The sequence below is a fragment of the Dermacentor andersoni genome, chromosome 6 (assembly GCF_023375885.2).
Source record: "Dermacentor andersoni chromosome 6, qqDerAnde1_hic_scaffold, whole genome shotgun sequence".
In the NCBI taxonomy this organism is placed as follows: domain Eukaryota; kingdom Metazoa; phylum Arthropoda; class Arachnida; order Ixodida; family Ixodidae; genus Dermacentor; species Dermacentor andersoni.
In genome coordinates, this window is record NC_092819.1 from 82,895,555 (window position 1) to 82,967,643 (window position 72,089).

The following is a 72,089-nucleotide window of genomic DNA, read 5'->3' on the forward strand; positions in this document are numbered from 1 at the left end:
CGCATAACTCCTTGTACTTCGTGATTCTGTTCAGTTATAAATCGATTGTTGTGGAGAGATTTAACTAGAAAGCACCTCGTCCACTCTAGTGATCGCTGTTCTACAGCGAGAAACTAATTAATGCATTAATTATTTGTCATCTGCGAGTTATTATATGACCTTATGAGTTGCTGCCACGGTCCACTGCTGCTGCTAGTTTGTAGCATCACATCCATCGTTGATAACCGCAATACATATCCGCCACAGCTATCGCTATACGGAGTGATCAGTTCCAGGTATTAGTACCTTTTGAAAATCGGCTTCTGCAGATAATGTAGTTGTAGTCCACGAGCTGGATTATTCAGAAAGGTGGTCATCACTTGAATGAGAAATCTAAACGCCAATTCAGCTAATTAAATAAAATTACTAATTAACTTCTTAATAATTACTTTATGGCACATATTGCAATTTACGAATCGTAGCCGGTGCGTTTGCAAGACGGAATCACATGGAATGGATTTCCAGAATGACAGTTTGGAGATTGCACTATTAAACTCACTTTAAAAGAATCCTATTTCACTTTTCTTTTGCAAAACCGTCTTTGATGCATTGAAAAACGAAAGCAACTGAAACGCCCACGCATTTCGCCACACACATTAGGACATTATATGTCGAAAGTTCTGTCAAGTGCTACAATTCGTAAATTGAAACATCCCCCGTAAAGTATTTTATTCAGTAGTTAATCGGAGAATTTTTAATTATTAGTTGAATACGTGTTCTGATTTCTCGTGTTGCCTCTTTGAGTAAGCCATATCACTGAGAATTATGCTATCTGCCACAGGCGTTTCTTTTCAAATTGTGCTATCTTGTGCTATCTTGTGCTATCCCCGCATCAAGAGGGAACGCGCGGTTCTCAAGCAAATGGCCAGAGACAATTCGGCCCACAGGGAGGCAGCCAAAGTAGTCCGGCGTCGGCGTCGACGTCGGCACCACCGTACGTCTTCGAAGAAGACGCATGCGCGAAGTGACAGTACCCACTCCTCTGCGGTGCCAGTTAGCCGCGCCGCGAAAGGGCCCACCACTTCCACGAAGGAAGCAGAAAAGACTCTATCTTTAGAGGAATGGCCTACGCTACCGAGCCGCTCCCTTGCGAAAGAACCTCAGAAGGTCGGGGCCCCACCTGATCCTTCTCCGGCCATGGATGATTCACCCAAAACAGACCGTCAAGTCATCTCGGTGCTACGTTCTCTCATGGAGGCCATTCGAGCGCTTTTAGTGGACATGAGGACACCATCTGCTCGAAGCGCACTTAAAGTGTTGGACGCCTTAAGCCCAGTGCTTGCATCCCTCAACTAGAAAGATGGCTACTCATACCCCATCCTTCCGGAAAGAAGTCAAAGCAGCGTCCGTCATCCAGTGGAACGCCAGAGGGCTAAAATCACGAATTTCAGATTTTCGTCAGTTTGTCTACACCAATGGGTTTCCACTCATCGTCATTTGTGAGCCCAACTTGTCGAAACCAATAAGACTGTCATGATACGAGTTTATCATGTCATCAACAAACGGTGCATGCAGCAAAATCGTCGTTTTTGTTCGTCGTGAGCTCACCTATGTTTTGCAACCAATTGCGCCCCACGACGACAATCAATATATATGCATCACAGTTAAAAAGAACAAACTCTTGTTTACTCTCATAGGCGTGTATATATCGCCTTCCAGCAATTTCGATACCAAAAGATTTGAGGATATCTTGAGTGTTTGTCCCGCCCCATGGGTCATCATAGGAGATTTCAATGCGCACCATCCAGCATGGGGAAGTACAAGGACAAATGCAAGAGGACGAAGATTGGCAAGTATCGCCCACAACTATGGCCTTACTCTCCTGAACGATGGTAGCCCCACCTTTCTTCGAGGCGTGACATACGGCAGCTGCCTCGACCTTGCTTTCGTCTCCAACTCTCTCGCCAGATGTGTGAAGTGGTTTCCAGACATTGAGACACATGGGAGTGACCACATTCCCACCTATCTGAACATCAAAGGCTTGTCGTCTACATCAGGCTCACGGAATACCATTCGGACGATTCAATGGGCCAACTTCAAATCTGAGATGGAAGATGCCTGCCGCGAGGGCCTACCCTCTGGGTTAGAGCAAACGATTAAAATGACGATGCAAAACGCCACTCGCATGATGACGATCTCTTCCACGCGAAATGACTTCGACATAGAATTAGAGCGACTTCGAGCGCTTCGTCGCCGGGCGGAACGTCGATATCGACGTACAAAATCAATCCATGACCTTAGGGCAGCCAGGAGGATGCAAAAGAAGATTCAGCGTCGTATGGATAGATTAGCGTCGGAACGGTGGGCAACGTTTTGCCAGACACTCGACCCTCGCAAGCCACTGTCTCACATTTGGAAAACGGTGCAAGGTCTGCGTTGCCTTCCGGAACGGCGTTTTCCATTCAAGGCGCTAGCGCTTTTCCAAGGGCGGCAAGACATCGATGTCGCAGAAGACTTTTGTGCGCGGATCGCAGACCAAGCGACTCGTCCAGATCCTCCAGCCCGAGCTGACGTCCCCCATTCCCGTGATTGCCGCATGGACCTTCCTTTTACAATGGAGGAGCTCGAAGCGGCACTAGCTCTCTGCAGGCGCTCATCATCTCCGGGTCCAGATGGTATATCATACCGGGCCTTGTGCTATCTCGGAGAGTCCGCACGGATAGAATTGTTGAGCCTTTACAACTCCTCATGGCAGGAGGGAAATGTTCCTGACGAATGGAAAGTAAGCCGCCTGGTGCCACTCTTAAAGCAGGGCAAATCCCCATTAGAACTCACCTCTTACCGCCCAATAGCACTGGCCAGCTGTGTAGGAAAGATAATGGAACGGATGATCCTTGGCCGCCTGGAATGGTACCTTGAATTTTACAAGATTTATCCGCTTTCCATGGCTGGTTTCCGACGTGACCGCTCTTCCATCGACAGTGTAGTTGATCTCGTTTCATATGTCCAGCACGAAAGGTCCCGTAAGCGTTTATCTGCAGCTTTATTCTTAGATGTGAAAGGGGCATATGATAACGTATTACATGAGGCCATTCTCGACGCTCTTGCGACGGTTGGCCTAGGTGGTCGAGTTTTCTTGTGGATTGCAAGTTACCTGTCTGCAAGATCATTCTATGTGTTAACTGACGATGGCCCAACTACGCGACGCTATACCAGCAGGGGCGTTCCTCAAGGCGGTGCTCTCAGCCCGACGCTATTCAACCTCGCTCTTGTTGGACTTGCTGAATGCTTGCCAACTACCATCAAGATTTCAACATACGCTGACGACATCTGTGTCTGGACTTCGGCAGTCACACGTCCTCAGATACGTGCGCGACTTCAAAGAGCGGCCACTTTGACAGCGAACTACTTGTGTAAACAGGGTCTCAGCATTTCACCTGAAAAATGCGCACTAGTCGCATTTACTCGGAAACCGATGACGCCTTATGTCATCTCAATCAATGGGCGGACCATTTCCTATGTCCGAAACCACAGATTCCTTGGCGTCATTATTGACCGAGACCTCTGTTGGAGCCCACACGTGGCCTACATGAAACGGCGCCTGACAGCTACTTCCCAGCTGTTCAAATACTTGACAGGGAAGACGTGGGGGATGTCAGTAGACGCAATGCTTAAACTCTACAGAGCTCTCTTTCTCGGTTTTTTAAGATACAGTCTACCTGTACTGAACAACACCTGCAAGACAAATATTCGTGTTCTGCAGGCAGTACAAGCTCAAGCACTCAGAGTCTGCCTTGGTTTGCCCAGATGTACGTCAACAGAGGCGACTCTTGCGATTGCTCGGGACCATCCAATGCGAACTCACATTACGGTGGAAGCCCTGAGAACGCACATCAGACATTTTGCACGTGCCCCCTATCACCACCTTGCAGCACTACCTTCAGACAGGCACCAATCATCATTCTCTAAAACTATCAACAAGTACAACGACAAACTTCCCTCGGGCTTCACCGCTGCATCTAAACCATCGATACCCCCTTGGTGTCTTATCAGCCCCACAGTACATCTCAGTGTACCAGGAATCAGAAAAAAGTCTGAACTGTCGTCGCCTGTCCTCAAACAACTGTCTCTGCTTCTTCTGCACGAGAGGTACGCGGACAGTGAACACATTTATACTGATGGTTCCACAAACACCCAGTGTTCGTCCGGTGCTGTGGTTGTCCCAGCAAAAGCTATTACCATCAGCTTCAGGACTGACCACCCGACAACGTCGACATCTGCTGAACTAGCTGCTCTTCGCGCTGCACTCCGTTTCGTCAGTCGGGAGCCACCTCGACAATGGTCCATCTTCAGCGACTCAAAGGCAGCCCTACAATCTGTACTATCAGCTCTGCGTCGCGGGCCATTCGAACAGCTCGTATTCGATATTAGATGCCTACTCCATACATCACAGGAGAAAGGACACCACGTGACGTTTCAGTGGCTGCCAAGTCACTGCGGCGTCACTGGAAACGAAGACGCCGATAATGCCGCTCGGGCAGCTCTTGAAGACGCACAAGAAGAGGCCATACCGCTTTCACGATCCGACGCAGCTAGCAGACTTCGAGTGCTTGCACAGGAGATGACGCTCTCTTCATGGTGCACACCAAACAGCCAGACCAACCAGAGCAACCGTCAATACCACCTGCCCTCTTTGATGCATCTCTATATGCCAACTGGACTCCGCCGAAGCGAGGCGACTCTGCTTTATCGCTTATGGTTAGGGGTGGCTTTCACGAAATCTTACTCATTCCGCATCGGAATGGCCGACAACGCTCTCTGCAATGCCTGTCTTTGCGAGGAGACGCTGCAACACATTCTGTGCGACTGTCCTGAATATAATGTTCAGCGACAGTCCCTGGCATCCGTTCTCGCGCACCTTGACACTAGACCATTGTCCCTCGACATGATTTTCACATGCCGCCGACAGAAGACATCGCAGGTGAAGGCGACGAAGGGACTACTTCAGTTTTTGAAAGAGACGGGATTGGACAAGCGGCTCTGACAGTGTTATCACGTACAATGCCAGATTGATGGACTCTACCGGACGATGTTTGTGTGCTGTGATATGTGCTCTCTCTCTCTCTCTCCCCCTTCCCCATCTTTCATCGCCCCCATCCCTCTCCCATGTGTAGGGTAGCAAGCCGGTTACGCTAAACTGGTTAACCTCCCTGCCTTTCCTTCTCTACTTTTTCCTTCCTTCCTTCCTTTCAAATTCCATAAAACTTAAAAAAGATCATTGCGTACTATAATTTGCCATGCAGCTATCACCCTCGAGGCCACAATATACTGATCATACCTACGATTATAGACCCATGCACATATGCCTACGTAAATTGCAGGTATTGGCGTATCATTCCCGATATCACCACAGAAATTCAAAAAAATTTCTATCAGTGCCGTGAGCTATACAGTTCAACTATGCGCGTTCTGTGTCTAGTTAGCAAATCGAGGTAGTAACTTTTTTTATGTTGGTCTAGGTGGTGGCAAATACATTCAGCAGCTGTTGCCATTGCTGCCATTGACCCATTGGGTACATGGCATTGGAAGATTACAGCGCGTCACGCTGGCATCAATGGGTCACAGACTTCCCAGAACATTCAGATGACAGTTTGCCGTTTTGTCGAAGGCTTAAATAACCGAGGCAGCTCTCCTTAGGCCTTGCTAATTATTGAACCTTCTTTAGGGCGAATAAATTTGAATATTTGGGCATAAGGACATCAATTCCAAGTGGGCTTGTACACTATTATGACGTGAGCATGTGTGATGTACTGCGGACTTTTTGAGGTTTTTGCGCGTTTTATAATGAGAGAACAAAAAATACCGCGAACGAATGAACCTCTACTGTGTGTGAGAGAGCTGCTGCTCGACTCGACGCAGAAGGTACACTTCTTTCGTTAGTCAAAGAAATAAAGATATTGCCACAAGGCAGAACGATAGCCGTATCTAAAAATATTTAAACGAATACTCTCCCAGGGTGCAGAAATTATATTATATTGGTTGAATGAAGTTAAGCGTTGCTCTCATTATATTAGAAAATATCTTGGAGAATATTTTATAGAATACGGAACGCAAGCTAATGAGCCTATAATGACACAATTCTTTAACGTCTTCCTTATTATGGATTAGTATTAAGTAGGTATTCTTCCAGATCTCTGGTACACTTCAAGCCGTGAGGCATCGTGAATAAAGGGCCGCAAGATTTCAACACATGATATCCCTCTTCATTCTGTGATTAAATCGACTGTTATTCCATCTTCTCTTGCCTCTTTTCCTCGTTTCATGTCTTGCAAGGCCCTTCTAACTTCATCACGAGTTATAAAAGGAGTCAATGTCGCCTGTTATTACTACTTAGAATGAACGTAGCGTGGCTGCTCTGCGTACTGTACAGGTCATCAAAGCATTCTTCAGCTGCTTTTACTATATATTCGAAATTACCCTCTTTATCTTTCAGTGCATGCATCTTTCCTTGTGGTATGCCTAGTTTTCTTCTCACTGATTTCATTCTGCGGCCATATTTTACTGCTTCCTCAATCTTTCCCAAGTTATAATTTCGAATGTCCCTTACTTTCTTCTATTTGGCCCGTTTTGACAGTTTAGCAAATTATATCTGTTCTTTTTAGTTGGACACTTTCTTGATTGGTTGTTTCGTTATTAGAGCATTTCTTAGGAGAGCGTACCTACTGGTTGTCTCGGTACCTTACCTCCCACTTCAATTGCTCCTTCTGAAATTAGCCTAGTTGTGGTCTAATTCATTACCTTCAAGTTAACCCCATATTGCTGTCCTAAAGCTGCATGTTTAGGAGCGAGCACCAGGCTGAATTTGTCTGCTTTTACTCTTACTGCATCTAGGTTGGCTTATTTCTTCTTGACTAATTTTATTCCTTCTCTCACATAAATCATAGACCTCACTAACTTATGGGTACTTAATAATTCTACATACTGCACTATACTGTGATCGACAGGGAGTATGAATCTACTTCATTTCTATTTTCTCCATTTGGTGTTCTTCAGGTCGACTTCCTGTTATTGCGCTTCCTCAAAAAGGCATCCATAATTCCGAGCTTATTTTTGCCCGTGGATTCTACCAGCATCTCTCCTCTAGTGTTCCTACAGTCGATGCTGTAGTCACCAGTTGCTGGTTCCCCAGCCTGCTTTTCCCTAATATTCACATTGAATTCATGAGTAGAGTATATTGAATTTGCACATTCCTCATAGCTAATTCTACAGCTTCACAAGACTGCTCCATCATCGTGATGATGGAGCATCTATACGGATTGTAAATCATACCCAGTATTCTTTCTTATCTAGAAGACCTTTTGTAGCAGAGGACATGGCCATTAGTCAGCACTCTATAAGCCTCACCAGTTCTAACTTCACTAAGGACAATAATATCCAAGGCAGTGGCTAACAGTTCCTCAAGGAGCCCTACTAAGCTAGCTTGACTCGAGACGGTCCGCGTGTTAAACGTTGCCAGGTTCAGTTTTCAGTGGCAGCCTGTCCGGATCCCGAGATTCTTAGCAGCCTCTGCCGCGTCGCAGCTCCGACCACCGCTTTGGTCAGATGCTCCGCAGCCACTGCAGAATGAGGGCCATGGGTTAATTGTACAGGTCATGAGGGAAGGAGCTGCCGAGTACTGCATTAGGGAGGCCGATTCCTGTTCTGGTGAGGGTGTGTCTTTTGTTGAAGATCAGTTAGCCTTCGTAAATTGGTTGCACCTGCACTAGTGTATCCATAGTCGCTCTCGGCAATTTTCTTGACGTTGTCAGACGCCACTCTGAGCATGACAATGTAGAGCACTGGAGTAGGATTCGAGCTTACCACCTTCAAATTAGAAGCCAGGTGTTCTACCTCTGCTACACGCCAACGCTTTCGTAATTTTGTACATGCACAACATCAAATGTCCACTGCCTTCTGACCTTTGACTTAGTAAGCATGAGAATATATGAAACCCAGCACATAACAGTTTCCCGTCGGGGTGGAAAGGTTTACAATCAGCAAAGAAGACATTTATTTACTGAATTAGTTGCCAGGGTGAATGTTTAGAGCTCTCAAACAAAAAACCTGTTCACAATAAACATCAACATCTGGCTATTTGAGGTACACTACAGGAGAAAGGCCCATCTCACCAAACGGCAAGTACACTTACCCCCGTATTCATAAATGCATCTTACCTTGACGCTCATGCTTGACTTTATTTTTATGATGCCTGGCCTAAACGTTGCCAAGACGTTCATTGCGTTTCATCCGGCGTGTTCACGACAGAGGTCATTTAAATTAAGTCAAGTAAGGGCTTCAAGTTAGGATGCATTCATGAAAACGAGGCTGTCTTGCTTCAGCTGACTCAATTTATGGCTTCAAATATCGTTTCATCACCCCACGTAGCTCTCTCCTGTCCTTAATAACGTTCTCCTTACCTCGGTATATATTCTGTTAGTCTAAGGTATCAGCGGTTATGTATAGAATTTATGTCCTGCCCAGCTCCATTTCTTTTTCTTAATCTTAACTAAACTACTGGGTATCCCAGTTCGCTCTCTAATCCAACATTGCATTCCTGTCTCTCAATGTCACAACTATCATTTTTGCTTCACCGCTCATTGTAGTCCTTAGCTTCTCATGATTCTCTTGTTATCTTACTTCTTGCTCCCTAGTTTAGAACCGGTACAATACAATGATTGTGCAGTTTTCTTGTCAAGGGCAATGGTAGTCGCTGCTTGTGGCAAGGGGCCATGACAATGAACATAAACCCAAAAAATTGTTTTTTACGATGCATGAAATCTCCGCGACAGCTAGCATTGAGGATAATAAAAGTCGTACTTGTGCAACCGAAAACCATGCTCGCAAATCATGAAAATGCATGCACGCACATACACGACCGCATAGACGTGCTTTCCACCATGTAAGCAGACCTTCTCTTGCCTAATTCTAAATGCATTCGGGTGCTTTTTGATTAATTGATAGCAGGGATGATTAATTGAGCATTAACGTCACAAAGCAACATGACAAATGTAAGAGATGATTTAGTTAACAGCGCCAGCGTGATTATGAGCACATGGATTTCTTCCAGTAGCATCATCATTTATTTTCGCTTACAGACTGGGACACTACATTTCTTTTACATGTACTGCTATCTCCATAATGTGAGACAGGGTAGGCTTGGCACAATGAGTACATAAATATAATCATGGCATGCAGACTGCACACAAAACTACATTGTCTGAAAATGTAACGAAAAAAATGAAAGAAATAATTATGCAGGGCTAACAAATAACTTGAATATGTAATTGCTCGGCAAATGAGAGGAGCATAAATTGTGAATAATGCGTAACACAAAACAAAAAAATGTCACATGCGAGTAACAATAACAGTGAAAAGAAAACCGCAAAGATAGGTGCTGTTCAAACGTAGTCATTGCAACAACCATGGTGGTATGAGGAGCGTTAATTAAAAATAAAAAAGTAAGGACACGATAAGGTATGTCACGAGAAAGTCCTTAAAACGGTAATTATCACAGCAGAAAATTGAAATACAAGGTAAAGGGAAGGCTTGTTAAAGTTATGGTGTTAGAGTGGTTTAGTTTCAGTTGATTGGTTTAAAATGTACAGCGTGTCGTTCGAAAACATGAAAAGGGAGGTCTCAGAGTGAAACTCAGTGATTGGACCTGTTGTGATGATAAGTATCAAAATTTAATTAGAACAGCCGCTGAACATAGTGGTTACGTACATAACAAACGCAAAAAGTAAATTATGAATTAGGAAAAGTATAGGTGACAAAACAGGAAAAGCAAATATGTACAAGGATGAGAATACAAAATTTAGTGATATGCATATTCCGGTACTCAACAGAATGCAGTCCTCGGATTTCGCCGCTAATATTGTTGAGAAACCGCGTCAAAGCTTCCATTGGTAGCCTCACTGATACAGGTGATCTACGCTGTGGCTAACAGATGGATGAAACAAGTGAATAAATTAGAAGGCTTGAACCTGGCTATCAGATACCGTTAAAAACGGGTGCGAAGTGTGTTCTTCCAAATTTCGGGTCAGGATGTTCAACCTCGGTTAATATGCCACGAAACAATAGTACGTCCACAGAGCGAAAAACCACTGAACAGCTGTCACGTTCATGGGTGCACTTGTTCGTGGATAATATGGTCCACTCAAGAAGCAACGACTGCTGCGTACGCACTCTGTGTTCTGAATGCCCTCAGTTGTGTAGTGCTATTTCTTGGTGCCAAGCAAACTGCCTAATTGTAAGCTATGTCTTCTAAACCATACTAAAACAGTCTCGGAAGCAAATCGATCCACGCAGGGGTCTCCACCATATCTTCCTACCCGGTTTCACATTTATCTTGAACAGTCTAAACTTCAGAAGCCACATATCTTTCAGATTTCAAAGTCCAAGATCGTTTACAAGACAACAGCGACGTCCCTTTAAGAACCTTCATAGCAAGTAACCGGTCCGCACGTTGACGCTTGAAATCTGGGTTTGCAAGTTCATTCTTACAAGGTCGACATCAGGCTTGTTTTTCTGCGCAACCATCACTCTAAGCAAACTAAACCAAGCCAGCAGCTTTCAACGAGATATCCTAAAATAATGACCGTGCTGGAACGCTGCCACTTTGCCGGCGTTTCAGCACGGTCGTGACACATACATCACATACTTTTTTATGGTATAGTTTGAGTATTTATTTTCGTTTGCACTAAGCATGACTATGGTTGCTACGCGAAAGCCATGCATAGTATACCTGTTGGCGCGTTTGCAATTCCATGTAAGCGGTGCAGAGAAACGATGCGAAAAAACAGGTGACGGAAACATACCTGTGCCAGACATTTCTGTTTCCTCGCCTAGCTATCGATTTTGCTCGTTGGAACCGTATGCCTAGGGCCATGTGCCAGTTTAAGCTATGAGTCTTGTGTTTGCTTTCCTCTAGCGCTTGCACGAGCCACAACATATTGCGAATTCTCGGCGTGAATGCTATAAAGGATGAAAGCTGAGCGTAATTATTTACGTCCAGAACTGTTTCTGATTTTCGCTCTTTATACGTTCCAATATTAAAGCATGCGCGAGGCAAATGAGAGATAAGCTTTCAGCCCATATACTGAAATATACGCTAGTTATTCTAGATCACTTCTGTCTGAAAGAAACACTGTCTTCGTTATGAACAGCCTTTCCCAAAAGACATGTCATCTACTTTTTTTTTTGTTACGCAGCGTCACTAAAGATAGCTAACGCATGAACTCTCTCAAAAGTGCGCCAATCAGGCATCTCGCGTGGGAAGGAGAAATGAGAAAAGAATTTAGAAGAAAGTAAAAATTTTCCACGCTGTGTGTGTTTTGTTTTCTTTGCCGCAGTATTAACCAGAACAATAAAAACTCCCTTCGCGCGCGAATGCCTCTTGCATTGTTCGAGAGTGGAGTTAAATTTGATGCCATTGGAGGCGCTGAATTTTTTTGAGCGAGGTTCCGCGAAATGTCATAGTGATGCCTTTTACGTATCAGCAGCTGCGAGGCAAAGTAAATACCTTAAGTTGAACGTCTGCGCCAACCTTAAAAAGCTGCGTCGTTGTTCTCCGTACGTATGAAACACGTTTCGCAGCATTTCAATTGCGAAGACTGCGCGGAATGCCTGGAAGTAAGGGAGGAACTGTTTCCTAGGCTCCGAACAATTTTTACTAAACCATGTTCGCGCGCTTCGAAGCGTGCGACATATATGCTGTGATGCTCTCTGTCAGACAAAGACAATAAGATTTTCAAAGACTGTTCAACTCGGCATCTAAGACGGTATAACCTGCGGGGGAATATGACAGTATAGCAAAGACGCACAGAAGTAGACTACATACTACCGAAAAACACACCGGGCAACGCGCGTGTTTTGCTTGCAAAAAACCTATTTTAGGCATTTGCACTGCAAACACGCATCGTAACACCGGCGTAAGGCAGGTAGAAAAGCAGAATTTTCATTCAATCTAGTTCAAATTTTGACAGGAAACTTGCTGTATTTGATTTCTGAGAACATCTCCGGAGAACACCGCTAGAAGAAGATCACAGAAACATTGTGCCTAGAGTAGGCAGACTGGGGCCCTCTGCCCGTGAATGGGGCCTGCCAGCCAGTCAGTTGTGGTCTCGAATTTGTGCGCAACATCCATGTATTATTGGATAATGAATAGAGTTTTTTCGCAAACATTTTTTACATCATTCACCATGTATACCGTTTCTTCATGCATATAGCCTATATACCTGGTAGACCCACAAAATAATCCATCGCGCCATCTTGCCTTCCCAGAACAGTATTATGAGGTGGCATGGTAATGTTGAGTATTCAAGGACCACCGTTGCCACTGTCCTACGCTTGTAATACTATGTATAGGAGGCAGTTTCGTCATGGTTATGAATAGACCATTGCTATTTCTTTACGAAAACTATTATACCAATGAACCGGCAAATCTCCATAATAAATACTGCAATAAATAAGAAGCAGCATACATTTGTGTTCGCATTGAGCCAAGACTTTCTTTGTGGCATAAGCAGGCCCTTTGTTTGCAAACATTTACGTTTATACGGCGCATATAAGAAGCAGCAAGCTAGGCACAACAGAAACTGAGAAGCGATACGGCGTTTTCATGTCATTGCGAATTCTTCAGCGACTGTGCTGCTGCTGATTTAGCCTGCGTCAAAAAGTTGTCGCAGTAAACTTGCTCGAAGAAATTATAGCCCTCTGTCTTGCGCCTTGCATTAACTGACGGCGGCGCAAGTACCACCACAATCTCTTTCTTGAATACATTTTCATTCCTTAAGCTTTTCGCCCCATCCTTAGTCAACATTAAAACATTTTCACGAATAGAAAATAGCCCACAGGTAATATTCTGTCCGTTATCGGGTGAAATCGATTTGTTGGGTGGGTACAAATGAAGTTTCCTTGTTCTCTAACTTTTTGAAGCAAGTAAAGATGATGAGACAATGGACAGGGAAAGTGCCTGAAGTAAACTTCCATGGATATGGCTGTCAAATTCTCTCGTAAGCTGGTTCTGTGTGCTCCAGATGGTCACATTTATTACACAGTTTTCAACTACGCATCGTCTTATTGCATCTGTAGTTGGACTTTGCTCTCGTGTGCAATAATTTTTTTATTAGCCGTAAAGGTAAGGATGTTGCCCATGGATGATACAGACCAACACCCTTATTGATGTAAAAATGGTTAAATTGTAGCAAAACCGCAGATATGGACTTACTCGATACAGCGCTGATGTATTTGTTCTCTCGTTGAACCACAAATCTCGAGACAGCGTTTCCGGCACCTTATACAGGACGTTTTTCGTGTCATATTGGATTGTTTTCAGACCAATAATCACATTCGATCACCAGCCGCCATCAGTCTGTCAGTTACCTCCTTTCCAGTAATTAATATTGTTGCTAAGGGTGCAGTGATATAAAACCCGATGGCCGAACAATGAAGCGATGGTCGATGTACTTGCAACGGCATACGATTTTGAGAACAAATCAACATAAAAAGTACATTCATTGCTTTACTAAAAAATCAAAAGAATATAGAGCCAATGCTGGTTTTGAATCCAAATATACTGCAGAAGTTTAACTGAATGTGTTGTCATCAACCTGTCATGCAGCCTGGAGTATCCCAAACTCTTCGGCAGAAGTAGATGATGGCTTGTGCGACAAACGGTAATTATACTTTTATCAAGTGGCAAGACATTAAATAATGTCATGAATCTGCTAGATATTGCACATTTCATTCAGTAAACACGAATGTGCCACTTTCAGTCGATGCTTTTGTATGAGGTCAGATATTCCTCTTCTCATGAATACGTTGACATTTTTTTAACAATCCCCGGAATCGTCAGAGTTACAGATGATGTGGTCGGCCTCCAAAGTGGAAACTGAGTCCCGGCGTGATGGCCAACGTTGCTGGTAAACAACAGATTGATGATCAAGCACTCGTGAGAAAATTCCGCGCATTTTTTTCATATTTTCCGGCGTTATGTGTTCAGAAAACGAAACTATAAGTTCACAACTCTGTAACTCAGCAATGAAAAATGATATCCCAGTTATATGAATTGCATCTAATCGTACATCTAAAGCTGACAAAATTGATACGTTACAGATGTATCTCAACACATTTAGTAATATGGATATACAGCTTTTGCAGAACCCTTATACACAACGTAACAAATTCACGTAAGGTATAAATTGACTTATTTAATTTGTCCGCTTTAAATGATCTAATGGATGCTGTTTACAGAACCGCGACATCTGTTTTTGATGCAGAGTTATTAATTTGTAAACTTCATGCTTCTATTCTTTTCGAACTTTCGAGTTTCTGAATATTCCTTTAACAAAATTCAGGCCCTAAATAAAAATTCCGCTTTCAGCAGTCACCAGAATTTACATTTTCTCTCAAATGCAACATATTTCATTAAAATCGGTCCAGGGCTTATATCAGAAAAGCGTTTCTGCGTTTTACATGTATTACATGTATAGGCCGCGTCGGAGTTGGGCCCGAGCTAAAGCTTCCTCTTTATGTGCATCGGTAATCACCTCCAAATAGCGATCCAAAATTTTTGTAAAGCCTGCCTCATTCTGTTGCCGACAGTCTTAAAACAAGTGAAGGGAACATGTAATCAAACAAGAAACAGCAATATATATATATATATATATATATATATATATATATATATATATATATATATATATATATATATATATATATATATATATATATATATAAATATATATATATATATATATATATATATATATATGTAGCATTAGGGAGAAAACAGGCATCGTCGCGCTCAATGGGTCATTAAAGAGGGAAAATTCGACGCTCCAAACTCGAAGTTTAGGCGTGCGGCCAAGTGCGCAGATTCGTATTATAATTTTCCTCTCGCTCGAAAAGCGCCTGGTTCGCGTCTGCGCCAGCGTAAGAGGCAGCCGAGCGCATCCGAGTAGAAAATGCCGCCCGGGAATCTAGAAACAATAACACGGAGGCACTCGCCATTCTCCTTCTCTTCCTTTCTAATCTGCCATTCTCCCCGAGGACATAAATTTCCGTCAAGATGGCGTTCTTCCGATGTGAGGCCGTAAACTCGGTCGGCGTCGACGCCTCCCTTATGCGGCCAGTCAACATCGGCCCCTGAAGACGTTATCGTGGTTGTGTGCGTGTTCTTTTCTTTCAATTTTCTTTTAAATTTCTTTACGCGCCTTTGAACTGGATACGTATCTATATTTTCTTGTACAGTGTATATCCTCGGGCACGATTATAGCGAGGAGAGGTCGCTGCGGACCAGACGGGTAGTCGCGTGCTGGTGAAGATAAAGGATGCACTGAAGCAGCCACCGCGAGCGCGCTGATGTATCCCAAAATCGAATCTCTCACAGCAACCCTTACCGAACTGCCTGAGGCCAGCGACGGCTGTGCCACCTAGGGTGAAACACAGTCATGTAGAAAAGGACGAAAGGGAATCTTTTGAGAAAGACATTTGGTGGAACAAAGTTTTTTTTTTTTTTTTCGAACCACACAGCGCAGCGCTCTTACCTTTCAACTTTGCCTGCGCTCCTGCTCGAAGCACATTGGCGTCTCAAGCCGAACATAATCAGAAAGTGCACGTAACTGGGAGCAAGAAAGAAAGAACGAAAGAAAGAAAGAAAGAAAGAAAGAAAGAAAGAAAGAAAGAAAGAAAGAAAGAGAGAGACAGAGAGTAGAAAAGGCAGGTAGATTAGCAATGGTTAGCCAAACTGAGATAAGAAGCAGGAGGAAAGCAGTAGTGTGAGCACACCCGCAATTCAACCACAGGTTAATGTAGTAAACGTAAAATGTGGACACCTCCGTAGTCCACTGCGGCCGACTTTGGCCGCAGGAAGCAAGATCTTTGGTAGAATTGCCCGTACTATAATTCATTGGCGTAGACCCCGTGGCTTTTACTTTCGAGAACGATCTGTCCTCTAAGCAGCTCAGGTTATAAGAAATGATTAGAAGAGGGAGTGCCGTTACTCCGAAATATATCTGAGAAGTCACAGATTTAAACAACGAACATGAAATATGTTCTTGTTACTTCAATCTTCAACTTCCAGTCTACTCTGTTGGAGGTGAAATAGCTCTCAGAAACTGGTTACCCTACACGCAGTTATTTTCTTTCTCTGTCGCTGGTCAGCGCATTCACTTTGACAAGAGTTCGATAGAGTAAAGTTTAGAGTGCACTCGATACAGTATTTGTTTTCTATTTCAAAATCTGCGGCAACATTGCGTTGCTTTTTCTGCTCTTAGCAAATATGTTCAGGTGGTGCGTTTATAGTGTCCCTCGTCCCAGCTTTTACCTTGCTGTCTCACACGTAACACAGCCGGCACGATTAAAGAAAGATCTCGGTGGCGCTACTGCACTTCATGGTAAGCATACGGGTTCGTTGAAGAGCAGCGATAAAATTCTAAACAGAAAAAAAAAACACGAAGTAGAAATGACGGTATACTAGCGACCATATGTGTCAAGGACAATATGATAGATATGACAGCGGAAGTCAAGTGGTAAAACCTACGTGCCCGATCTCGACGAATGAAATGTATTGGATCAATGCAATGTCTCGGAAGAGTGCCAGAAGAAACGTTAATGACTTGCTGATGCCCTGGTCTCAATACTTTTGCTCGTGAGCCGTTTGAAATTGAGTTGTAAGTATGTAATATCCCCAAAACATATGAGAAGTGGGGATTAAAACAAAAATAAAGTCCAACAGATGAGATATATGCTTTCTTCCTCGTCGCTTTGTGCAACTGCGGACCTGTGCAACATCATCTATAATTTCATGAAGTACAATGCATGTAGGATGCTTTTATAGTGTTGCCGAAATTTTAAACTATTGCTCGCGGCATGCAGCAGGAAGCGGCTTCTTGAGCTCGACTAGACTACCTTAAGGGGCAGACATTATCTGCACGAGAAATCAGCGTTGTGGAACCCGACTGATTAACAAAATTTTGCGCAATAACTTTTCAAATCTGTCATGGTGGTTATCCAGAAGGATGAAAAATTACGCAACGAGAATCCTGTGAAAGGCGTTCCCCTTTGAATTACATGGTGATTTCACTGACACCCATTCCTTGTAAACTGATGGAGCTGACCCTCTACATACGTCTTTGAATTTTTTTTTTTAATGCGAGGATAAATGCCTCAGGGCATACAAGGGTATGTGATGGGGGTGAATAAGGTTGATTAAACGAATGAAAAAAGATTTGCTGACTTAATGAAGTCCAAGAGGGATCGATAATGCGGTCCCTGCGTCCAAGCAGTGTAATGGCTCAGATTATGCGGCGAGAGTCCCGCTGCTGCGAGGTGCCGGAGCCTCGTCGGTTTCAGTGCAGGGCAAACCCACAGCAGGTGGTGGATGTCGGCTTCAACATTTCGCGACTTGCAGAGTGGACACTCAGGACGAGGATATAGCGGGCGAAAGTGCGGCCACTTCCTAGTCACGGCAGGAGTGAGGGCTACCCCGAACCGGATCCTCCGAAGCGCAACCTCCTCTGCACGGGTAAGACCGCGGGGGAGGTTTACCGCACACGGAGGTATGAGAGCACGTGTGCGGCGCCGGAGGTGCTCCTTTCTTGTTAAAAGGAGGGTGGCATCATCTAGGTGAAAGAGTTGAGGCAGTGACGATGGAGAGGTCGCTAGACGGGTCGCAGAATCCGCATGGCTTTGGAAGCTTAGAAGGTCGCGTGGGATCCACTCGACAGATATTGGCTGCGGGATGCGTGCCGCCAGAAGATGGATCTGTCGGCATATGTCAGGGCTGCGACTGACGCGTCGCAGAAGCCGCGTCGCCTGGAGGGCATCAGTGCGGATGACGATGCGGGCCGTGGGGACCATGGGAAAGGCGGCTACAGAGCACAACACTTCTCGGATAGCAAGGAGCTCAGCACAAAAGGAGGAAGGAGGTTCTTGGACTTGAAACCGGGTCGTCTTATTAAGGGCAGGTGCGCATGGGCAGTAAATTGCAGTGGTTGTTTCACAGCCCTTAATGCTTGCATCAACGTAAAGGACGATGGAGCCAAGCGGCAGGTGGGCATCTTGAGCTACAATTCGGTCACGAAGCGACGCCGCCGCGTGAGCTGATGTCGGGTGATGTATATCAGTTGGCTTGTTATCACTCAGCTGTACAAAACTCCAGGGAGGAAGAACTGGCGATGGTGGTGGTAGAAGCGAGTTCGAGAAAGCGTAAGCACTGAGAGCACACGGTGCGTGTGAAAGGCTGGTCTTAAGCTTGCGAGCATCACGTCGCTGCTGCACCAGCTCATCTAGTGTGTTGAGCTGTGCATTTAGTTGGAGAGCCACGATCGGGGTGATGCGGGGAAGGCAAGTGATGACCCTCATTGCCTCGCGATTAACAGCCTCAAGGCGATCCCATTGTGCCCTCGTCAAATGCTGGAATTGGGCTTGATAAATAAGGCGTGGTTGCACTACCGCCTTCACCAAATGTCGCGCAACATATGAGCGGGCGCCGCCCATTTTAGGAGCAATGCGCCTAATCAGACCCAACGTCTGAATTGCCTGCTTTTTAGCGCTGGAGAGCCAAGCAGTTCCGGTTCCCGACTCGTGTAGCATCAGACCCAGAATTTTTATAGTTGAACATTGTTGAAGAGGGGTTCCGGACAGATGAAGACGAATGGGTGTTCCAGAGAGTTTACGCCGGCCCCAGCGATTGGCGACTGACATGTAAGCAGATTTGCTGACGGAAAGCCTAAGGCCGACCGAAGAGGCGTAAGTCGCCGTGATATCTAAAGCTGATTGAAGGGCAGCGGCTTGAGTCTGCAGGTCGTGATGAGTGCTCCATACCGTGATGTCATCAGCGTACAACAAGAACTTTATGTCGGGTACATCGTGCAAGCGCCATGCAAGCGGGATGAAAGCAATATTGAATAATGTGGGTGATAATACAGATCCCTGGGGTACGCCACGAAGAGGGACAAATGAGCCGACGGCGTCACCACTGAGGCGAATTGCAAAATGTCGGTCTTCGAGGAAAGATTTGACAAAATTCCGTACTCTAGGGGGAAAATGCAGCATGTCAATTGAAGCCAAGATGGCAGCATGACTGATGTTATCATACGCCTTTTCGACGTCCATAGCGAGGACAGTACGGACACTGTGGCTACGAGTTGACGATAAAACCGAGGATGCCAAGACAGCCAGCCCATCTTCAGTACCTATGGATGGACGGAAGCCAATTTGAGCAGGGTGGTACAAACCGTGGTGCTCTAGCCACCACGACATTCGTGTGGCTAGCATTTTCTCAGCAAGCTTGCACAACGTTGACGTTAGGGAAATGGGTCGGAAGTTGCCAAGGTCAGTCGGCGGCTTGCTTGGTTTCGGAATCGGGATCACAATAGCTGACTTCCAGCCTGGAGGGACAACGCCATCTTTTCACTACTCCACTACACGCTTTCGTGGTGTTCGTTTTCATGTCAGACACACTTGCTTTTCTTTTTTTTTCACTCATTCTTAGCCGGCGATGCTTGACAACAATAATCTGATTGACTATGTTTTCATAGATCTTTTCAAAGCATTCGGCTAAGTAACCCATAACTTACTAATGCTAGTTTTAATTTTTGAAATTAGATAAAATATTTATAACCTGGTGAAATGTTTTCCTTATAACCGTCATGAACAAGTTACTCTTAACGGATATGACAAGCGTTTGCCTCGGTGCAAATCAGGCGTGCAGCAATGTATTATACTCGGTTAACCATTTTTTTCAGAAGCACAATAACGATTCGTATATTTCTATACCTTCGCCAATACATTTGTATGCTGATGACTGTGTAATATATTGTGAGATGCTCAATAATGATGACATATTCGCCCTTCAATGTGACCTAAACAATATAACTCATAGGCGAATTAAGAGATTCATATATTTAAACACTAACCATTATTTGCAAACCCCTGCGTGCATTGCGTCGAAGCATTTCTTCACGATTACACTTATATATATAACGTTTTTTGTTGCCACGTATTTAATCTGAATTTGATAGAACCCACTCCCATCTATATAACGCCGCAGCAATTTAGAGTAAGTGTAATAATGATAATTATGTATTGAATTATAGACTTTACGACACACATCGCAATTAACGAATTGCAGCCGATGAGCTGGACATCTGCATTCCCGAAATGGGCACTAAAATACATTTCGGTGGCCTTTTGAGGTACTTCTTAATATAAAAGTAACAAGAACAGCAGTGTATTTTATCACAAGTCCTATGGCGCTTATCACAAGGTGTTGCTACTTTACAAATTGGTTCGAAGTGAATACGCCTTGAGAATTTACTGACTTCATTTCGTAAATTTTATGTATGTACCACAAGATAATTAGTTATGAAAGTCATTAGCAATGTTTGTTAATTAGCTAGTTATGTATTTTGACTCCTCTCCAAGTATCGCCTATTTCTTCGACGATTAATGCAGCTCATTACGTAAAATTGTGCAATATGGTCCGAGGCGGTTTTTTTAAAAAAGACGATCTTAACGTTTAAAAACACGCACTTTGTATAGAAGGAACATACGGCATACGGCTGCGTTCTCTATCCCTGTGCCTGGTAAGCGTGACGCTGTATCTGGGAACGAAGTAAGAACGCACGCACGTAATGAGAGAACAGCTGGGAACGTCGAGCTGCATACAAGACACCTCGGAGCTGGTTTCACTCTCGGTTCAACACGTGCAAGTTGCAGCGACCGCGATAATCAGAAATCCTGGAAACGTGCCTCGGGAGTACTACACAAATTGCCACTGCCTCCGGCGAAGTGCTATTTGCGCAACGGTGACGAGGTGGGCTCTTCTAATTACGAAGTTTTATCTAGGGGTCATTAGTCGAGCGCGGTAATTTAGATCAACTTCTCCTGCCAGCTTGTGCGTTCGCCTTACTTACTGACGTTGCTCAGAGCATCGCGGTTTTCAAAATAAGCGTGACAAGAAACCCCCCTTTCTCCATTTTTCTTTCTCTTCCCGCCATGCCAAGAAGTCGGTCAGAACTAATCGCACTGCACTGACCTTTCCGCCTTCCTCGTTGATAAAATTCTCTCTCTCTCTCGAGACGACATGGGAAATTTCCTAATGCTACCGGTATGGCGACATATGCAAGTTTATGTTGGCTTATTTTCTGCACGTGATACACGCGCAAGAGAGCATTCGCGCAGTGCCTTCTTGTGCGTGAAGGCGGATTTCGTTGGCAGTGCTATTGGGCAGAGCATCTACCGTACACGCTACTGTTTTTAAAGCTTGTGTGCTCAATGATTGTGCAGCTTTCGGAGCTTGAATAGATTATGCGGGCAAGTAGCTTTTTTCAATGATGGGGTCGTCCTCGTAGACAGGTGCAGCTCCCTTATGCAAATGTATATATATATATATATATATATATATATATATATATATATATATATATATATATATATATACCTTCAGCAACATCGGCAGAAGAACGCGTCAACGGTGATAACCGCGATAAGGCAGTCATGCATTCCTGTACAACGTTTTGAACGCCGCATCTTCCTGTGCTTCGGCTAATGACGTGATATATATATATATATATATATATATATATATATATACATATAATTTTTTCGCAAGAAAGTAGTGACTCAGGGCATGTCCAGTGTGCGTTTCTAAGTCCCCGTTTTCGTGAGCGTTGCAAGCACCAAAAGATGAATGCGTACGAAATTTGCTCAGTTTTACAGCTCTCTTAGTTTCACGTGGCATCGTTTAGTAAATGAATGCTTTACTTAATTTACTAGATTCTGTGCGTTGATCACTGTGCACCTGCATGTTTTTCTCACTTTTTGTCTTGGTTCTGCAATCTATCACCTAGGGTAACGAAATAAATGACACAGCTTACACCAGAGAAATTATAAACACGGTGACCACAGGTATGATCAATCAGAAATTACAAAAGATTGCTTTTCTCCGTACCAGCTACTCGTACAACAGCTGATGGGGTGGTAGTGGTGCTTCCAGAGATTATGTTTGCATAGGCGTCAGTGCCGGCCGTCGCTCGGTCAATCCGTCGATGCCCAGAACACGAAATGTGCGAGCACTCGTGTATGAGCTAACATTTACATATAAAATGCAATAAAGCTTAACACGTCCTTTCGGACGAATCCCAGTCTTTCCGGGTACATTTTAGGTGATGCCATCATAAACAAGGAAGCCCTCTTGTCTGGATATTATGAAATAATATCCTTACCAGGGGATGAAAACACTGCCAGCACTCTCAGCCCACCTATTCGCAGACTATGCAGAGGCGAGAATTAGCGCGGCCAATTCTGTACGGCCAAGATACACTGAAGGCTGATATGGTCCGGAGAATACAAAACAGCGTGGTTTCATTATGGCTGAGCCCTCTAATTAGACAATGATAGGGCAGCAGGATACCCGGAATCTAGTATAAAATGCGATCTGCCTCCCTAGAAAGCTTGTCCTTCCTCTTCTTACGTCGCTTACCAAGGCATCTAAAGGAATGCAATGTTAGTTTTTTTTCCCTCCGCGTTCCACAAATACACCAGTGACTGCGCAGTATACTCGGTGAAAAAAAAAAACCCCCGACATAGTTGCCGGATGGCCCAGTTAGACTCTAAATATTAATTTTTGCGAAGAAGGAAAGACCCCGCACAGTTTGCGCAATGACGGAAGTCTTCGCAGTCTTCGATGGGTCAGGCTTGTCCAGACGCCAGAACCACGTTGCTCGAATGAACAGAATCTAGCATATAGCTGAGCACCAGCCCTCAACTGATTAATTTATTTGTCGGCGGATTGGCCGATTGTTCCGGTGAGGTGCGTTCAAGTGCTCTAACGCTAACCACCGGGCCTCCGCCTTGGTTGGACAGCGGCGCCTTACAGCGGGGCCCAAGAAGGCTGAAGTCGCAAATGAAGTCTACGAAGAATCAGGGGGGCTTAACAACAGTTCATGTAGCATGAAAACAGACCACGGCGGTAGCTTATACTGCACTCGGCGTTGGAACTGACTAACCATCTGTGGTTGCATCCTGCCAAACGGAGGCCCCTTTAGCCTTTACCGTGTTACGCAGGCCGAACACGGACACTACGCAAGCCGTTTTGATCATATCCCACTCCCCATGTCATAAACAAGCACTGCAAGATTGTATTCTGGATACCTCCAACGGAATAGTCATGCTCCCGAATAACCCAAAGAATCTGCGCCTGAATTAACGCTACTTCGCCTATTCGGCGTCTGTTACGCAGCGGGAATCCGTAATGTCTCAACGCTGCTTTCAATGCCTTTCACGAGCAAAAAAAAAAAAAGAAAAGAAGAAATAATTTCTTTGCAACCTCCTTGTTCTGTTGCTGTTTTTTTTTTTTTCTGAGAAAAAAAAAAAACACTGCCTTCCGAACTATTGAAACCGACATGATTTGCAAGAATTTTGAAGATTCAAAGCACCGCGCAAGAAGTAAGCCCCATTCATTTCAGAGCGTCTTCTTGCTCATTGGCTGAAACTCCTCCGACAACTCCGTAACGGCTCCTTAGGGGGCTAAACAACTATTTATTCTTGAGCTCAAGGATAACAAAGAAATACCTGAGGGAGCGCTCCGGAAGAGATTGCGAGGAGCCGTACATCCTTCTCGTTTTGTTTTCTGCTTGCGCCATGTTCCCAAAGGGAAACATTACTTGGAGAAAATAGAGGCATCTACTTTTGCCCTGGGATACAGCTCCGCCAGGAATAGAACAACGCAGGCTTACGGCTAATGAATAGGAGTCCTCAAAGGAAGGAAAATCTAAACATTCAGGCTTGAGCGGTACAGACATAAAGGAGCCGCACAACGAATGGTCGACTAGAATCGAAAAATGGCAAGCATTGAACTTTATTAAATGAATTGCAGGTAATAGGAATACTGAAAATGTGCACTATAGACTAATAAAACAGATACGCTGTCACCTGAGCGAAGGCGTTGCTGCAGTCATTCCTTTCGATTGAACAGACACACACACACACACACACAATATATAAAAGAAAAGAACGAGATGGCGTCTACAGACTTGTAACAAGCCGAACCCGAAAAGAAATGCGTGCACTTGTACGTTACGGGATTTAGCGGCCTCACTGGAGCTAGGCCTGACATCAGCAAATGCAGGGTCTTGTTAAGGAGGATTATCAGGCCAAAAGAAGATTCGCGATGAGCAGAGTGACATGGCTACGTTGTACACTCATCATGGTAATCACTACAGCATCACAGCCCCAACACCAGCCTGTTGGACGCCCGCTAACTAGCGTGAATATTCTGCCTATACAAAAGAAGAGCTGGGAACGGCATAATGTAAGCACAGGCGCAATGTGAGTAAAAGCTTAGAGAGGCTGCGCGTGCCTATCTGCTATGTCACAATCGCAAAATAGAGGGAAAGGGAGATGCAGAACAAAGCAGACAGAAATAAAAAATAAAGATTTGTTGAGAGATTGGGTTGCTATGAAAAGGAAATGAGAGGGCGAATGAAATATGTTAGAACCGAAGAAACATATAGGCTATTTTGTTGGCATTCACGCTTTGCAGGCATGTTGTGATAAATTCCAGCAATTACCGTCTCGTTGTTGGGCCACTAATTGCATAAGAAAGCTGTCCCTTCCTCTCCTTAATTTCGCTGCACCCTCAGCATCTCCCTGCAACAAGCCCAGCAATTGTGTGAAGAAAAAGAGGATGATAACTTCTAATGGCTTGTATTTCACCGAGTGTACTTGAGCTAATCAAGTTTTGCCACACATTTAACCATGCTGCCTACGTCTACTTCATATTCTTTCTCTTTATTAAAACACCTATATTTGTATTGTAAAGTTATATATGTATTTAACTAGTCCTGCTCCCTCTCTTCCCACCCGCCGTGGTTGCTCAGTGGCTATGGTGTTAGGCTGCTGAGCACGAGGTCGCGGGATCGAATCCCGGCCGCGGCGGCCGCATTTCGATGGGGGCGAAATGCGAAAACACCCGTGTAGTTAGATTTAGGTGCACGTTAAAGAACCCCAGGTGGTCTAAATTTCCGGAGTCCTCCACTACGGCGTGCCTCATAATCAGAAAGTGGTTTTGGCACGTAAAATCCCACAATTTAATTTTAGAGCGCAGCTCTTTGGCGTCCGTTCCTGGGTTTCGCGTCGTCGTCGGCGTTGTCGTCGGCCTCGTAACCAGCTCCGCCCCCCTTTCATCCCCCCAGCGCTAGCAGCGACCGACTGATACCGCTGGATGCCGCTGACGCCGCTAGAGAGTCAAGATAACGTGACTGCATAGAACACCGTCGCCGCCATGCAGAAAGAGGAGGAAAGGGTCCCCCCCCCCCCCCCTGTTCTTGTGTGGCGGATAGGGTGCTCTTCAGTTGCCGACGCGCCGGTTATTTCACGTAGGCCCCGGCACGTCGACGAATACGTGACCACCTTCCCACGGCTAGACCTGGTTCTTAGCGCTGCGGAAGCGAGGGTATCATATTGTTTGTGTCGGCATCGGCGGCGTTGTCCCTGAAACCAACTCCGCAGCTGGGGTTGACTCACTATCGGCGTCAGCGGCATCAGTCAGTCGCTGCTATCTCTTCCCTCCTCCCTTTATCGTGTTGTCCGCTTGCTGCGCGCGCTTCTGCCCCCATCGTTTGCCGCTGGGTGTACACGCCGCCCCCCTCCCCCCTCTTCCTGCGAGTCTCCGGTTGTCAAAGCGCCGGCTCGAACTTAATTCCTTTCTTCGCTCCTCCTCCAATGCAACCCCTGTGCGGTGGCAATCAGAGAGCCAGATCGGTGGCGGCGGATCTGTATATGTGCTCCGCCCGAGCCGAAATTGCCGCTGCCGTTCGCCCTGTGCGGTGGCAATCAGAGAGCCAGATCGGTGGCGGCGGATCTGTATATGTGCACCGCCCGAGCCGAAATTGCCGCTGCCGTTCGCCACTGCGAAATTATCTGCCAGTTCTTTCTGAGCCATGAGCGAGACGACCGATGGAAGTCCTCCGTCTGCTGCTGCTGCTGCTGCTGCTAAACGAGCTGCCAGAGCAGAGGCCCAGCGCCGTCGCCGTCAGAATCCAGAGGTGCGTGCCGCCGAAGCAGAAGCTTACCGTCGCCGCCGTCGAGATGATCCAGGAGTACGCGTCGCCGAAGCGGAGGCTCATCGCCGCCGTCGAGAGCAACCAGCAGTAAGCGAGGCTGAAGCAGAAGCTCATCGCCGCCGCCGAGAAGACCCTGCAGTTCGCGCCGCCGAAGCGGAGGCTCATCGCCGCCGTCGAGAGCAACCAGCAGTAAGCGAGGCTGAAGCAGAAGCTCATCGCCGCCGCCGAGAAGACCCTGCAGTTCGCGCCGCCGAAGCGGAGGCTCATCGCCGCCGTCGAGAGCAACCAGCAGTAAGCGAGGCTGAAGCAGAAGCTCATCGCCGCCGCCGAGAAGACCCTGCAGTTCGCGCCGCCGAAGCGGAGGCTCATCGCCGCCGTCGAGAGCAACCAGCAGTAAGCGAGGCTGAAGCAGAAGCTCATCGCCGCCGCCGAGAAGACCCTGCAGTTCGCGCCGCCGAAGCGGAGGCTCATCGCCGCCGTCGAGAGCAACCAGCAGTAAGCGAGGCTGAAGCAGAAGCTCATCGCCGCCGCCGAGAAGACCCTGCAGTTCGCACCGCCGAAGCGGAGGCTCATCGCCGCCGTCGAGACTTAATCGCTGCGCTCAAATTTCGCATTAGGAAGTAACGTAATCGTCGGTAATTTTTTTCCCTCTCTTCCCGGCTTTGTTTCCCAACAATACTCTAAATTTGTCTTGCTCATCTTGGCCGCTGCCCAGATCACGCCTCCATCAGGTTTCAACTCCAGCGCTTCTGGAAGGTAAGCGTTCCTTACGGCTCTTGCTGGCTGAGTATCTTGGCATTCCATTACAATTCACTGAGTCCCGTCTCCGGAAATTTGCTGCAACAGACAGGTGCGCCATCCAGTTGCAAATACTTTGTCCTGTATGTTTTTCTCCTCAGCCAGCCAGCTCGGGCATCAAATAGCAATGCATTGCCTTGTGAGTTATCGCGCGAATTTTCTCTGCTGAGTCTTTGCTTCCTGTCCTTGTAAATCTCGACGGATCTTTTTTTTCCCTCCTGTGACCTAATTTACCATTTCTGTTTCTTCGACTTATATTTTAGATGACTCTGCGTGGTCTATTTTCACTCCCAATTCCCCTGTGCTTGTATTAGCAACTTTCTTTAACTCTTCCTAAATTCCGTGTCCACGTTTTTGAGGTATATGTGTATACATTTGTGCGCGTTGGCCACCCATTTAATTTAGACCGCAGCTGTCAGGCACCCGTTCCTGTGTTGAACGTCGGCGTCCCTCGACGTGACCGTGCGAAAGCGCTCTTGCCACCGCTCGTGCGTTTGTCGTCGTCTTCTAGCACAGCCTCTTCCTCTTCGCAATCACACTCTCTCTCTACTACAGCTGGTTCCGATGCCGCTGAATCATGCCAGCGTTCTCGTACTCTGCGAAGGCACTGACGGCACTGGCCCATATTTAGGTCTCAAATTTTTTTCCTCATATATCGCGATATGAAAACATGTATCGAGCTGCGCTCAAATTTCGCATTAGGTGGTGTTGAAGTCATCGAACATTTTTGCATACCTTCCTCAATCTTGTTTCAAACCAAATTTTTCGCTGCGCTTCTCTGACTTACAAGAGGCCCCACTGTTATGACCGGATGGAGGCGTCATTGAAAGGCTCACAAGTAGAGCATTCCAGTGGGAGGGAACGGAACCTCATGGCCACGGCGACGCCGACGCCGACGGTAGAAATGCGCTTGGAGGGTCCATATAATCGCTATGGCAATACAATATGCTCACTAGTCGTTTGCCGACGAAAATTATTTGTTCGTTCGCATGAATTTCGTGAAAGCTTCCCAGCTAACGCTTCCTCTTTAAAACGCATTTTGAGGCATACTTTGTGCACACTTCACATAGCAAGTCAGTGCCAACACACATACAAACACACGCACGCATAAATTACACACAACAAGCGCGCATGTGTTTGTGTGGTTGTATGTGTGTACTGGCTTACTGCAAAGAAAAAAATTCAATACATATGCCGCCGTGATACAGAATGTTGAAATCGTCAGCAGAAAACTGACACACTGAGAGCGGCATATTTTGTAAGCACCGTAATAATCTGGAAACACTGTGTCAAGTTCACATTGTAAAAACGAAATAGGCAAGGAAAGAAAGCTAAGGAATAACGTATTCTAGTGCTCTTCATCACGTGGAACTCGGGAAAAATACAACGGGCGCAAATTTAGACAAGTATTGCTCATTTCTGCCAATGTCCCACTTTCCTGCGCTGCTCCAGTTTTCTACGAAGAAGTGGACGAACAAATTGATTGTCGCCGATTTGGTCTCTTTGAGTCGTATACTGGCACAAAATAGAGAGAGAGAGAGAGAGAGAGAGAGAAGCGAATTCCCAAAATTTGCCTTCGTGGAATATTTCCGAGTTTTCCGTCCTTCGCTGAACGCTTCGCGAAATAAAGAAAACGAAAGATGTTGTACGCTTCAAAAAGAAGGAAACTGGTAGAAAAGTGATTTCAAGCGCCAGCCTGAAATTTATGAGACGACTACCGGAAGCTTCTCAGATATCAATAAACGCATACAACTGACGGAGGCAGACAATCTCCGGCTCTACGCCTGCGAACGCAGTTGTTTTTTTTTTTTCCGCTTCAGTACCTTAGAAATTCAATCAAAATTCAGTTTATTTTAAGGTTGTGTTTTCCTTCTCTGATTTCATAAAGTTGCTTGAAAAAAGAAAAACATGCATTTAGACAGGGCGTTTTAGCCTTGTATAAAAAAAGAAAAATAGAAAGCGGCGACGATAAGCGTACACAACTTCTGTCTCGCAACAAAGTTGGATGGTGTTGCGTAAAGTTCATGTTTTTTGTAAGCGCCCTGATATTCTAAAAACTAAGCATAAAACTCGCACTGACAAAGAAAATGTTTTGATTGATTGATTGATTGATTGATTGATTGATTGATTGATTGATTGATTGATTGATTGATTGATTGATTGATTGATTGATTGATTGATTGATTTTAGCGTCCGAACGAAAACATTGGGTATAGCGAGAGGCTGCAGTTGACAGTTAGTGTAGAGCACGAAGGTTGACCGTGGGTGAGACAAGAAAAGGACATGCGCTGTTCGCGTCTGTGAAAGGCTCCGGAATAATCTTGACCATCTAGGATTCCTTAACGTACACCTACATCTACGTAAACAAGCATTTTCGCATCTCGTCGCTATCTAAATGCCGCCATGTCAGCGGGAATTGAGCAGGATATAACTTGTGCTTACGTGCAGAATGCCATAGTCACGCCGCCAACATGGCAGGTAAAACGTAATAATACTAATAAAATGAGAATAAAAAGCAGCCGATTTGGAGCTTTATTAGGCGACTATCTTTTGGGGCCCTGGATCAGCAGTTAACAAGCCCACAAGAAATTGTCCGTTAAAAAAGATTAACATAGCGCAAGAAATTAAGCACAAGTAGGCTTAGGCGTTAAAGCGACCGTTAGCGTCGGCAGAAAATACCAGACAGCAATGCGAGGAATGCACCGTATAAGACAAATTCATTTACCACCAAGTTATCGTTTCGATAAACAAAACGTACTGTTGCCGTTCTCGGTACTTTGGGAGAGCTCTTGCTGACGCAAAAGAGTGGATCACCATGAATATCGCAGAAAAAAAAAAAGAAGGGCGAACAGGTAACATTCTAAGCCAGTTCACCGCAGCTTGCTTTAGTGAAAGGAGGCTGTCTTCAAGCCGCTGTAGGAAACGCAATTTTCACATGCCGTCGCGGTTCGACCGTACCCGCCGTCTCCTGCCATGGTCGCTCCACACGCTGCTGTGGTAGTCCGCGTCGTGGTACCGACTGTACTCTATCGTCATGTACCTGAAGCTGAGCCGACTCCCAACAGTCACGGCGTTGCAGTAACGCAATAGTATGACGTTCTGGCTGCATTACAAGGGTAAAATATTGTACGGAGTTGCCCAGAGGAAATCGCCAATTGTCATCGTGGACGACGAGCATGACGGCAGCCTCTACAACTGCACGACGGTGACAGCGTGACGACCAGGAACACTATGACGATGGCACGACAATGACACCACGAGCGCGACACGCCACGTTTGCTTTGTGCACGACAACGCTCGAGAGCTAGCTCGCGCTTATATGCTCCCCTTTCGCCGTGCTGCGTTGTGGGGACCGGCGTGGACCTGTGCCAGCTTGACCGACGGATACTGACCACATCGAACTTGCGCATTCTTAAGCGCTATCAATAGGTCAATACAAAGCGAAGTCGGCCAAGGCGTCTAGCTAGGAGTGGCCAGGAGTGAACGCGCGCTGGCAAGCGCACGGGTGGTAAGCGCACCCAATGTTTGGCGAGGCTCGAGGCTAGTCGGGTTCAAAACTAGCTGAAATTCACCAGACCCGATGGCTACGACGCCAATAACCAGGAAGGCCGCAGCAGAGCATGAGCAGACGAAAATTGTCTTCTTGCGTAAGTACGTAATTGTTATCGAAATTCAAAAGCACATTCTTGTCTTACTTCAGCCTGTTAATAAACTGCGTCAGTAAATGTACAGAGTGACAGTAAAAAAGTAGCTCATTGATTCAAAGACCCTTCTTGAGTGATGTAAGCTATTTATCAATAGCAGCTGCGTATGGGAATCTGCTATATGACGAAATAAAGCAGTCCGGAAAGAGTGGGGAGTAGGCGTCTGCTGAAAAGACAGTGTTTCAGAAAGAGGTGATTGCGTGCTCCGCTTGCGATCTCAATGCGCGGCGCACGACTACAAAATTTGGCAGAGACGTTCCCAGCAGCGTATGCTGTGCGCGGACTCTGTTTCTTTACCAAGCCCGCCGGCGCTTTCAGGACTTCTTTGACTAATGCCATTCGGTGGCGCTGTCCTGAGTTGCCGTAATCTAGACAGTGCTTCTTGTTGCACGAGAATGCGAGGTGCCACACTGCTGCATGAATCGAGGAATACCCAGCCCGTACGCCATCTTTGTGTTCCACAACATCGCCCATTATCACACGACCTCTCTCCATGTATTTTCTCACTTGTTCCCCTGCGTAAACGTGCCGCTGTAGGGCAAGTGTGATAAAGGTATGGCAGAAATTCGAACAGCGGTGACCATTTGTGCTGAAGAGCATGCCGGATGCAACTTTCTCTGCTTAATTTCAAGACCTGCAGAAATGGTGGTAGCTGTGTATAGACAGACGAGGGGACTACTTGCACAATACCGACAGTGTTTAGTTTGTAAGTTGAATAAATAGTATTTTTACTATTCTTTTTTTAGTTTTTGCCAAAGGTTGTAGTCTATATTATGCTTCTTATTTTCGCATACATACATACATACATACATACATACATACATACATACATACATACATACATACATACATACATACATACATACATACATACATACATACATACATACATACGTCTAATTTACGTCACCGAACTGAACCGAAATGAACACCAGCAGCTCACTTGTTTACTTAGAGACTGATCTGGCCTGTATATTTTTAATGTAGTTGTTAGGCGTAGGCAACGGTTAGATAATGTGCGCTGCTCGCTACCCTTTCCACCTAACCAAACGATACAAAGAAGATAGAGACGGTAAAGGCGATAAAGATAATAAATACGGAACCGTCCTAAAATGTAGCAAAATAATACTGAAGTTCGTGAGGTGTAAACTAAAGTGCTGAGCTTTGCCGCCTCTAAATATTGGCTTTGGACTGTCATCTTATAATTGTGAGATCGAATTCACTTTTTCATGGCCTAACGTTAAATACGACGCCTGACCAAAATCGCGTCCATAGAATTATCCGGTGAGCGCACGCTGAAAGGGATATCCCGAAAGGAATCGACGAAAATCGATGAAATCAGTTTTGAGCACATTTAGGCAGTATACATGTTATCGAATGCGCTGATACTTGGAGCAGTTTTGTTGAGCGTGGTATGTATACGGAATGCTCCGAGGAAGCTCTTATAGGCGAAGCATGAGTGTGCGCTAATTATGGGGCACGCATATCTAGATTGTGGTAATAGTCCGTCTATTACTACAGCAATTGATGTTACTAGCATATTTTAGTCATGAAAGACATCAATCTTACAATTATATTCACACTCAATTCCTAAATCACGGAGTTCATTGGGTGAATTTTGCACATTCACAGAGCAAATTCCCATATTATTGAGAATACATATTCACAGAGCAGGCTGATGGTAGACTCAAACATGGAGGTAGCTGGAACCTCCTCAAGCACTTGCTCAACGAGAATGAAACAAGGACAAGCAAGAGAACAGCTACAGCTAAGTTGGTTAATCAGGAATGCCACGATAACACACACAGGGAAATCATGGATAGACTCGCAGCCAAATATCTCGAAACGAAGGAGACGAGAGCCCCGAATATACGGGAGGCATAGGTGAAGAACTTGACCGGGACTTCACTGAAAGTGAAGTGAGGGCGGATCTTCACAGTCTTAATGCTAGATGGGCGACTGGACCTGACGAAATAACTAACAAAATATGAAGAAATCTAGATGAATAATCAATTTCCTATCTAACTGAACATTTCAGTGAATGTTGTAGAAAAAGGGGTATACTCAAAGGAATGGAGGGTGGCCAATACTATCCTCATACCAAGGCCAGGCAAACAACTCACTCTGCACAACCTCCATCCTATTTCCTTAACGTCATGTCTAGGCGAAGCTTTGGAACATCTCATACTAAATGGGCTCATGAAATAAGTTGAGCAGAACGACATCCTACCATACACCTTGATCGGATTTCGTTCCGGGCTGTCAAGTCAGAATGCTATGCTACTGATCAAACACCAACTTATACAGGCCAGCCCAGTGCATCTGACAGTGCTTTTGGGTTTGGATGGGGAAAGAGGCTTTCGATCGTATAAAGCATAAGGCAATACTTGGGGTTCTCTGGGAGATGGCGTTAGGTAAAAAAACTTTTTAACATGTCTAGGCACTTTCTTAGAAAAAGAACTGCACAACTCATGCTGGGAGAGCTTAAATTAGAAGCTAAGAATTTGGGAAATAGGGGCACTCCACAAGGGGATGTGCTCTCACCTATGCTATTCAATTTAGCAATGTCCAAGGTTGCAAGAAGTCTGGAGAAAATTGAGGGCATACATGAGGCGGTATATGCTGACGACATAACCATACGGCGTGCCAAGGGTAATATAGGACAGACAGAGACCAGATTACAGGAAAGTTTATATGCTGTAGAGAACACACTTAAAGACCTGAGGTTGACTTGCTCGGCAGCCAAACCAGAACTCTTGGTCAATAAACATCGCAGAAAAGGTCGTAAACCAAAAGCTTATATTCCGGAAGATGAGCCAAAAGTGTGCTTATACACTCATGAAGGATTCGCAATCAGGCTAGTTGAAAAAATCAAGGTTCTTGGGTATCACATAGAAGGAAACAATGCTAACAAAGGAACAATACAACACATCTCGAATATAACAGATGAAGTCATTAGGTTACTAGGGAGAATTACCAATAGACACAGAGGCTTAGATGAAGACAACGCTTTGAGGCTAATACACGCCTTTGCTCTCTGTCACTTTCTTTATGTGGCTGGACTATTCATATGGAAGAAGGCAGAACTTAACAACATAATGCGATGCTCAGGAAGCTTGTTGAAGTAGCCCTAGGGATACCCAGTAACGATGAAAGCGACAAACTCATGAGCCTAGGGGTGCACAAGACAATAGAAGAAATCACGGAGGCCCAACAGCTAGCGCAACAAGGAAGATTGACAAAAACACGAGCTGGCAGGAACATATTACAGGCAATAGGTGTAGAACTGAATAGATCGAGGAACCCAATAGAGGCTGAAGTAGAATTAAGGACTGAAGTCAAGAATAATATCAGAACCGACCCTCTCCCAAGTAGAAAAATGCATCCACAATAAAATATCAAAATAGATAGGCAAGACCTAAAGCACTCTTGCAGGAAATAGAACAGCAGAACCAACTGGCAGCTATAGTTAATGCTGCCTGCGTGAAAGGTAAAGACGCATATACGGCCATTGTATGAAATTATGAAGGGAAGGTGCAAGACAGTATCACTATTTCTACCAAGGACCCCATGGTGGCAGAACAAGCGGCAATTGCTGTAGCGATCAGAAGTAATAAGTGGGCCTGCATTAACAGTGACTCGAAATCCGCTATAAAGTGTTTTGATAAAGGCTACGTAGCTGAAGTTGCCGCTAAACTTTTTGAAAACATTGGGATTATGAGAACTGAAATCCGGTGGTTTTCTGCGCATATGGGGAAAGTGGACGAGACTCGGGTAAACCTTAATGAGATTGCTGAAGAGTTGATACGCGGACTTGCTAACCGTGACAGTCACAACTGAGCCGTTCACCATCAAGCCAGGGAATCGAGATAGCATTTAATAACTTACAATGACATTACGAAACATTACTATTTAGAACGCAGGCAATCCCCATTGCCACATTCAAAGCTGAACAGGGCTCAGGCAGTCTCACTGCGTTTATTGCAAACAGGTACATATCCCACGCCGTACCATATTAATAAAATATATCCAGAGGGAGATTAAGATGGACTGCAACAATTGTAGTAGCATCACTGGAACCAAACATATGCTGGCGGTACGTCCTGCGACTCTCCCCAACCTCGTTGAAGAATGCGCACAGTGGAAACAAAGGATTCAAAGCCCATTGTTTCAAGACCAACTAAGAGCCGTCCAGAGGGCCCATGATGTCGCTGAAGGGCTTGGCCTGACAGTGCCAACGTGGCAGTGGACCGCCTTGGCTTAAAAAGTCGAGCCTTCGGACCTCATTTCAATAAAAGTTTTCGCACCTACACACAGAGCATAGGATTGAATACACCTCAATTGATGAAGGTGCATATCGCTAATATGCGAGGACGATAAAACGTCATACTTAACCGCACTCGACTGTATCAAGGAATACAGTTTTACAGGCTTCATGACAATAAAGAAGAGGTTAGCGCCTCTAGATGGCACCGGAAACTTCTCGCCACCTAGCTAACAAAATTGGTTTACAAAAATCACCGAAAAACAGTAAACACGCTGAGAGCGTAGGAACACAAGTAAACTTGGGAAGCTTAGTCCCCGAAGTTATTGATGTGCGTACAGTAGCTCCCATAAACGTGAACTAATATTCAGAAGGCCCACAGGTAAAAAGAAAATTAAGGTAGTGCGAGTATATCAAAAACGCGTTCAAAAATTCGCACTTGGGCCGTCGAGTGGACCTCTTCGATTAAACTCAAAAGTGTATCCCTCGCAAAGATGCATGGTGTGCCATAGGATGCTTACGCGGACATATATGAAAGCTCGGGTGCGCTTTCGTTTCTGTACGTGTGCGGATGCGACTGCATTCGAGCATGAAAATGGTGCGCACCAGTTAAACCTCGTGCGCAAATTCAGCAATCTGCGGTAACTAGACCACGCGGGCCACGCGCGGGCGCCTCATCACCTACTCTCCTTTAATTTGAATAAGAGTATACGGGTAAACAACCGAGGAACTACGATTTTAATTACTTACAGACGTAGAGGCATACAATGAAGGGCAAAATGATTATTACTTTAATTCGAGGTGTTGAAACAATACAGAAAAGGAGCAAGATATAGTAAAGGACAAGGCAACTTGCAGCAGGTAGGAGCTGAACCCACGTCTTTTGTATTACGTGTGTGGTAGTTTCGCAGTACGCTAGCACGGTGCCGTCCTTCGGTCCACTTTCTTGCGTATACTTGCATAAGCACTAGGTCTATTAGCCCTCCAAGACAGGTTAGCGAGCACCACTCAACACCATGCCTGAGACGTTGTACACCCTTTCACCTTGTCACGGATGGTTAACCATAGGAGCAAATAATAACCTTCGCATTAGGCGAAAAAAGAAAACGAAGAAAAAGCGGGCTCTGTCTACCAGCCAGGTTTTTTCTACCAGGCACGGAACGTGGCAACAAACTCAGGCGGGAAGAACCACTGAACGCTACGTTTCAAAGATGTGTGCCGTCAATCACCCACATCTTTTTCCACGGAAGTTTAGAGTTTTCTAGAAATATACGATGCGGGCGGCGGTTCTAAGAGGTGTTTACTCTTGGGTTTCCCTCAAACGGATCCTCTTAACAACTGCTCTCACGAACTCCTTTGAAAGCGCTCATTGCAGCACAGGCCGACGCAATGCCCCAACAACGTTCGCCCTGTTTCCAAGTGATCAATTTTTCCTTTGATCAACGGTAAACTGACTAGTTCGCTGCCGGAGAAGGAAGTTCCCAGAGGTTGTTGTTCGCGCGAAGCTTACTTTAATTCAACAGTCTTAGGAGACGGCTCGTTTATTTCCGGGAATTTTGGAAATGGCTCCTTCGGCTAACTGTGCGACTTCACCGCAATGCACCAACGTAACTCAATGATCAGAATTTAAAAAAAATGTATATACCATTTTATAAGGCAGCCCAACTTTCGCCAACTTTCAGTTAACCTTGAGAGCGTACGCCGTTCTAATAATATCCTAATTTACGGGATTTACTACGGCAAACAAAGGCTGCAAGAATTAGGCAAACTTTGTTCTTCCTCTTGGCTATGTAATCTCTCAAAACTCTCAACGTCAATGGTGTCGAGCTCAGGCATGCTGATACATCTATTGCGCCCCACTCAGTGTGATGCTCACACATCTCCTTGATGAAAAGCCTGAACTTCAAATGTTTAATTTTGGAGGGATGGTTATCTGGGACTCTACATAGGACATAACCTACCCAGGAATTTTAAAAATTGCCCCTTCGGCCGGCTCTCAAGATTCCCTGCAATCTGCGAACGTAACTCGATGGGCAGAATTTAACAAAAAAAAAACAAGTATTTTGAAAGGCCCCGAGAGTTTCAATATCTTTCAGGTACCAAAGTCGAGAGGGTAGCCCTTCTAATGCTATCCGTATTTACGGCATTTAGTCGTAAGTTCCTTGGTGGGTTATAGCAGTGTTTTGATCCTGTGTGCCTTCACAGCTAACCGTAATCATAGATTGTTATATAGGCACATGAATCTAAATTTAGCCATTCAGACCATTTCAGGCCGTTCCGGCTTTGCTTTGATTTTTAAAAAGTATGGATCAGGGCTCTAGGCTTCCAGTAGACTCCCCTGTTATCTGTTTTGTATATTCCTTCCATCGCCATCGTCATCCATCATACTCCTCGGGCTTTCCTTCTTTCCCTTCTCCCAGCGCAAAGTGGCTGGCTAGCGGAAAGCATGTTAGCTTGAGCCCTCTGCATTGTTCATCGGCAAACTTGACATCTTCCTATGCCTCTTTGTCAGGATTAAAACAGTGCCATAACGTAGCAAGAGACATGTGAGTAACCGGAGTATAATAAGCGTCTTATTAAAAGGCGTATTGAGTAGCATGTAGGTATGCATGTATATTAAAAGATATTCATCAAGTTAACCTGGTGCATAGCGGAGAAGTATCACACATGGCCGAGGAGGCAACGTCCGAAATTCCTGCTTAAGAGGAAGCTTTAACTCGGGCCCAACTCTGATGCGGCCTATTGAAATACATGTAAAACACAAAAACGCTTTTTTATATGACCATTGGACCTATTTTAATCGACTTTGTTGCATCTGAGAGAGAAAGTTCAATTCTAGTGATTCTTGCAAGCGGAATATCGATTTATGGGTTGAATTTTCTTAAATTAATTTTAAAGAATTGATAAGTTAGAAAAATATAGACCCACCAAGTTTACAAATTACTCACTTTGCAGCAACAACAGATAACGCGGAATTTTGTTCGCTTTAGATGTACTATCATATTCAATTGACAGAATTGTGATATGATTCTTCCTTGCTGCGTTACAGAGTTCTAAACTTATTAGTTTAGTTTTCTGAAGATTCTTTATTTTTGCCAATTTTTAATTAAAAAGCTGACAACCTAAATGAAAAATTCGAAACTAACAGTCACTAGATTTAAGCTTTTATGTTAAATGCAACAAACCTCGTCAAATTTTGTGCAGTGGTTGCCGAAAAAAAAAAGAATTCTCCTTTTACATGAATTTAGATAGAAGCATGTGAGCTAAAACTTCCTCGTAAATTAGGTCATGGATGTTGTTTACGATAACTATAAAACAATTAGAGATTTCAACTTGACCTAATTCAACAGCGACACGTCCAATTACTGCACATAGTGATGTGTGAACAATATGGCACCGTTCCTGAGCTCGACGCTATTGGCGTTCAGATATTCGAGAGTATACAAAGTAAAGAGAAAGAACAAAGTTTTCGTTATGGTTGCAGGGTTTGCAACCCCCTTCTCAACTGGAAAAAAGAGCGTTCTGACTGGCGTTGTCACCGCGACATTGTTTGATTTAATGCACTTTCAGTCGTAATTGAAACCACCCTTAGGAGCTGTGAAGTCCTCAATCGTACAGTGGCCTAACATGCGAAGGTAATATGTCCTAAAGAAGGAAAATATTTCAGCATAGAATGTTTGCGTATGGCATACATTCATATATATTCCCAGGTCCATAAAAGTTAAAATATTCCAGGCGCGCATGAGTTGCACTCCTAAATTAAGAAGGCTAATGTCATATGCAAAAAGCAAGAAATCGAAAATAGATACAGATACAGAAGGAAAACAAAGACGAGACAGACTGGTCACACACTTTATTGTTTCTTTTTTTTTTTTTTGCTTTCAGCACCAAATGAGCGTCGTTCACAATGTACATGTGCGACGTAAATTATTAGGTTACATAGCGACATTGTGCACATGTTGTGTGTATATTTGAATGAATGTATGCCATCTTTACTGAAAAGGCTGGCCCTCTGGCGTATGTTGGGGGTCTAGGGAAAACTCAAGTATAGGAATGTGGGCAAAGGGCGCGGTAAATAGATGAAGATGCCAAGTCAACCGTCTGCGTAGGCCTCACAGTTTGAACAGCTAACCAGATTCGTCAGCAAAGGCTAGAAGACAGTCCAACACGTCATGTTATCTATCCCTCTGTATTGCAGTGGCATCGGCAGGACGCGGGCTGAGGGGCAGACTTAGGGGCCGGGCATAACGGCAGGGGCGCGGAGCGCCGCAGTAGAGAAGAAAGGAGCCTTACGAGAACGAAACAAAGACTGAGTTTATTGAGTAAAGAGGAAAGGGACCATGGCGGGGAACAATGTTGGACGCGGTGTTGCGCTAGTCGTCACAACCATTACGGAACCAGAACTGAGGATGTCACACCCCTCCGCTGACCGGATCCATACAGGCCTTGTAGTCCTGGGCCGCCGTCCTGTCTAACTCCTTGCGACGCACCTCTTAATGAACCCAATATTCGAGGAAGAGGTGTTTGGTCGTAGCTTTCGGCGTGGTGTGCGGCAATCGGAACACTTATGGTACAACTGCATTGGTGCGTCCTCATCTCCGTTGTGGGACCCTCTCTTCCCTGAAGGATATATCACCTCCAGTGATAAATGACATCAGGGGTTAGGGCAAAACCTGATTGACGGCGGCGGAGAAACTGTTCAGCTCTTACTAATGCCGAGGGTAGCGGATAAGCACTGCAGGCTACTAGTGCAGGGATAGCAGTGTTGCATTTTTCAGCAAGTAACAGCATTTCTCGGTGAGAGTAAAACGTCAGCGTTTGCTTCAAAAGTGTTTCTCTTGCGCTTGCAGGCGCCAAGTGGTCAGGGAGGGACGGAGTGGTGGCGCCAATGGCACTGATTTCACGCGGCGCCACCTCGTCTGCTCTCTCATTTCCCTCAAAGCCCAAATGCACCGGTTACCACCGCATTTGTACCCGAACATGTCGATAATCTGCGCAGGTTAGCTTGTATGTGGCACATGGTTTCTTGATTCGATGAACCCAGCTGTTTATACTTTGTCGGTCTTTATATGCACGAATTGCGCCTGGTGAAAGATGCATATATAATTCCCAGGGTGTAGGGCAAATAGCTTTATCTGGCTCTTTCGTCCAATTCTTGTGCTGGTCGGAAGGGCACCATCGATACGGCTTTCGAGCGTGAAAAAGGCGCGCACCATTTAAGACCGACCACTATATTCTTATTGAGGTGCAGATGCCGTAGCGCGATTGCTGTATCGCAGGTGCTGTACGGCCCTCTCAAGCTTTAACTGCTAGGTTGGAGGGCTCGGGAAGGACAATAGTCCTCTTCTTGCACCGCTCCATTTACCCGTGACAGCTGCGGGAGACGGCTACGCTGGCAGGAGAGGAACATGTCAGTAGTTTTTAACGCCGGCGCACCCACGTCTGGAGAAATCACACGTATGCCGAATCGTCTAGTATGTATAGTCACCTGTACCCCCCCTACAAACGGCTCCGTTCAATACAAAGCTACACAAAAAAACTAAACATGAAACGTGCTTTTAATACCTAGAGAAGCATATTCGTTCAATTTCTTGCTTCGAAAGAAATCACCGATACCTATTTGCCCCGCAATATAACAGCTTGACGACTATGGATGATATTACGACTCAAAATGGCAATGGGCATTCTTTGGGTGCTTCCCACGAAGCGACCACTTGACCTGCGCCTCCTAGACAGCGATGGAGCCCTGTGTCGACTATTTAGAGATCAACAAAACTCCCTTTGAAGTGACAGCCGCCGTGGCATTTTGCGATAGTGGTAATGACAGTCAAGGACAGGCTTCTCGCATCACTGCACGCTGATCGTCACAAAAAGACGAATTATGAATGCAAGGGGCCAACATCAACAACTTTTGTAGCAGCAGCGTCAACTTTGGATGCCCGATTGCCTCGTGGTTTCGTCGTACGCGGAGGCGATGGTGCAACATCGGAAGTGGAGTCAGGTGGAATGGTGCGACATCATGAATGGGATTTTACGACTATTCGTAAGACTATTATGATTGGCCGAGACACGGTTATAAATTCCGCCGTCTAGTCACCTGGGGAAAACGACTCCTTCAAAAGCGAGATCCTTGGTGGGGTGGACTGTGCGCTGAAATGTGCAAGCTTGTCATACATGTGTGTGCTCAGACATCTAGCGTTATCAGACATGCAAGATTCTCCGCCGCGGAGTACGCTCCCGCATTCATGGAGCCAATTGTGAGTTGTGCAAATATACAAAGTAAACCCATTAGTTTTCCGCAACCCCCCGACTTCATCTCCTCGCCATCAAACAACTCTCGTCGATAGAGACGGGCGACGGCGTGGGGCCGCTTAGTCGGCTCAGTGCGACGCCCCACTATAGCGTAGGATAGCTATCATGTTTTAGGCACCACGGCGGAGTATGCATGTGGCACTCTGTATGAGGCCTGAGTCTGAACCACGAACCCCAGGGCCGGATCGCAACAGCAGAGGACATAAATCGAATAGCTGACAAGGACGAATGCTAGGTTTCAACTGGGAAGCGTTGCTAACAACGAGAAATGTACACGTGTTCCAGAATAACAGAAATGAAAAATAAGCGAGGAATGGAGCACATATCGAATACCAATGAAACCATGAGTTGCTATCGCCTATATGGCCTGCCGCGCCGCACTCACGTCCAAAACGAGTTCCTTTTGTGAAAATTTGATAGATGGTTGCCGTCCATATGGCACCGTCCAAAGTGCTGCTCTTATATTTTCAGTCACGCACAACCAACCAGTGATATATATGCCTATATATATCTATATAAACTTTGAAACTGCCCTGAGAAAGAGAGTTCCTCGCTCGAAAGTATTGACATAAATAACCTTCAGGTTTCCGCATACGACGACACCTACATTATGCCATCCTTTTTTCGGTTAACTACTGACCCATTGATCTTCTACCCTATAAAATTCAGTGTGATCATTTTTGAGTTTTGTAGAATTTGTAAAGATCGCCTGAGGAAGATAGCATTATTCTTGTCCTCGAGCTGGTTTATTCGAAAAGGCAGACATTACTAGCCGGAGAAATCAAAACACGTATTGAACTAATTAACCAAAATTCACTAATTAATTGCACTATGGCCCATATTCCAATGTAGCAATTGCAGCCGATGAGCTTGCAAGACACATCCAGTTGAAATGACTTTCTTGGATGACACTAGTTTCGAGATATCTTTTCCCAAAGTGTGGAATGAAATACATCGGCATTCCAGTTACTTTCGTGCTTCAATGCATAAAAAAGGTTTTTGGTGAAAAAGTAAGTAGAACAAGAGCGCCTTTTTACAGCAAGTTTTGTGGCGCATATCTCCAAACTGGCGTCATTCTCGAGATTCAACCAAAGAGGATATGCCTCGCAAGCTAACCGGCTAGAACTCCTGAACTGCAATATGTGCCGTAAGGTAGTTATTTCAAAAGATAGTAGATTTTTGCTGGCTAGTCCAATATTTGTCTCAATTTCTCGAGCAAGTAATGTCCGCCTCTCCGAATATTCCACATCAAGGGCTAGAATCATGTGCAACAGGCAATTCGTAAAGATTCCATAAAACTTAATATGATGACCCTGTGTAAATAATGATCACCCGGTATGCTGATGTTAGCCATATCAGCATGCAAATACTTCGGAATACATATGATTTAATCGCTGTGATGAAAAAGTCAAATAGAAATTATTTGTTCCAATGCTTCACGAACGGTGGGCTACTAATGTCGTAATTTGAGCATTGCATCATCAGAGGTTGAAACACTGGCATACTTTACGTTCGTCCGTCCAACACTAGAATATGCGTCGTCAATTTGGCATGCCTCATTAGAATATCTCACTGCACATGTGGAATGAATTCAGAACCAATCCACTCGCTTCATCAGCTCAAATTACTCCTCTTACGTCAGGGTTTCGTCCCTCAAGCAATCACTTGGTTTGTCATCGCTCGCATCGCACCGTGTCCTATCTCGCGCTTGCCTGCTACACACTCTCTTCTGTCCCCCGAAATCACGCCACGTGCTACTGAAACCACAAGCTAGAGCACCCTCTCGACTCAGTCAAAACAAGGCCATAGCACTTGCATAATGCCGCACGGAATCTATGAACTCATTCTTGGTTTTCCTAATGGAAATTGTATTGCGAAATTCCGTCCCAGAACACATAGTGGCATACACTGAAGGCAAATAATTTCGCGAAAAATCTAACAATCCACTACCCAGCCTCAGACGACTCCTGTTCCCTACACTAAAATACGTACCTGCTTTAGTCTTTTTCTGCTGTTTACCATCAATATTTTCAATGTATTCTCAACTGCATATTTTAGTTCACTTAATGTATTTATGGTGTATGTTTTGCATTTTTGTTCAGATGCTTGACGTTTGCATGTCGTTATGTTTATGTCCTTACTGGTGTAAAGCCCTCCGACGCTTAAGGAGACATAAATGATATACACACACACACACACACACATATATATTTATATATATATATATATATATATATATATATATATATATATATATATATACTCCTCAAAGGGTAAGACACGCCACGCAAAAATTTTTCTTTAAGTTTCGAAACGAAACGTTTCGTCCCGGTTTGACGTTACCCTGCTTGACGGTACGATATGCAACATTTTAGTTTCAAATATGCATGAAGATTTCACTGATTTCTTGCGGAAACTCATCCTCGCAGCCTTAGTCACATAAAAAAAACAATTTCAAAACAGCGTTACTCGCAGAATATTAAAGCGCATTTCTTTTAGTTTTTATAGAAACCTTCCTTTTTCTGTCAGAGCACTTGCACAAAAGTGATTATGTAAGAACGCTTCTCCAGCTCAGGCCTAGGAAGATAAATACGTAGAGAGCTATTGATCAATCAAATTAGCATACTAAAGCCTCTCAAACAGGGGACTCGCCCCTATATAGCGTGAGGCAGCGATAAATTTTCTGAGGTAGGAATGAACGCGCCTATGCTGCGGATGTACTTTCAGGGTGACTTTTGCATTTGTTCTTTTGTCACGTTTCCTTTCAGTTGTCCCTTCTCAGGTTAGTTTTCCTGAACGAGTGATTTAAGCGTCCGCTGTATCCACCCGGAAGTAATAGCGCCTGGATCATGGTCTTTGCGAAAGAGCAGGATGTTTGAAAACCACAACGCGCAGTAAGAAATGGAAGACTGCAGCGCCGTCTTTTCGCTGGCAGCTACTGAAAGAAGTCTTGAATAATCGGACTGCACATAAAATACATAGAGGAGGATTCTGCGTTTCACTTTCTTTTAGCAGTACAGCTACTCCGCAATAATTCTTGTTTCATAGACTCGCTGTTGAGTGCTTTTTCAGTGCTATTTAGCAAAGTAATGACTCATTTGAAATTGTACATTTCAAGGTGTTATGTCAATAGAAGTGCCCTCGGCAGCAGAATCTTGACAAAAGTAACCAGAGAGTGCAGAAGGGCCTTCACTTTAGTCAAAATATGCGTAAGTTGAAATTTAGTGTTAGGTATTCATTTTTATCAATGGTGCTATGACAGACATCATTATAAGAAGAACTAGTAAATCCATTCCCATTCGAAAATGTGTCTAGAGAGTAATCCCATAGAGACAGAGAGAGGCGCTTCTTTAGAAAAACAGATTTGCGCCGGTGCGTATGCAACCACTGGCATGCTACTCTGTATAGGGATGGGGAATGGGAATAAAAGAATCCAGAGGAGAGTGAAAAAAAGAGAATAAAAACAAACATAAAATGCGCAAGTGCACCTGATACTAATATTTACAGGTGAGATGGCGGGTAAGTTCACGCTTTCCTATGTGAAATGGTGAATATTTAAAGCTTCCCAATTAGACCAATTTCTGCCAGTTATTTGAACAGTAAATCCAAAACCCGCCGCTGTCTTGAAGGGCCGGGTATTGATCCTAAGATTATGTGTGACGTTAACGTATCGCCGTAAATCATGTCCGTTTTGTCGCGCAAGAACTTGCCTCTCGTCGCCGCACGCGAGGCATTCAAGTAATCTGTGCTCCACTGTCTGTCGTAGGACAGCACGACGCGAACTGACAGACATGCACCTGCTTCTGCAGAAGTTTTTTCAGATGCAGTAAGTGATTCAGCAATTAGGCCCTTTCAGCATTTTTTTCTTCTGTGTTTAGAAAAAGTTTATTTGATCAAGACACGATATGAACACTGGGTCACAATCACGGCAGAATTCCCCCAGGACGATAACATACACAAAGTACGAAGCATTGTACACATGGCAAGTTTCGAAAGAAGTGGCCAAGTCCACAATCACTAACATATAACTACATTGACCCACGGAAACGCCCAGTTACACATAAACTAATTGTTACATTACACAAAATGATGTTTAATAGTACAGTGTACACAATGATTATGTACAATGATGATGTAACTTTACGTAGTTTTGTAGCGATTCTATAAGATGTCTATATATAGAGATGATCATGTATACGAGAGCACACAGAAATCACGGGCTCCCACATACATGTATATTCAGTGGGAACATTCTTGTGGCGTGGCTACAAGAACCACGCCGGTCGAAAATTAAGCCATGCGCGTCCATCAGCCACTGACAGGAAACGGCATGACCACTGTTGAAGGAATTCCTCTTCACCAGGAAAGAACAACTCCCCTGACAGAAAAGAGAGTTGCTCAAAGTAGAGCCCTTCCATAAGTCTTTCATCTTCTTTGGTTTCTTTCCGTACCCTCTTGGGCTTTCCTGACCGTGACTGCAAGGAGGATGGGTGCTTCACTACAATATTTACTGCTTGTATAGGTGTCCAAACTGCTAGCCTTGTTTTGTACCGATGCACTCAGAGATAAAACAAAGGATACCTAAATATTGTCACAGCAAATTATACGCAATCAATAGCACAATTCATTTGATAAAGCGAACATTGTTAACCCTTCTACGCCTACTTTCCTAACCAATGCACCACAATCACTTGAATTATTTTATGGGGCCAACGCCAACAGCCTCCTTGAGACCATTGCCGCGTGCTGCTGCTGATGATTATTTCGATACTATGACACATACCCCCAACGCTCGATTGGAAATGAAGCGGGTGGTACATTTGAAAAAAAAAATACAAGAATAAATGAAGAAATACCAGATAATTTAAGCGTTGTCACATTGTGCAGCATTAGTTCGCGAAAGCACAAGCGTACCTGGCAGTTTTCTATACGGCACAGACGCAATAATGAAATGGGCAAATGTATACTAATTACGCAACCGTTTCGCGACAGCTTGTCTCCACATAAATTCCAAATAGTACATTAGATCGGCAAAATTTTTTTTTTTGTTGTTGTTGTTACGGAAGTGTCCGAGATCGAGTCAGATCCTTCTTGGACATGGAGTCAACATTAAACGTCTAAAGGCCCAGGAACAGGAAAAGGCAAGAAATCGAACTCAAGTAACACGCTAGCATTCACGTAAAGAGCACTAATAACCTGTGGACGATAAACTAGCCTAACGCGAAATTTTGTGGCCTTCCGTATGGCATGTTATTAAGTGCTCCTCGAGCTTCCAATGTCCCTTCTGCGTATCTTACACGACGAGCATATCCCTTTCATTCAGAGTGCACATATTTGAACTCAGGACTCGTTTACTTTTTCCGATTGTGTGAACATGAAGACAAAGAAAACAATAAAGAAGCGTGAAGTGCGTGGTGGCATGTTTTCAGTCAACAACAACAGCTACCACTTGAATCTTCTGCTTGTCAAACTTGGCTTCATCGAACTTCACGGCGCCATAAAAACTGCTAAATACGAAATCTTACACTAATGCACTACCACGACTGAAGGCAGTCCAGCCGAGCAGTGTTGGATCAGCACTGGCGAAGGGGTACGAGTATGTTTAATGTGATTACCATTATTCGGAAACTTCCCGTCCCTCTTTTAGGGGACTATCTTTCTACCTGTCTGTCTTGCTGGGTCTTTGCGCCAACTTCTGTCAGTGGTCTAATGGTATTATGGCCTAATGGTTGAGCGTCAAGCTGCTGTACTGAGGGAGCTCAGTTCGAAACCAGCTTTGGAGCGTCTTGCGTAACTGAGTATGCACCTCGGTTATGTGTCCCTTTTAAAAAAGCCTCTTTGAAGCGTTTGTGCCACTGCGTATCGTCGCTCTTCAACGCCAAAAAACACTATCAAAAATTTATGTGGCCCTGCATGGAGTGAAAGCCGTATAATAATCTGGCCTGCATCAGCATATTCCCACACGCTCCACGCGTGGACTTCACAGCGAGACCGCTAGGTGGCGCAGCCTGCTCAGTGGGAATGTCGAGAGAGGAACCCCGTTGCGCCCATGCCTCAAATATACATAACGCGTCTCTGCGGAGGCAGTACGGTGTTTTGCTCCATTGTTTCAATGCTAATCGCGTTAACGTCAATATTATCCGTGAGATGGGTGCCCCCAGAATTTTTGCACTTCATAGTGACACCTCCAGCCAACAATAAGACGTTTACAACATCTCTGCGCCTCTAATTCAGGTTTTTTTCTTCTTCACAACGAAACGCGACGTGATAAATATTACAATAAATTCGGTTTTGCTCGTTTTTTTAATTAGGAGTATCTACTAGAAAATTACAAACGGTCAACTGCCTGTTTGGAAGCTCTTTCCCAGTGGAGTCTGCGCTGCTCTTGCGTAAAACTGCGTAATTTAGACATATGTAGTGACACTCCATCATTATTTGTGATTGAGTGATTAAATGGGATATGATATGCCACTGCATCACAAAAGCATCTGGCTACGTCCAGCAAATCATATAAAAGAAAGAAAACTATGCAAATCCAATGGAATCTTGGAATTTTATTGACACAACGCTTGTTTGAGTAAGCGAGGTAGCGGCAGCAGTAGCACATACACCAGCCCAGCCTCGATGCGTGTAGCTGTAAGCTGTCTGGGTCACGAAGACGAAGACGATGTATGATGCCAGTCGCTGGAAGAATGTTGATGGGAGCTCTAGGCGCAGTGAATTACGGCACATATATAAATGCATCTGAATACATTTACGTGCGTCAAAGGAAGCAAATCCATTCTGCGTGACCGGCCAAAAACAGACACACACCCAGGGACTCATACCGAACGACCCAAGTTGTCCACTCGACGAGAGAGCCGCCAGGTCGTATTAAGCGGCACAACTTGTCTGCACGTAACCTCAACTATATATCCGGCAAGAAAACGAGGGCGAAGGCCAAACCCCGGGAAAGAAGAGGCTAAAGCGTCGCTATAAAAGACAGGGAAAGAAGAAGTTCGTACCCCACAGAGGGCGGACACTGATAGCTCGTCGCTTTTGTGCTTAGGCAACGCGAGCGCCGTCTATCACGCCCGCAACCGATATTGTGTCCTTCGGCTTACGCAGATGGGTCTCTGAGGCTTCCCCTATGCTGAGCAGCAAGGCGGAGCGCGCACAGTAAATTAACTGCATTGGGTAAAGCATGCGTGTGCATATTAATTCATAAACAGGTGATTTCGTGTGGGAGGTTGCAGTAACTGACGCGTAGGATGCAAGCAAAGGTGTACCACTCAGCAACAATGGTGACTCTACTGCCGGCGCTACTTGTACCTGGGCTGTATATAAACCAATATTTGTTACAGTGAGAACCTAGTAAAGAACACGTTTAAGAGAACGTTTGCGGCGTGCTACAAAAGATTTCCGATTCCATGATGCGATATAGGGCATCTACAACACAGTCAAGAGTGAAATATTGTTACCAATAGCCATAATATTTGTAATCAACCAATCAGCCAATCAAGCAACCAACGAAATGTTTACTGTAGTGCCCGAGAACCGCTACGGGGCCTCCATACTGGTGCACTTAAAAAGTAATACGAAAAATAAATTTTGTGCAGGGAAGACTAATGTGGTAGACAAAACAATGGGAGATATACCGAGTGTCTCGCGTAATTTGAGCCAAACTTTAAAATTATGCAAATGCCACTTAGGTGGACAAAACCAAGGTAATGTTGTTTGCAGTCGCCTGGAGATATTGAGATTATTTTTCTCATTCCACCTAATTAGATAATAAGTAATAATTATATATACAGTCAACTTCTCAATTGTCATAATTTAATGAAAAGTGTTAAGGATATCTTTGTACAGCCACTTCAATACTCCCGATACAGGTTTCTGTTGCTTAATTATGCGCTACATAAAACCCTTTTTCCAAGCATCGAAGAAGGCCGCGAATACACGAAAAATTGTGCGCGCGGCTGGCCACTCGAGGCATGTTGCGTGTATTCGGGGGCTTCCCTTATGCTTGGAAAAGCACTTTTACGTAGCACGTAAATAAGGAACAGAAACATGTATCGAATTTTTTCCACGTTGCTCTACCATTTTTTCAGTGACGCTTTCCATCTGATTATAATATTTGCGAGGTTAAAGAATTAATTAAGACCATTTACGTAATTAGCCTGAACGCGGAAAATAATCTGATTATCTCCAAGCGACGGCAAACAAGATTACCTCGGTTCTGTCTAGCTACGTGGCATTTGCATGTTTTTAAAGTTTGGCTCAGGTTACAGAATGTTTCACGTAACTTGAGCCATACTGTAAAAAGTACAATTTCAGAGAGCCAACATGGGAGTGGGGGTCATGCGATATACGACAAACAATACCAAAAACAGGAAGGGCACATTGTTTCGCCTATTCAGCGTTTGAAGAGAAGCTTAGCGTTTGGCCCAAGTACTCGCCAAGATCTTTTATTTCTTTGACCCTGTGCAATGGAGCACTCCGAAAGGTGTATGAAAATTGCATATCGTGTGTTTTCTGCGTGTAACTCAATACCATACTATTGGAATCATTTAAATGTAGCGTACTGTTACTGTAGCAGTTTCAAATAAATAAATGTCTTTGTTGAGGTCAACGCGGTCGCAAGCGCTGTTGGCAGTGCTAAATAGCTTGCAGTGGTTATCATATACAAGCAATGAAGAGTGTTGAATTGCTGAAGAAATTAGATTTATGTGCATTTCGAAGAGAAGAGGGGCAAGAACGTATACTTAAAGAACTCTGCTTGTAACCTCATACCAAACAACTCTGTTCAATACAGTCAATAAAGCAAAATCTATTGCTAAGGTAGTTAGATACCAGGGCAGTGATGGAAAAACGTATGCATGCTTGCGTGAGGTTTTTAATGAGGAGCTATGGGAAACTACCTTAAATGCTTTACTTTGTAGTTCACACTGGAAGAATAGGTAATAAATTTTCCAAAGTACGTTGCTGTGGAACGGCCTGGTACAAACCCATGCTGGTCATCTATTCAAATGTTCTTAGCAATCACAGATAACAGGGAATGCAATACAGATTTAAACACTTTTGGCAAAACGCAGAGAATAGAGATATGACGGTAGTTAGTAAGTGCACTTCTAGCACCCAAGCGCTACGGAACGTACTAGACTTTAGAACTGTTGAAGATGGTGTTGAGAACCGGGAAAAGTGTGATTCCATGTATCTTAAGCAGTGCGGCAATGATATCATCAGAAACACAATAAAAGGGAAGTTTGTGGTGCTTCTTGAACTTGAAAACAAGGTATTCTTTGATTGATAGCGTAAACGCGGTACCAGACTGAAGAGGAAGGTTACTTAAGGTAGAAACATCTTTTACAGCGAATACATCAAAGAAATGTTTCACAAAGGTGTCAGCAGTGTTCAAGTGTTCGTCGCTTATATCAGCAAGACATGCACTTTACGCGCTTTTTTTAGAAGAGTGAGAAAGAATGAAGTTCCAGAAATATAGTGAATTACGTATCATGGTGTCTTAAACACGTTGAATGTTGTCTTAGTGATCATTGTTATAACAAAATTTGCCAATACAACGATAGCGCCTAAATTCACGTTTCCACTCACCTAGGCCTGTTTGCCCCGCTTTCCTGCTTGCACGATCTTTCCATATTATTGTTGTTTTTAGTTCTTTAGAAAACCAATGAAGGAACTTTCATTTTTTTAGCGTTTTTGAAGATATGTATATGCCCATGCCCTCTACAATGAATTCCATAAACAAATTAACCTGTTCATCAACATCAGCAGTTTCATGTACGAAGGACCAATCAGCGTTTTCAAGATAATGGTACAAGCCAACGTAGTGTCCAAAGGAAACGTTGAAGATGCGCTTCGTGTTGTTGTTGGTACGAATGCTGCGTTTCTGTGCTGCGAGAGCTAAAGAAACAATTAAAGAAGGGTACCATTCGGCTGGCGCGGCCTTATAAACGTTGCTACGCATGACGGAAACGGTATCACTATTAGCAAAAGAAATATCTAGAATGTTGAAACAGCAGTTCTCAGTAAAAGTAAGCTACTTCATGGAATTAAAAAAAAAGATAAAGTCAAGCAAGAAGTTGCATTCTTTCGAAAAGTAACAGGAATTCTGGCATACTTCGTTAGTATTATTCTATGAAATCCTGCGTACATCAAACTTTCCAGTAATCAACATTTCGTGGTCAATATGCGAAGTTATAATGGTTTCAAGTGACACCAGTATAAAACCAAATGGAACAGGAGCTACGTCAGGTGATACATAGAATGCACCAACAGCTCTTGCCTACCTAAACAGCGCATGTTTATCAGAACAGTCTCAGGATCAGACTCAAGGACAAGTGACCAGTGATTCTATCCCGCTATCAACAATGATAAGGACTCCACCACCTTTCCACTTAAGGAGGAATAACGCCGATCGCTATGAAAAACGTTAAAAAGTGGAGAAAAATACAAAGGAGATGCCATTTCAGGTCAACGCAAAAGCCAGGTTTGACTTAAAGCTATTAAAGAATGAGCAGACGAAATAATCAAAAGAATTCGTTCACTTTATTGCGTAGACCTTAGACAGTAATGGAGAAAATGTATGCGCCTGCTGCGTCACTGGTACGCCATTCCCTTTTTGTCTCGCTTTTCACAGACTCCTCTTCATACTCTTTGCACAAGATCGTGCCGTAGTGGAGCCTACCACGAAACGGCTTGAACAAGCAACAAGACCATGGCAACATAGAATAATCACTGAGACGGTTGAAAACGTCGTCGTAGAGCTCAACGTGGAACGATGCATACGTATCGTGCTTTTTCCTCAGCCGCTTGACGGACAACGGTGTCGAGGCAACCGCAGACAGTTTCGCAGCGAGTTGCGAACTTGTTGTTCATGGTGAAGGATTTCGATATAAGAAGTGCTTTCGGTATTGCGTGACATTTGCCCGCCACAAAAGACGTGACCTCACATCATCCGACGCTCATCATCGGTGCTCGCTTATTTGCCGGTTCACTGAGGTCCGCCGCAGCAGCAGTCAGCGATTTACAGGAAGCTGGCTGACAGTGAACAACGTGCTCATCTGACGCCGACTTAGACGTACTCGGTGCTTCCGTTACGCACACGGCCTATAAAAGTGTTTTACGCTGCAAACCTCATGTATGAAAGCTTTAGGCTGGCGAGCAGAGGCGAGTTGGTCACATAGAGAGCGCAACTCCGCTCGGAGAGCAGCAACGGTCTCGGTGCAGCGTAGTCGTTGTCATCGTCAATGTCCTCACATAGCGCGGCCCCCTGGTCACTCCATCGCGTCGAAATTCCTCGAGTGCGTCGAGGAGAAGCCAATGAAGTGAGGCGAGCTCGCCGTCATCAAGGTCGCCACGTACGGAAGCGATCCCAGCCGGGCAGGATGCGGAAGCGGCCGTCATGGTTGCAGCCCCGCTAAGCCTTGCCGTATGTCCGTCGTCATTCACACAAGAATTGCACACAAACGGACACTCACCAGACTTCGGCGCCCGTGGTTACTCGTCGGGCAGTCTGATGCACTTCACGTGCGCACTAATTTTACACACATTGCAGCTGAAGTACTGTTGCTTCCAGAAGGAAGGTCGCAAGCACCGAACGCAGCAGTTCTCGCTGGGCGCCATCTTGCAGCAGACAATTTTGCGAGTGAGGTTGCAATAACTGAGGCGTAAGATGCGGGTAAGGGAGCTCTGTTAAGCCGCAGTGGTGCTTCTACTGCCGGCGCTATTTTTACTTGCGTTGTATGTGAACCCGTAATTGTGGCTACGGGAACCTAACAAAGTAAAAAAGGGAACGTATGCGGCGCGTTACAGAAAGTGTCGACCATGGCGTTGCGTAATAGGGCATTTACAATGCAATGAAAAGCAAGAAATTGTGAATATTAATAATAATAATAATAATAATAATAATAACAATAATTGTAGAAGATCCTAGTCTTTTACTTGTCTCTTAGGCGCACTCGCACCTTCGCGTTGGTGTTCGTCCGGTTGATTTTAAGCGAACGCAACGCACGAACCGAACCCGGAGGGAAAAGTTTTTCATTAATTATCTGGTTAAATGTCATGCCACCATCTTGTCTGCGACCTCATTACTTCAGCTTTCTACTTCCGGCTTTCCAGAAATATTGCCAAAGTCGGGCTCACATGGCAGGTATATAATGTTTACGGTTCACTGCTTTGGTGTGCGGTAATCAGTGATTTCTAATTAATTAAAATTATTCCAGGCACTTCAGTAACTCAACTTGTAACTAAACTTATGATCCGATGTCCTATCTATAATGAAATTCATGAATTGTGCACAGCACTATTCTTTTTATATTTTTTTTCAGATCTTCTTTAATGTCGTCCCCGATTGTCTCAGCCATTTCTAATAATTTCTAATTATTCCAGACACTTCAGTAAGTCAACTTGTAACTAATATTATGCTCTGATATCATATCTGTAATTGAACCCATGAATTTTGTGCTGTACTATTTTTTCTATTACTTCCTAAATGTTTTTCCTGGTCGTCTCAGGAGGTGAACCGGAAGTGCTGCGCAAGAAGCAAGAGTGTCACTCGATGCTAGTGCCACTAATATTAATAATAATATTATTAATACTATTGCATGTAAGACAACGAAAAAGGCCGAAATAAAACCAAGATACTTTTATTCAAGCTGTCCATGCTTTAACAGCGAACCGCAAGTATGGCATTACTCGACGAAAAATGTGCACCGATCGCGAATGTATGCAATCTAAAAATATAGAATATACAATTAACAAAAGTAAAGTTCAAGTAAGGGGCTCTCTGTAACAATAAGAGGGCACTATAGCAGGATAAATTGGCGTAGGTGAAGCTAAGGCGCCTTAAAAGTGGCTGACATCGAAGAAAAAAAGAAGACAACATTTTACGGGGGATCGCGTCTTCCGTTTTCTCCCCCCGAATAACAAACATAGCAAAACGTGATGGAACAACAAGCCACATGGTACACTAACGCGCCCTGAAGGCTTTGTCTTACTTCGATGTCAGCCACTGCTGATTCTCCTTTTTCTTATTTATCGTCTGAAAACATCTGAAAGAGAGAAAGGAAAAGTAAGAAGCATATGGGCAACGGTCATTGGAAGGGGCACAATCCTGTCTACTTTTTCAGAAAAGAGGGGATACAGATGCCCGAGGTCTTCATGCTCAAGAACAAAGAAAAAATATCAGGTTATTACAAACAAAAAAAGAGCACATGGGCATTTGAGCTGCCTGCCTACACTTGTCATTATTTCGCAGCTTTCTTGCACATGTTTGTCCTACAAAGCATGTACCAACGTCAAACTTCCTCAGTTTCTCTCCTGGTAACAATTTTTTCCCTATTACGCTTCCACGCGCATCCCAAAGGCGGTGACATACTCTCAACTTACGAAGAAGCCATAAATTGGCAGCGAGCAACGTACAAAATGGTGCCTGTGCACGATTCACACAGTCGCGTAGTGTCTTGGGCAAGAGGAGGCACGTGTGTAAGACAATATATGTCCAGCATTATGGAATGCCGCTTGTTTTCGCCAATTCAATATATTTCATTAGCACCAATTTGAGGAAATTTCGCGTTCTCGATAGCGTTTTTACTTAAAATACATATACTTAACATTTCTTCAATCAGCCGTTATTCTGCACGTAACTGGCACTAAAAATAGTTTGTGTGCTATTCCCAACTAAAGTAAACACGCTAGGGAGCTTCGAATTTTTCTTGCAGTCTTCTGATTTAACCATTTTCTGGCCGGAGCTGTGCGAAGTAAAAATGTCCAATAATAGTTTGTAGATGTATCGCCTGAAACAAGGAAGAATTTTTTTTTTTGCATGGTTACATTGTCAGCTACAGTGAGATATTCATTCAGCCAACCACACTTTATATGAAACCGTAAGTTTATACAGCACTATTCTGTTAGCTTCCTATACTATACATGTTGCGAAAGCCGAGAAACACAGTTGGCAAGGTATGCAACAAAATTAACCATTTTAAGACTTACCACTCCTTTAAGAACGCTGCAACACGCCATGATTTGCATGAAGCGCTACAAGAGCGCTTCTGGTTTTTTTTAGATCTAGATGTTTTTTATGAGACTTATCAGATAACTTGAAAGCGTTGCGTGTTTTTACACGGGTGTAGGTGCCGTTTGTGTGTTTATGCGATTATTCTGCACATTCGCTTTTTCAGCCAACACCTGGACACGATCAAACTAATAGCACGAATAGAACTAACCATCGTGCCAATTAAAATGCCAAACCTGTGCCTAGAATGGGCTGGCCATTAGCCTGGCTACCATCTTCAGTTTCTCATCATAGTCATCACTGCTCTTTTTCTCAGTAGAAAAGTTTCTCTTTCTATATTCACAGCAGGATCAAATGCAAGGGGCTAAAAGCCCGTATGCTAGAACTTATCACTCACCGATGTAGATTGTCTCCGGCAGCGCTGTGGCAAAGTTGTGTACCAGCAGGACACACCACGAAACACAACACAGGCGTTGCACGAACAAAGCTGTCGAGGACATGACTGATAGAGCGACCGCCTTACGGAAGGTCGAGGAACTCTTCAACTCAATGAGGTGCAGGCCCTACGGTGCCATCCATCTTCGCCGCATATGATGGTAAATGCGTCCTCCCGGTCAGGGCCTATTTTAAAGAGCGAGAGTAGTAAGATACGGAATATCTTCGAGGCACCATAATCAAACCACTTACGCCAAACAGACATCTGAACATCAATCAATCACAAGTTACCTGAATATAGCTAACCGTAAGAGAACTTGAACAAGTTTACACGAAAAGGCGTACATTAAATGCGAGAAGAAATTGAAACATGTAAACGAATACTTAACAAAATATTACTATTAAACGTGTAGCTCATGAAATTAAAGCGCATATATAACAACTCACGAATTGGAATCATTAAGTTTGCAAGGTTTGCCAAGTTAGATATATTAATTCTGAGAGAGATTGTGACACTGGTACCAGTTTCAAGATGCACGTTCCCAGAATGTGCTACGAAGTTAATTGGATTTCAGATAATGTTTCCCGGCACTTTGGAAGATTTTGTAACAAAGAAATCAGAAAACAACATCTTGTCGCAAGTTCGACAGGATTTATCATAACTCTGGCGACAGTTTCGAAATTCGCGCCCAGTTGTCCTGCGCTGAGAACTAAGTGGCACCATTTCTTAGATTAATTAAGAAGTTAATCAGGGATTTCTTCAATTAGTCAGTTCTGTAGTGAAATATGTTTGGTGAATAAATTGGCTGAAGGAGCGGCATGCAGTGCCTGCGGCAGACGATCCGATAAATTTTCTGTCATATATATATATATATATATATATATATATATATATATATATATATATAATTGAGGGTTTTAAATGCTGAAAGGAACTTGGCAGACGTGAATAAATTTAAAAGATTTCTAGTCAGTCTATATTGCACGCTACAATGCACTATTACTGTAATTAGCACGCAAAAACAAAATTTTCTGTCTTTACGTCACAACAGCGCATCAATACCTGGAAAAAGAAAGCTCCTGAACATGCACGGGGTGTATCAATAGAGCAGCGGTATTAGCGCTAACAAAATAGCAATGTTTGTTGAAGTGCACCGTTTCGTGAGAATAAAATCGCTCACTGTAAGGAAATTCGATAGACGCATTTAAGACTGTTTACGTGTGGGAATGCAAAAGCATCCGAGCTCGGAAAGTAAAAAAAAAAAATGTTTTTTTTTTTTTTTGCGTGCTCGCTAGCCTGCTAGGAGTTGATAGCTCGAACGACAGCTCAGCGGAGTTCAGGGGGACAATAATGCTTTTCATTTCATACACTCACTGCATATAATCATGACGTCGCACCTCCTATCTATTGGCGGCGTCGTCACGTGACCAATGACGCACGCACTAGGCCCCACATTTCGACGTGACGTGCGCAGTGACGCCTGCCCTACGCCCAGCTTTCGTCAACCAGAATCATGGAGCCGCTGTGGCCTCGGGGAAGCGTGCTCGATCATCTCGCACCTAGGAGGCCCGCATTCGATTGCCGCCCAGGCCAAGATTTACCAAACTTTCGTTTCAAATAGACTGATGCACTTTGTTAACAGGAACCTCCCTGAGAAATCTGACGTAAATTTGATAATTTTTGAAATGTTCTACCTCTTTGCGCCGTCGACCAGTTTTGCTACCAACGCTCGGTGGCCACGCCGATGACGCCGGATTTTCGCGTAATGGGAGGTGTAATCCTTTCACATTAAGAAAAACGATTTCCAGCTTCATCCCAACTCCGCAAGCCGAGAGCAAATTGTTAATGGAAGGGGTGTCTCGGCAGCCCCTACCTTAATTTTGAAACTTGCGCCATGCATTATGGCAGAAAAGTATACATGTGGATAATATTCCAGCAAAGCAATGACCACTAATGCACAAAGCATTAAACATATGCGCATTCATTTGTGCTCTGAGAGCACTTTACAGCTGATTCGGGTTGCGGAGCTGATACGCTGTAATTAGGTTATGATCATTCAGCCCGCGCACACGGGAAGATATTGGTGTCTAAGAATTCCTAACCGCGTGAAAATGAATCATGTTTCTGTACGTCGTAATATCCCTAATTGTTCAGCCGAGTGCGAGAGAGCTAATTTACAACTGCAGGGTATCTGGCAGCGCAGAAACTAGCCGTTCTCTAAGAGAACAATACCATTTAAGACTCTTGCGCTCCCTAAGAAAGAGTTTGCATGAATTGCTACCGGAGACGCAATTAGAACAATAAAAAGCTAGAAAATCTCGACAAAGCCAGCAAGCCCTTACGAAACTTTCACCGGTAGCCGGGATGACTGCACACAGCTTATACCACATCATTTTTACACCACAAATTTTTCGTTAACTTTTTTTTTTCTTTTTTAATGATTATGTTAGAACCTATACGCAAATCAAATTTGACAGCTATGCTAGAAAAGGGCGAGAACAGTAAATTTTTACAATTCACTATCGGTTGTACACACCCAAAATAATACCCGAGGAATGCGCTGCTTACATCGAATGAATGAATGGCACGAGCAAGAAAAAATAAAGGGGGGGGGGGGATGATCTTGACGTAAATATTCCAGCTCTACATATAGTTAGTGGATACTGCTTTCATAAATGCTTAACCTGTGTTTTTTTGCTGTCCCTAATGCAACAATTTACATATATAGAAAGAAGAATTTCACGCAACAAATGCCCTTCACTTTAAGTCGTGAAAAGTTTTAAAGTCGTATTTTTACAAGACAGAGATTTAGTGCCCTGCATATTACTGCCAAGACAATTTTGCCCCTTTATTTCAGTGCCCCTTAATTAGCTGCTGGAGGTCATGAGCCGTCCACGCCATTATATCTTTAGCATTATTTTACTGATGCAATTTTTGTAATTTTAGCTTTCCAGAACTGACAGTCATAGTTTCTTTTATTTTTTTTTCTCGTGACAATATTTACATAGAAGATACTCTAAATCGCTCTGAGGACGGTACGACTAAACTTTCAGCCATGGAATATCTTAGCGTATTAAAATGTTAGTAGCACAAAAAGAAAACTTGGTAGAAGCTGTAGGAAGTGGGAAAACGAGTTTGTTTTACGTACTAACTAAAGGTTTTGCAAACGTAAGTATTTACGACTTGGACATAAAATGCGTCACCAAATTCATCTGGAGCATCTTCGATAATAAGTGTGGAAATTCTCTGACCTGTTCAGTGACTCAATCTTCCCTTCTTTCTTGCAGGCGACAACATTCATTTTTTTCTCTTGAAGCCGCGGGCACGGTACAGTATCGCCAGTGAGTTTCAGAAGCACAAGTGGCGAATACACGCCGTTTATCCGTTGAAACACTAATTAGAGCACCGTCGAAAGTAGCAACACCCCTGAGAACTGTCGAAAGGCGCGCGTCACCGCAAGCACGTAATCCCCGCGAATTTCAAGCGATGCACGACAGTCTGCAGCGCAAACGACGCAAGACGGTCTTCAGCGCGTGGAGATTTGCTGGGTCATCTAGCACAAAGCACGGAAACGATCACGCGCACAAAATAGTGACGCACGAAGAACAACGGCAGTTGAACAGGAAAGTTGTTGGTACCGAAGTTAGAACGCCAATACAGAGAGGAAACTGAAAAAAAAAAGTGCTGTCAATTTTGTTTGTAACAGAGGCGAGAAGTTTACGCGTCAAGTTCGCCAGACCAAAAGTTTTCGCGGCCACGCGTCAGGTCCTCTCACCGGCACCCGGATAACACCAACCGCACCGAACGAGCTCAGCGGCTGCTCTGAAGCGTTGGGCGCTCGAGAAGTTTTCTCTCCCCAGGCGCACTCCCAACTGACCCTCACTCCCTATCTGCCATTCCCTTCTCCCTCCCAACGCTACCCTTCCCGCCTGCGCTTGGGGAGAGGGGAGCAAGTATCGTCGGCCGGTTTTAGCGTGTCTGCCGGCGGCTGCCGTTTCTGTCTCCGAGCTGCCGCGGCACCTGGTGGTGGGGGATCCGGGTGAGCTCGACTCGGAATGTTACGCGCGTTATTTAAATTCGCACGCTCTAGGGGCTTTATTCATATGTTCGTTTGTTAGAAAAGATCAAGATTAAGGACTTCAAAAAAAAACCGCGAACTGTTAAGGTATCGAACACGATCACTCGTTGAACGTTTTCCGTAAATTAAGGTGATGAGGTGCAAACAAAATTGTACCGCTTGTTTTGAAGAGCTGCTAATAGGTGTTAATATTAAGGAACAATACCGGCTAACGCTCTTAGTCCTTCCAGAAAAAGAATTCTTGCCGACTTTCGGTATTGAGTACGAATTTTCTGGCTAAATGTCTTCGGCCAACACTCATCGACAGGCAGCGTGCGTCATTTTTTGGTTTAGAGGAGGAGCGCAGTTTTAGAGCGGAAGCTTGGTATGCGACTCACTCTCTTTTCAAAGGATGGCCAGATGATGGAAGATCTCCGGATGCACTGGTGTCACACATGTGACGTTGAACAAATAAAATCTGCACCGATGGGTCACACATGATCAGAGCTGCCTGTATAAATTGCAAAGGAAGCCGTAGGTGGCGGCGGGTGAAGCCCACTTCCAGTTTTGTGCCTTGGGATTCCCCCCCCTATTGCTGAAAAAAGCTTACGTAACATATTCTCGTTTTCGTTTATTAGGCTCAGTGTCCATGTTTAACTTACTAGAAAATAAGCATTTTCCCCCAATATTTTTATGTGCCGCCATTAAAGGGTTAATAAGGGTGCATTCGGATATTGCATGCAATCTGGCGCGTAATATTCCTGCTGCCGCCGTCCACTGCGAGCGTTAATCTCCTGTAGAAATGCTCCAATGTGGGAGGTTCCATGAATCCTTGATCTTCCGCTTCCGTCTTCTCGGCAAGTCTTAACTTTTGTTCTGGTTCCCTAGTTTGTCCTTATATATGGCGCGTCACTTTGCCTTTGTGGATCTATTTGAAGGGTACATTACGCGTTAATCAAGTGCCGACGCGCACGCTGTCCGCATTAGCATTGCATGACGTCTGCTGCATGCATTCAGACGAAGTGACACGGAGATGGTTTCCCCGCACATCATACGCCATGTTGAATGGAGTATCCTTCTTCGACGTAAAGCGTATTTCCGCCGAGAATTGGATATTTGCTGGCGCCATCTATTATAAAGCTGAATAGATGGCATTGCGGCTTACAGCGTACGGTCGCCTGCGACACTTTCAATAACGCTCATACTTCGCCCGAAATTGTGCACAGGCTAATCCTGACAAAAATCTTGTCATGCTCGTGGGGTACCTGTCGTATAGACAGTTTTCTAGAGAAAGACGTTTGCATGTAGTTAGAATTTATATAATGATGGTATCAATTTGTGGAAATTTTCAAAGCTTGCAGCTTGTATACTTATTTAACGAAGAAACCCGAACCATTTGGGTTGCTGCGCAGCCAAATGTCTAACGTAGTGTTCAGTTTTTTTATTATAAAATACTTGAAGTTGTGCGGAAAGTCAAATATCGATAAATACTGGGATTCTTGGCGGGAGCTAAGTTGTGTAGAGGGGAGAGGGGGCTTTAAAAATAGCTTCTGATTACTTTTTAGCGCTCTGTGGTGTGTGTCTCTTCTGTGTGTCTCGTAAAAATGTTGCGCAATCCAACATCTATTAAACTTTTTTATCCTTCTTTGTAGTTAGAGTTGTGTCTCTTGTGTACGCAATACACGTGCAATGCAGTTAGTGTCTGAAGATTATAAACCATGGGATCTGAAAAAATCTCGGCTTTCGGAGAAGTATTTGGGTGTAGCCAGTCAAGCAATTGAAGTAGTGTAACACTGTATTGTTCGCATATGCTACAGCGCAGGCGGAAAACCCGAATTCTAGGCAGCGTATACAAGCTGCGGAAATATTCAGCATTTGTTTTTCTGATCTTGAGCTCAACAAACTTTTTTTAGAAACGACGCAATACGCCATGACAGAGACAAAGAGCCAAACTCTGAATTGACTAAAAAAAAAAACTTCAGGCATGCTTCAATCATATTCCACGTTTTTTGTGATGGACAATGCCGGCTTCTTGCAGCCTATCGTTCCGCTCATTTTAGCAAAAGTGAAGACCAATTCACATAATCGTCATTGTACGTAAAGCATAATGTGGTTCCTTAACTGCCAAATAAGAAGCTCTGCCTTAGTGGCATATATAAAATGTTTGCAAGTTTCTGTGTCGTATACATCGCTGGGTTTCGCCACATGCGAAGACAGAGGCACCGCCCTTGCTCAGAACATAGTGCGACAATAAACTCACTCTGGTCGAATTCCCACGCAGGCAGAATTAAATTCACTGAGGAAAAAAATTACGGCACAAGCTCAACGGCAGTTGTCTACGTATGCGTAAGCATTGTGCCACTTGCTCATCTCCACACCGTCCGGTGTCATTATCAATTGTTCTCAAACTTTATCCGACCAGTATGAACCCTCATCAAGCTTTATCAGTCGGTATCAACCTTATGACCGGGGTAGTTGGAGAAGAATGGAGAGGCCTTTGCCCTGCAGTGACCATAACCATGATAATGATGATGATGATGATGTAGATGATCAACCTTATGAGACTAGGTCCGACCCTTGTCAACCCTTATTGGGCTCGATCTGACCTTTATAAAACCTTATCCGTCATTGTCAATTTTATGGCAATCGAATTCACCTATGCGTATTAAGCCTCATCTGTCCTTATCAACCTTATCAGACATGATGTGACTCTGATCAATTCTTATCGGAACTTATCAACCATATCGGACTTGATCCGATACTTACCAACCTGTCAGCCTTATCAACCTTATCAATATGATTACGACCATTATAAGCGCTTATCACTGTTTCGTACCTTATCTACTCGCGTCGAGCCATTATCGACCGAGCTGAGACCCATATAACACCTCATCACTCCTCCTTATTAACAACTCGTTGGCTGCGTATATGTCTGTGCTGCGCGATGCTAAGCGCATGAGCCCTCAGAGATCGGCGGCATTCTGGTCGGTGAACGAATGCCCAACGGAAAGCGCACGAAGGCACATCACGCGACCACCAAAACGCATAGGGGACGAGGCATATTCGGCGTTAAATTTTCTAAAAATTGAGATTTTCCTAATGTCTACATTGCCCTTACTCGGGCCTACGTGCGGACCTTATATTGCACCATGCCAAATCTTTCAAGAAAGCCTTCATAGAATGCGTGTTTCTTTGCCTTTTGTTTTGTACCGCCGGTACAACACATTCAAATCATTCAGATACATTCACCTTCTGCAAGCGTGGGTGCTTTGCAGAGAGCGTCAGACACTAGGCTCCTAAGCGTGGAGTCGTAGGTTCGACACTCACCTCCGCCAACGCTTTTACACTCAAGTTTGTTCTGTTTTTTTATACATTAATTTCTTTAAAGCGATTCATGTTACGAGGCGAACGGAGGGGTTTCCTCGAAGGGCAAGCACAGAAATACTTACGTATTTAAAATTTAAGCATTAGAGGTTAGTGCTCTTTAGTTCCGACGCCACAAACTACACATAGCCATAAAACTACCTCTTTTTCTGGTTCAAAGTAGCATGATGAGGCGACATCTGAAGGGCCAGATTTGGCTCACAGGTGCGCATTAGCGAATTAGTAGCAAATAACGAGATACATGGTTGAACTAGCCGAAACCTTTATAATGCTTTTACTTAACTATAGTTATGAACGATCATTTCATAATTGGTATAGGCTTTCGCACATTGCCGTGATACTCTCTGCAAAAGAGTACAGTAGTGCTGGGAGCAGAAAGCGTCCAAAATGGCCGACCTTGCTAAAGAAATCTACTGCTTTAACAGATCCACAGTTTGCTGCTTTTCTTCATGATGGCCTAGATAGAATATTCGCATGGAGTGCAATAAAATGATGCTGTTTGCGAGAGTTAGAATTTGAGAATGTTAGCGGAACATTACAGTGACACCAATAGAGCCAGAATGAAAAAATGGTTAGCGAATGAATACAGTGCTAATCTGCATGATAGTATATATGCAGCGGAGAACAGCACATTCACATGCGCACAAAGATGCTCGTTCTGATAGTTTGGTCATAAAGAGCACTGAGTTTGTTCATTTTCTGTGCCTCTGCCTGCTTTACTCTAGTCGTATGTCGGTAGTCCCTGTGGTCAGCCACACTGTCAATTTTATTATCAGCATTATATCCACAGAATGACAGAATAACTACTTTTTCAGGGGCACAGAAACCTCGGCGATAAAACATTGCTTTGCCTGAACTTCATTTGAGAGGTCTCCTAACATCAGTTCGTGGAGTGCGAAGCTTCGTAAGATACAGTTTTCTGCGCAAAAGTATGTTTCTGTGTGGATTCGCACTCTTCCGCAGTAAATGACGTGGGTACGTGCCCATGACAGCAGAATTACACAATCAGTAAAGTTAAAAAAAAGCTGTAAATTTTGGCTCTGTGTTCCAGCAACGTGTTTAGTCTTCACCAGTGGTACGGGATGTATTTCAAACGTTCATGAGGTAAGTAAGCGAAAAAAACTAAAAGGATGGAGTAGCGGCTTTTCTCTTTCTTCCTCTCTCCACTGGAAAGGACACCGTTAACATTTAGCATGAGCCGGAGTGCCATAGGACAAGCAGTGCATCGGGAAGGAGTGAAAACAAGAACGAAAAAACGAAAAACAAAGTGATATTTTTTACCGGAACAAAACTTATCCGAAACGTCATCTATTGTTTTGTTTAGAAGTGAAACCGAAATATCTTTGACCGGTTTTCGGTCCACAGGGAAATTCCACAGTCCGAAAAAACCGACGTCCGGCAATGTCAGAAGTAGTGCGCATATCTGACAGTGATAGTGCGAGCCATAGCCGGTCAAGCGCTCCCCAAATCTAACCGTGTCGCTTGGTGCACTAGCAGATCGGCATGAATGAATGAATGAATGAAGCCTTTATTTTAAGGAAGCGGACGGCTCTAGGCCGCTGATGGGGATTAGGAGGGAAGGGAATGTGGGTTCTCAGATTGTTGGCTGAAGCACATCTCAGTCTTGGATCTTCCACTTTATGCAGGCTCAGGTGCATGTTCAGTTCCGCCTCTCTCACACGGGCTGATCGACCCCTTCTACACTACTCGAAACAGGCCACTTTGTCTGCCATATGTCGCAATGGCTTTCTGTGTTCCAGGGTCAGAGCAGACTTGCAACACCTCATTTGGAGCTGTGCAGCTTTTTCACAAGGGAGATCCAACATTCAGCATTTACTACACGGAGACATTAGAACACTAGGAATTGCAGATCGGCATAGAAGTAAAGGCCAGGCCTTTTGCGCTGAAGAGTTTATCGTTTCGTTTTCTGCGGGTAGAACGCTTTGTTACCAAAGTTTTATCTTGCCTTGCCGTCACTCATAACACTGAACATGATCTCAGATTTGAGAACTCACTAATTGATAAAAGTAAATAGTATGATTTTTATCGTTACCTTGCTTCGAAAATTTTTGCATGCGAACCAAAGCCCTTATGCAACGTTACGAACCATATATTTTTTTGTTCCCGAGTAGCACAGAATGGAACGTTTGTTAATGGAACGAAACTAAAAGCAAAATGAAAAAAATATATGTTCAGACAGCCTGATTGACGAGGCAAAATTTTATGCGATCACATATTTGAGCAACCTACCATTAGTCTTTGTTGAAGAGATCAACAAGCACTCAGAACAACGGATCAGTATCGAATTTGTTGTGAAATTTAGCAAGAATGGTGGATACATTTATGAAATGTTGCAAAATGCTTAAAGGACTCAATCGTTTTCAAGTGGGTTCGGCGTTTTTGAGGAGACTGTGAAGACAGCAAGGATGACGCAAGATCAGGATGCCCCTCCAGCTCGTGCAAAGATGAAAATATCGTTCGCGTGCGTTTTCTTATGCTCAGTGACTGGCGAATGGCTGTTAGAGAGATAGAAGAAGCTCTTTGCTTAGGAAGGTCATCCCTTAACCGGATGCTGACTGAAAATTTGTAAATTAAATAAATAAAGCTCTTGCCGATCCAGCGCACATGTTGGCATCTATGCGAAGCGGACCTTAAGAAAAGCGGCTAGTTGAATGCTTTACGGCTAACGGCGATGCGTAGAATTTGGCGATGACAGGTGTATGCACAGAAAAGTAAGATACGTATAAAAAACATTCAGGTATTCTGAACGTGTTTTGCCACAGTGGGGCATACGCATCCTGAAGGAAAGGCTAAGAGCGGTCCATACCGAATGACTGAATCAAACAAAGTAAAGTGAACGAAAAGAAAATTGACACATATTTCACCATCCTATTAACATATCAGCGTGCTTTAAGATTGTCGTGACCCCACTTTATACCTTAGTATTTTATGAACGAATTGTACATAATGCGACATACGAGTTTTGGAGGACTGCGCAAGAGCTTACTGGCACATACTAAATGGCTCAATGAAAGAAAACAAAGTACATAAACGAATCAGGTAAATATAATTCGCCCTTTTTTTACATAACGGTGTGCTTTCAGAATGCTTGTGAGCTAATATTATATCTGCAGATTTCATGTAGGCAGGTGTTTTTGTTATGCAGAACACACGTAAACGGGCAGAGTCGACACAGATGGTTTATGTGAGCAGCTCTTTGCCTTCATATAACCTTTATATATAGAAAAGTGTATAACAGCTGCGTCTGACCAGTACTCATGTAGGGGGCAGAAACCTGGAGGCTTACGAAAAGGGTTCTACTTAAATTGAGGATGACACGACGAGCTATGGAAAGCAGAATGATGGGTGTAACGTTAAGGGATAAGAAAAGAGCAGATTGGGTGAGGGAGCAAACGCGAGTTAATGACACCTTAGTTGAAATCAAGAAAAAGAAATGAGCATGGGCAGCACATGTAATGAGAAGGGAAGATAACCGATGGTCATTAAGGGTTACGCAGTGGATTCCAAGGAGGGGGCGGCAGAATGTCAGGTGGGCGGATGAGATTAAGAAGTTTGCAGGAACAACATGGCCACAATTAGTAACCGGGGTATTTGGAGAAGTAGGGGAGAGGCCTTTGCCCTGCAGTGGGCGTAACCAGGCTGCTGATGATGATGATGGTGGTGATGATGATGAACCTTTATATATATAGACAAATACATTTGAGAAGACAGCAACACCCAGCCAGCAGCCACGGTCAGGAAAGTCTGACAGGGTTCATACAGAAACCTTCGCTCTTAAAGGTTTGCGCCAAGATAGAAAATAGTAGTAGAACAAGACCCCGCAATTTTTCTGACATGCCTAATAACAACTTTAAAAAGAAAATGTAAAATTCACTTATATGTTGATACGATTGTTTTCTTCTCATTTGTACGCCTGTGTTATTGTACACTAGTTATTATCTTGTTCTGTATACTTGATTCTATTGTTTGTTTGTCGACTTGTCACCTTCGCTGTGCCTTGTAAAAGGGGGCCCGAACCCTCGTCAAGTGGACTAGCTTCCACTTTTTGTTCGGGCCTCCATCCATATGTTCTTTGGAAAAATAAACATGATTTTGATTTGATTTTGATTTTGATGGTGCAGAAAAGTTGTAATGAAAAGAATGGGGCATTGGTTAGGTCACACCACAGTGATTACTTTTTGCAAAGGGTTGTCGCCAGCGACGAAAGTTTAACTAACAAAGAGCACATTGCGCTGAACTTGAAGAGCAAGGAGCAGACAAGAAAAGATAAGCCAACGTCGAAAAAAGCGCGGAAGAGCAAACAAAAACGTCATGCTGATGGAATATTTCGACTGCCAGAGTACTGTGCACAACGGATTTATGCCTGAAGGTCAAACTATCAACGTAAACTGTTACGGGGAGGTCCGGAAGTCTTTGAGATATAGAGTGTGCCGCATGCGACCAAATTTGTCGAAAGAAGGACGCGGGATTCGGCACCGCGATAATGCCCCTGCTTACGCAGCATTGATATTGCGGGACTTTTGGGCGCACAATTCCATTGCTTTCTAGGAACAACCATCCCATTCTCGCCGCATTTAGCCCCTTGCAAGCTTTTCCTGGTTCATCAACGGCAAGCTGTTGCTCCCGCGACGCTATTTCGTGGATGTGGCGACAGTTCGAAAGAAAACATCACTGGAGAAGAAATTAACAAAACAGTACCTCACGAAGTGCTTCCAGCGATTGAAGAATATATGGAGTGTACGGTGTGTATTTGAAAGTATGTTGAAGGTGACCATTTGAATGTATCTGAAAGATTGAGAATTGAATGTTTTTCTAATGTTTTGCACAAACTTTTGGGAGATACCTCGTATTCAAACACATATCGCGTGTATTACAGGGACAAATAATAAGAAAAATATTGTCTCACTAGATGGACTAACAATTGGAAAATAGTAGGGATAGCTGGGAACCTGCCTACCAAGGGACACCTAGTTTTTGCGATCGGCTGCACAAATGCAGCCGATCACTCAATTCAATCCAATGTAGGCAACACAGCAAAATTTATAATGCTCCACTGATCAGAGCTATCGCTACACCGGTGAGATCCCATACATAACGTTATTAAGAAAGCAGGACATTTTAATCATCAGAACGGTGGAAAGGTCGGCCGGAAGTGCTCGTCTCCTCACTTCGCAGATATGAGTGGAAAGGAAACAGACAGAGGAAAAGAAGAGTGGATTGAATTTAGTTTTGATCATTTGGGTAGCCTGCCCTTCGGTCGCCTTTTTTTCCTACTTGCTCATGATTTATTAAACAACAGGTAGATAACAGATGATGATGCAATGGCACAATGCGGTGTCAATATAAAAGAATTGCGAACAAGACCATGCAAACAGGGATGAGAAGCGTCCATCGACACGTAAGCCATCTTGCTTAAAGGACAGATAAATCCCTCTTAATTGGTTCTAAGGAGATGAAGTAGCATACAACTGAGCGGTTGCGACACATACTTTCGATATATGTTGAAAACGCAGCGGCCTTTTTGCCATAGTTTGTGAAGCGTCTCTATGTTGCCGGCGGTAAAGGTTATGCTAAGCGACACGGTTTGGTGAGAGTGCGAAGTCGTTTCCATTGCGCAGCGCGGACCCTTTTTAACTAACTTAACCAGGGGACTAACACCGAAAAGGTGTTAGTCCTCTGGATCACGTCTTAGATATACAAGGTGTCTCACCGAACTTGAACTAAGGATTTAAAAAAAAAAGTGGTTAACTGCAGTTCAATGAAACGAACGACATAGTTTGCCTTCATCTCGCGCTCTTGAGTATTTCCTATATTTCTCTCAATTAGTTATTCAAAAGTTCATTCTTGGACCAAATTCGTTTCGTTACGACGTTGTAGAGGGGAGTCACACGCGACCGACCCAATTTTGTGTGACAACGTACGCCTGTGAGCGAAAGTGTATACGGACCAGGCATTGCGCAACAAAACTCATTTTCTCCTCTGTCTGCGAATGCAACCTGAAATTAAAGACTGCAGTCCAAACTTGGCATTACAAGTTTGCAGGTGCACTCGTCAGTTTCAGTTTATGAGTGTTAATTACGAAGAAATTCTGTTTCCTTACTTTCGTTCATGGGTGTGCATGCTGCGCGTGGTGATTCCTTCCGGCGTTTAAAGGAAGTCCACGAAATATAAAATAGAACCACGGGACCGTGCTCATGCGCTGTCATATTGCAGCGCTCTCAACCGTGCTTTGAGCGAAGGAACCGTGTGCCCGAACCATAGCAAAGTGAGCGGCCGCAGCTCTATAGGCATCGGCTCCACAGTGCGTTAGCATCTTTGGCGGCGGCACACGGAAATGAAGCGTCGTCGTACCTGATAATCGATAGGCTCGAATCACAGCTGAGAGCATTGCAATGCAATAGCGCACGAGCACAGTCACGTGCTTTTGTTTTATATTTCGCGGACTTTCTCTAGACGCCCCCCCCCCCCCCCCCCCAAAAAAAAGAAAGATCACCACGCAGCGTGTACATTGCCACAAAAAATTGAATGGGTCGTTTTTTATACCCTCTCTACAAAGTAACGAAACGCACTTCGCACCAAAATGAATATTACATTTTTTTTAATAACTGATCTTTGTTAATTACCTAATTAAGGGTAATATTATGGGGAGCACCACATGATGGTAAACCACATGTCGTTGGTTTCACCCAGCTGAGGTCAAGTACTTTATTTAGATCCTTGGTTCAAGTTACGTGAAACACCCTCATAGACGACTTCGGGGACTACACCAATGGAGGTGGCGCCGTCTGAGCTCGCGACATAAGTGGACACGATCCAAGGACCTTTGTCACTGCGCACGGTCTTGAGCTCGCCTAATGTAACGAGGTGCAGTGTAAAAACTGCTGGTCGTCGTAGCCGAGATAGATGCGCCGACGATCTGTGGGCTCTTCACGCTTGAATGAGCCGCATGAAGGTATGCAGCGACAATGTGCGATAAATGACCCTTTGTGAACGCCAGGCCTGATATCACACAAAAGACCTGGGAACGGGACAATGACCTCAAACACGCCATGTCATTATGTAGTGACGACACGATTCCACTTATAGTGACGCTTGAGAGGTAGTGGCGAAATGATAAAGTCAATATCTTCTGAAAATGAATTAGATGTTTGTTAAGGGAAATTGAACCATATTGTGCGACATTGCAGACCGGCCACTTATTACATACTACATCTCGAATAGATATTGATGCCCAACAGAGGTTTCTCTCCGCCAATTTTATGAAAGGCAATACACTCTCTGGCAGACACCTTCAAGCCAATGCGAACCTTTTCCAAACTCATCCGAGCAGCTTATACAGCTTCCACAAACAGTGAATGATCTCATGAACATGTTCCAACGCATTTAATACCGTTCCTCTAGTCACTTCGGAAGTATTGAAAAGTTCTCTCTAGGAGTCTTCCAAAAGCTGAATTCACTCTCTGTGACGAAAGTGCTAAGGCTCCGAAGGCCGTCAAGAAAGAGGAATTGTTCTCTCGCCGCCATCTTGCTGAAGCTGGCCGGTAACACGACACGCCCTTGGCGCGCTGCGGGTACTATTCTGACCGCAGTGACCGTGCACCCTAGGCAATATGCTATAGTTTTAGGATTTCAAATGAAATCTTTAACGCACGCAGTCTGCATGCCCGCGCGTCATGTTTGATCTAAAAAGCTCCACCAGTTCCCTCAATTTGAACATTATTTCGCTACTCGAACGTACATTTCCCTCACTTTAGCGGCATTTTGTCTATTCGTTGTGACTCCTCTGTTTCTTTCACGGCTATGAGATGTTACCAGGATATTTACTCGGGGGGAGTTTTCTTCGATACAAATATAGCTATGTTAGATCATGCGTTTAAGCTAGCGGAAATCAACGAGGTGTAACGCAACTGCGCTTGATACATATCACAACCTCATTGCCTCCATAACTTTCGAATTTCGCCAGCATGTTATGAACGTTACACACGTTATATTCGTAAAAGAAATCTTCCAGTGGATAAACACAGCATATAATGCAGCGTCAAATTGGGCTGCGCCAACCAGTTGCCATGAATGGAAATTTCGCGCAGTCCACTTAATTTATCTCGATGCTTTTCATTTTCCCACTTATCACTCCCATCACTCTCACATTGCGTGCACCGGTTTTTCAGGAATTTATGAAGTTTTATTCTTTCGATATGTGCGTGCTTGCAATCAGGCGTCTGCATTTATCTTTAGAGTTTCGAGTGCTCGAAGTCACCAGCAATCTCGACACAGTCTCGGCTACCGTTACACTCAACTATAAAAAGAAAAATATTATTTTTTTTTGGATATGATTCAGACTAGGTGTCGTTTCCCATTTCTTATTTGGTGACATCATTACTTCTGTCGTAACTCGGCGTATATAGCTCCCAGTATTTTTTGTAATTATTGGAGTATAACGAATTCTGGAATATCAATAGAGTGTTACTGTTGGTGCAACCAGTAACGTAACCGATCAGTATATCGCCGAATTCAACGAACGATTCCGACGTAATCTGGCCTAATCAAACTGATGATGATTCGCTGTAGCGTTGACTACTCTCCCGGAATGCATGACCGCTTTATATTGACTCGTTGGCTTGACGCGACGTTTTGAAATTCTCCGAAACAAGAAAAAAGAAAACAACTAAACAATACGCGTGCTATTTTTTAGAAGCAGTAGATCGTCAACTCATTCAGTTGGAGGACGTTTTTAAAGGCTTCATTAATCGCAATGTACAAGCGAAAGTCAGCATGTTTCTGCAGAGGGAGACTGTATACTTATTATAGACGTTGAATGTCACAGTCAAAAAACATTCGACGAAGTACATTATAATGTACTTGGTCGTACTGTGCCGGCGAAAACATACAAAGTACCTCGAGCGGCCAGTCGACCGCCGATGTGGCGTGTATTTGCGTGCTTCTTTCACGCACGGAAAAATACCTTTACGTAGCACGTATTCAGCATCAGAAAGCTGTATCGGGAGTTTT